The 60,948-nt window shown below is 37.0% G+C and overlaps 4 protein-coding genes across 9 annotated transcripts; 3 read left to right on the top strand and 1 right to left on the bottom strand.

Moving 5' to 3' along the window:
* The first annotated feature begins 3,393 nt into the window (after positions 1 to 3,393).
* On the top strand, positions 3,394 to 30,593 carry gk (glycerol kinase). 5 transcript variants are annotated; one of them, XM_067441537.1, is made up of 21 exons: positions 3,394 to 3,580; positions 4,926 to 4,999; positions 5,268 to 5,374; positions 5,470 to 5,547; positions 5,673 to 5,752; positions 7,866 to 8,003; positions 11,509 to 11,618; positions 14,540 to 14,606; positions 14,981 to 14,998; positions 16,620 to 16,655; positions 16,899 to 16,966; positions 17,111 to 17,153; positions 17,237 to 17,317; positions 20,527 to 20,605; positions 20,705 to 20,801; positions 26,189 to 26,273; positions 26,644 to 26,764; positions 26,908 to 27,051; positions 27,713 to 27,799; positions 28,358 to 28,444; positions 29,097 to 30,593. In XM_067441537.1, the coding sequence occupies exons 1-21, from the start codon at positions 3,488 to 3,490 to the stop codon at positions 29,105 to 29,107; spliced, it is 1,704 nt and encodes a 567-aa protein (XP_067297638.1). In that variant the 5' UTR covers positions 3,394 to 3,487; the 3' UTR covers positions 29,108 to 30,593. The 5 variants fall into 5 exon arrangements, with proteins under 5 accessions (XP_067297638.1, XP_067297637.1, XP_067297639.1 ...); XM_067441536.1 differs by having other exon boundaries at positions 29,094 to 30,593; XM_067441538.1 differs by lacking the exon at positions 14,981 to 14,998 and having other exon boundaries at positions 29,094 to 30,593.
* A 523-nt stretch (positions 30,594 to 31,116) lies between these two features.
* zgc:64002 (uncharacterized protein LOC393330 homolog) lies at positions 31,117 to 35,916 on the top strand. Its single transcript, XM_067441558.1, has 3 exons — positions 31,117 to 31,360; positions 31,445 to 31,652; positions 34,650 to 35,916. Exons 1-3 carry the CDS (start codon positions 31,201 to 31,203, stop codon positions 35,071 to 35,073), a joined length of 792 nt encoding a protein of 263 aa, XP_067297659.1. The 5' UTR covers positions 31,117 to 31,200; the 3' UTR covers positions 35,074 to 35,916.
* Positions 35,917 to 36,061: 145 nt separating this feature from the next.
* Positions 36,062 to 56,603, bottom strand: pwp2h (PWP2 small subunit processome component). Its single transcript, XM_067441533.1, has 21 exons — positions 56,468 to 56,603; positions 55,977 to 56,089; positions 55,757 to 55,851; positions 55,349 to 55,448; positions 55,108 to 55,251; positions 54,752 to 54,887; positions 54,306 to 54,574; positions 51,943 to 52,086; positions 51,673 to 51,743; positions 51,451 to 51,587; positions 51,228 to 51,376; positions 48,554 to 48,701; positions 46,247 to 46,397; positions 45,953 to 46,133; positions 44,177 to 44,324; positions 40,197 to 40,305; positions 40,005 to 40,070; positions 39,618 to 39,836; positions 39,364 to 39,514; positions 36,862 to 36,936; positions 36,062 to 36,722 (listed from the first exon to the last, which is right to left on the bottom strand). The coding sequence occupies exons 1-21, from the start codon at positions 56,483 to 56,485 to the stop codon at positions 36,551 to 36,553; spliced, it is 2,796 nt and encodes a 931-aa protein (XP_067297634.1). The 5' UTR covers positions 56,486 to 56,603; the 3' UTR covers positions 36,062 to 36,550.
* Positions 56,604 to 57,131: 528 nt separating this feature from the next.
* tmsb4x (thymosin beta 4 X-linked) lies at positions 57,132 to 59,421 on the top strand. Of its 2 annotated transcripts, none has more exons than XM_067441575.1 (3): positions 57,132 to 57,265; positions 58,186 to 58,295; positions 58,518 to 59,421. In XM_067441575.1, exons 2-3 carry the CDS (start codon positions 58,196 to 58,198, stop codon positions 58,547 to 58,549), a joined length of 132 nt encoding a protein of 43 aa, XP_067297676.1. In that variant the 5' UTR covers positions 57,132 to 57,265; positions 58,186 to 58,195; the 3' UTR covers positions 58,550 to 59,421. The 2 variants fall into 2 exon arrangements, with proteins under 2 accessions (XP_067297676.1, XP_067297675.1); XM_067441574.1 differs by having other exon boundaries at positions 57,157 to 57,265; positions 58,183 to 58,295.
* The last annotated feature ends 1,527 nt before the right edge of the window (positions 59,422 to 60,948 follow it).

Below are 60,948 nucleotides of genomic sequence, written 5' to 3'. Positions count from 1 at the left end.
TTGATTTCTACAACCAGTCTCTGAGCAGCCTTCTAGATCTTCACGCGCTTGTCAAAACTAGAATGGTCACCTTCTTGCGCTCAGCCCCTTGGTACAACAGCAAACTGCGGAAGATGAAGATAGTTGGGCGTGTACTCGAGAGGCGTCTCAAGCTCTCAGGACTCACTGTTCATAGGCAAGCCTATAGAGAGCATCAAAAGGCCTATGCAAGGTCCTTGAGAGATGCTCAGTCTCAGTTCTACTCTTGCTTCATCAACAGCAACCCTGGAAATTCCAAGAAGCTTTTCTCCACTATAAATCACATCCTCAAAACGTAAACTTACTCTCTTTCAGAAGCCACAGAAGAGAGGTGCAATAAGTTCATGACCTTTTTTAGTAACAAAGTAGACAACATCCACTTGCTCCTATCTAGCACCTCTGCTCTGCCTGTCCCATCTGTTGATCCACAGCCAGGGACCTTCCAACATCTCTGCTGCTTCTCTATCATCTATTTCTATCATCACACATAATTGACTACATCATCAGAATAATGAAACCATCCACCTGTGCACTATATCCTTTTCCCACAGCCTTGGTAAAATCTAACCTCTGTGTCTTAAGTCCCTTTATAAACAAGATCATTAATAATTCCCTCCAGGCTGGCCATGTTCCTTCATCTCTAAAAACTGCTATCATCAGACCACTTCTTAAAAAACCCACTTTAGACCCAGATGTTATTGACAACTACAGGCCCATCTCCAACCTCCTATACCTTTCTAAGGGGCTGGAAAAAGTTGTTGCTGCACAGCTTCAGGTCCATTTGGAGCAAAAAAATCTATATGAGAAATGTCAGTCTGGTTTCTGCACAGGACACAGCACAGAAACAGCTTTGGTCAGGGTCACAAACGATCTATCGATGGCGGCAGATGCTGGTTCCCCATCCCTTCTTAACTGCAGCTTTCGATACTGTTGATCATAACATCCTCCTTCACCGTTTACATTCCACCATCGGTCTCTCTGACTGGTTCACAATGTCCACAACTAGTTTTCTTCTTATCTCACTGGGAGAACTGAATATGTTGCGTTAGGAGAAGCTACATCCCTGTCACACAATGTCACCTGCGGTGTCCCTCAGGCTCAGTGCTCGGCCCCACCCTGTTCATCCTCTACATGCTCCCCCTTGGCCATCTCATCAGCCGGCATGGAATTTCTTTTCACTACTATGCTGATGACACTCATTTTTTTTACTGACCTCTGCTGACCTCACACCATCCACTTTGATCACTTGCCTGGATGAGCTAAAGATGTGGATAAAGCAAAAGTTTCTGCAACTAAACTGCTCCAAGACTGAAGCTATCCTAGTCGGCACTCCACTTCAGGTCCACAATTCAGTTATCACCAGCATTGCTTTCTCTGATCAGGACATTCCACTTTCCACTTCAGTCACCAACCTGGGGGTCAGAATGGAATCGCAGCTTACTTTGAAGCTCACCTCAAACATCTCTTTAAGACCTCCTTCTTCCACCTCAGAAACATTGCCAAACTTCAGCCCATACTAACACTGGCAGATGCGGAGAAGCTTGTCCACGCCTTTGTCTCCTCCAGGCTTGACGACTGCAATGCTCTCCTTATCGGCATCCCTAGCAAAAATCTCCAGAGGCTTCTGTATATTCAGAACAGCGCTGCTTGGTTCCTCATGAGGGTGCGCAAATACGACCATATCACCCCCATTCTAAAATCACTCCACTGGCTTCCTGTGTCGTTCAGGATTGAATATAAGAGCTCTCTCCTTACCAACCAGTACATCCATGGCGACGCACCCACCTATCTCGACGCACCCACACGTAACCTCCACTCTGTTTCGACTTGTCTTCATAGGACTCCCAGGACCAAACTCTGTACTATGGGAGATCGGGCCTTCTGCTCTGCAGCCACCAGTTGGTGGAATGCTCTCCCTGACCACTTGCAGACCCCACAGACTGTATGCTTTTAAGCCTGGGCTTAAAACCCACTTTTTTAGCAGAGCTTTTGATTGATTTGTTACTTCTTAATTTTTCAGTTTTATTTATTTTATTTTATTTACCTATTTACCAACTTATTGTTGTTGTTGGTTGTTTTAATTCTGTAGCACTTTGAGATTTGATTCATATAAAGTGTATTACAAATAACATTTATTATTATTATTTATTATTATTAATGTGTTCAGCGTTTTACCTGTTCTTAACTGCCCTCCTGTTTCATGTTTCATGTTTTTTATTTTTTATTTATTCAACATGGCTATGAAATGATTAATTCATCTGTTTAGACTATAATTATACTGAACCAATCCTGTTCATAAGGAACACTTCATGTTTGGTCTTCCATAATCAGATTAAACTATGTTTTGATGTTTAAACAGATTTCTAGTTTTTGTTGTTGTTGCTCTAAAGTCACTTAGGCTGTTAAATTACAATAGCTTATGATCAGTGATTTGTCATCACCGCAACAAACTGTCATTACCAGAACTTTAATGTCATCAGCATCACCATACATATTTTTGCCAATAAAGTGTGTATAAATTACAAAAACATCCTACAATTATATATTTATGACAATGTTGGACAGTCTAAATGACCACTGTATTAAAAAGTTTTGATATATGGCATTCACTTGAAATATAATATTCCAAACCAGGGTAGATTGATGAATCAGAAATGTAGATACTTAAATGACTTATTCATCTTGCAGGTAATCAACAATCCCATTAAGTTCAAGATAAAATAGATTCCATGTGAAACCACAAAATGTTTTAAAAGCACTGATTTATCATGCAAGTTTTTATTTTATTTTAAATATATATATTAAATGTTGTGATGTAATGACACATTTAGGCTTTCTTCTCATAGTTAAGAAAATGGCAAAAAAATTAAAAAAAACAAAAAATGTCCTTATTTTACGTTCTCAACCAAACTCATAGCGTTGCTCCTGATTTAAGGACTGATAATTTGATGTATTCCAATCAGTACATAATTAGAATACTGAGAAATATGCTTGCCAAATGCACGGGGGTAATTATCTGGCAGGTCGGCACAACACCTGCTTCATGGCAGGCCCCAGATTCCAATCATATACAAATGATTGGTTTATAAGACTGCCTTTGGCTTTAGTGAAGGCACTGTTTGTATTCCTTATTTTTTATATACGTTGTTACGTATATAATTACATTTATAGTTACATAATTTATTACGTCTGTACAATTTGCCATTTTATTACATTTCATTATAATAAAAAGTCTAAACTCCAAAGTTTAGATTTCATCGTTTGATGATATGGTGATCGTGGCTAGCTATATTTCACATGATATTTCATTAGAAAAACACTCCTCCCTGATGGGGAGTGTTGTTTACGTCATCATCATGGCGTCAGTGCCGCACAGAACTGAGCGGGAGCAAGGGCGGAGCGCAGAGCAGTGGGCGAGTGTCCAGTGTTATATTTCTGGCTTCTGTGGTCACTCACGCTTACTGATTCAATGAACAGTACAATGGCTGCATCGTCGAACAGAATCATGCTGGGCCCTCTCGTAGCTGCTATCGACCAAGGCACTAGTTCCACACGTTTTCTGGTAAGTTGCATCTTGAGGACATGTCATCATGTTGTGGTGGAGCGTACTGAAGTGACTCTCACACAGACAGAGATTGGAGAGTCCTCCGTGCCCTTGCCAACATGTGCTGCCGGCGGATAAAGATGCCAAAGCCGGGTCAGCAGGAGTTCTGAAACAGCGGTCATGCACGATTGGGTTTAGTTTCTGGTTCTGCTAGTTTTCCGTAAGATGACAATTGAACATTAGCTGAATCTGTCTAGTTAGCTTAATGTTTACGCGGTGCTTGTGTCTGAAAATATTTATTTTAGTGCAACCGACGGGATATTTTGACGCTAGTCGAGTGAACCCGTTCAGTCCAGATGCTGTTCATTTCTGGCTCTCTGTGAGATTTAACTTGCTAATACGTTTTACCCAGTTACACAATGATTGGATTTGAGCAGCATTACACATTTTGAATTGTAACTAATTTTCAATTGCCACTCTAATAGGGTGTTTTATGAACAACTTTTTATATGACACAATCTTTTTATATGACACAATCAAAAAGTTTCTCCATACAGTGTATACGATATTGTCCAATTAGGATTGGGGTGTTGTGGTGTCCAGGTAACTTGGCAGCAGGTGAGAGACAGCCTAAATTAATTATTCGAACATTTTTATTATAAAAATAATGAAAAAATTAATATGACAAATAAAAAGTAGATATGACAAGCTCATGACAGTGGACAAACCAATTTGATGTATTTTCTTTATGCCTTGTGCTTTCTTTTGGTCCATTAGGGAGACAAAAAAGAATGTGTGTTCATGTTAAAAATAGGGAGTGCTTGTTAAAACCACAACATTTTTCATATTGTTAAAATGTTTCAGTGGGAATTGTCACTCAACTGAAAAGCTCAGAATGAAATATAATACTGTGGTTAATGCCTTTTTAATAGTTGGAATTTCCAGTTTTCAACATCACTGACACATGACTGCAATACCACACTGAAATGTATCAGACAAGTCAGAATAGGTCAGGGAAATGCTATTCTGTTATTCTTTTTCCAAAACATTGAGTTTTGTCTGTGTCTGTCTTTCTCTAAGTTGAACAGAGACAGCTTGGAAGAAGAATCTTAATTGGTCAGGCCATCTGCACCAAATATGCAAACATACCTGACTCTTATGGTATCAAGAAAAAAAGTAGAGTCATTCAGGGCAAATAAAAACAACATGATTGTTAGTTAATTTTTTGCGTTAAAATAGGTTAACATTTGGGTGCCATTTTGGACCATTTCATCTGACATTTCTGAATGGAGCAAGATGGTTCATGATAAGTGGCTTTAATTCATGTTTTCTGTATTTCATGTTTTCTTTTTTCTTATTTTAGGTTTTCAATGCAAAAACAGCAGAGCTTCTCAGCCACCATCAGGTTGAGATTAAACAGAGCTTTCCTAAAGAAGGGTGAGTGTTGTGTCCTTTCTGTAATTTAGATGACATGCTGGTTCAGTGGGTCAGTGCATTATTTAATATAGTAAGAATAAAACTTGTGGTTCAAATCATAAGTTCACTATTGGTTCATACTGTTATTCTAGATGAGCTGATTATCATTTCTTCCATTCACTTGGATGGCAATGAATGTGTCAACTGTGTGCAGTGTGCTGTAAGATTTGTGCAAGTTTCATATGGCAGGTCTGGCTGAACATTAAAAATTATTATTGTCTGTTGTCAGCTGGGTGGAGGAGGATCCAAAAGAGATTCTTCAGTCTGTGTATGAGTGTATGGACAGGACCTGTGAGAAACTGACCCAACTCAACATTGATATCTCAAACATAAAAGGTACCTGGATAACTTGCTATTTCTCTGCACCTACTATTACACTTTGCTATTCTGGTTGTGTATTTTAATTGATTTGCTTATTTTAATCTTTGTAGCCATTGGGGTGACAAATCAAAGGGAAACCACCCTTGTTTGGGACAAGGAAACAGGGGAACCACTTTACAATGCTATAGGTAAGTAGCATTACCTCACTTTTATATATAAATGTCAGATTGATCAGAGATTGTAACCATTGTTTTACAGTTCAGAATCTATATAAAATAACCAAATAATTGACCACTTATTTGGTTCTGTTTAGTTTGGCTTGATCTGCGGACCCAGTCCACAGTAGAAAGACTAATCAACAAAACTCCTGGCAGGAATAAAAACCACCTCAAGGTGAGTGCCAGTGTCTTTCAAGATATAAATGATCTTGAACAGCTACATCCACAATCCATTATTATATAAAATAATTTTCAAAATATCTGTCAGGAAGTCAGTTTTTAAATCCCCATGAAATCAAGATGGAAGTTTTGTGGCTTTTTTGCCATTCTCCGCTTCAGGTTTTATTTTTCCAAATGCTCTTTAGAATCTGAAGTGTCCCCAACGCTAACGCTTCTTCAATGCATCTGAAATCGATCACTTTTCAAAACCGTTTTTTATATGGTAAGTGATGTATTTTAAAAAAAAAGTGATCAATAATTTAAGTTAGACAGCTTCTGCATTATAAATGGGGCCACTTACAAGTGGCTAGTAATGGAATAATGCCATTTTAAGTGTTTCACCACACTTCATAACCATTAATAAAAAAAAAAAGATCTTTTTTTTAGTTAGTAACAGTTTCATATTAATTAAATATAAACGGGGAAATCTATAAATTTTAACCAAATTTTTAATGCAACTGTGGTTGTCACAACCTGTCACATTTTGACTATTTAAAAAAGGGGACTAACACTTCAATATGCCCCATGCAGATTTATTTTGGTTTCAAATAAAAAATTTAAAACTTTGAGGAAAAACTGCTCATAAAGCAACTTCACTTGACTTTTAAAGTGTAGTATTCACCCAAAATGAAAATAATCCCATCATTTACTCACCTTAAATTATCCTAGGTGTATGACTATCTTCTTTCAGACGAACACAGAGTTATATTAAAAAAATATCCAGGCTCTTTTAGGCTTTACAATGGTAGTGAATGCCAGACCTGATTTCGAAGCCCAAATAAGTGCATATATCCATCATAAAAGTAATCCATACAGCTCCAGGTGGTTAATAAAGGCCTTCTAAAGCAAAGCGATAGATTTTATGTAAGAAAAATATCCATATTTAAAACTTTATATACAAAAATATCTAGCTGCCGGCAGACGACCCACTCAAGTCGACTTAGACCACAAGAGGTGGATTAGTGTTTATCACCACGATGACTTGCACTACATGGCTAACCTGCTCTGTAGGTTTTATTCTAGGTTAGAGATCGCAAAGCCAAACTGTATCAATCAGCTGCAAGCAAAAATGTAATAAAGCCACAACCCCTGTGTCTCTCGTTCCAAAATAAAGCAGTTTATAGTGAGAATTTTAAAGACAAAATTGCTCATCCTTTGGTGCTAAATATTTATTATATTTATATTATGTCAATTATAATTACTTTAAATTAATATAATGTATTCATAAAATTATTATATTAATTGACAAGTAGCCAAATATTAATATGAATATAATACATGCTTTAATATTTATTTTAAACAATGTATTTTTTTGAGCTCTTTGTGAGCCTATACTTATTAAGCATATTTCTTTGATTCACATCATGCATTAGTCAGATATTCTTGTAGCTGCCTTCTCAATCTTTCGCTGCAGCAGCAGTGTTTATTCCTGCCTTGTGAACACATTTTAATTTCATGATCATTTTCAAAACGATCTCTCAATCTTCAGAAGAGAAGTGAATTGCATTCTCTCTTGCGAAGTGATTTAAACGAACACTGTGATTGGCTCTTTGCTGCACGTGTCACACTTTCAGATGCAGAGTTTATCAGAAACTGGATTAAACCTCAGTTGACTGAGAACATTTATACCAAGCTTTAAGAGACCATTGAACTTGATCTAAACCAGGTTGGATTTGTCAACTCTGAACCTACTCTGAAATTCAGCTGAAAAACAAAACAAACAGAGTTTGTTCAGCAAGCTTCATGCAACAGGCCTCTGGAGTCTTCACCCACCCTGGATGGGTGCATTTTTTGGATTTCAAAATCAGGTCTGCCATTCACTACGATTATAAAGCTTGGAAGAGACAGGATATTGTTTAATATATCTCTGATTGTGTTGTTTGAGAGAAGAAAGTCATATACACCTAGAATGGCTTGAGGGTGAGTAAATCATGGGGAACATTTTATTTTTGCGTGAACTAACTCCTAAAGTCCACTCATAATTGTGCTCAAATATGCTGTATGTCATATCATGTTCAAAGTTGGCAAAATTTAATAATACTTGTTACTTCTCCTCTTGTCTCATAAAGCACAAGACTGGCCTCCCCATCAGCACATATTTCAGTGCAGTGAAATTACGCTGGTTGATGGATAATGTGGAAAAGGTCCATGAAGCTGTGCTCTCCCACAGGGCAATGTTTGGAACGGTTGACTCCTGGCTTATCTGGGTAAGAGCAGTTGGCAGTGAAGTATCTCTTATGTGATCTATAGTGATTTTGTGTATATGAGTTTAAGGTTAGAAGATATTGCATGGCTTTGTGGCAGTCCAATGTCGTCAGGCTATTAAATAATAATGATCATACTTGCTGATACTTCAAAATAAACTCAAGCACGTAGTCATAGATTAAAGGAACACTCCACTTTTTTTTAAAATAAGCTCATTTTCCAAGTCCCTTGTACAGTTGAAGACCCTGCACAGAATGAAACAGTTGAGTTTTACCGTTTTTGAATCCAATCAGCCGAATTCTGTATCTGGCGGTAGCACTTGTAGCATAGCTTAGCATACATCATTGAATCATATCAGTCCATTAGCATTGCTCTCAAAAATGACCAAAGACAATTTTTTCAAAGATAAAATTTTTCCTATTTAAAACTTGACTATTCTGTAGTTACATTGTGTACTAAGACCAACGGAAAATGAAAAGTTTAGAATTTTATACCGATATAGATAGGATCTATTTTCTAATTCCTGTGTAAGAATCATGGGACTTTGCAGTCGTACAATGGGTTTGGCGGCCTGATATTACGCAGTGCCTGAAAGTAGTCCTCAGATAGTTAACTTCCAATGGCACTAAGTTTGTGTCGTTGCAGATAATGCAGAGTTGCAGCCAGCAAATGATGTTGTGGATTTACTGTGCGATTAACCATGGTTTTCTCTGTCACTCAGCTAACATACACCCTGTCATCCACATCACTCATAAATGACAATAACTGATCAAATAAGACTTTGATGGGACAGACTTTTTTTTGGCAGCTGCCAAATAATTTTCAATGCAGGAGACACTGCGAAACCTTAAAGGTGAACTATGTAGTATTTTTGCAGTAAAATATCCAAAAACCACTAGGCCAGTGTTATATATTTTGTTCAGTTGAGTACCTACAATATCCCAGATGTTTCCAACTATTTGTAAATTGTGAGAAAATTGCTATTTTAACTAAGGACAGGGACGTTGCAGCATTGCATTTGAGAGAGTCGCCTGTCAATTGCGTCATATCTGCGTTACCCTCGGTTTCGGCTTTTATTTGGCAGGAGCGCTTTACTTTTAGCAGTGTGAACAACTGAACGCACGGAGTAACGTCATAAAATCGTTTTAAACACACTTAAATGTATCTAATATGATAAACAGAGCTCCATTACCTCAAAATCATAACCGGAAGAGCGGATCTGTGCAGGCGCCCGGCAAATGAGTCCCGTCCCGTCATAATAAAAGTCCCGGTATTCGCAAGGCGGGTATTTGTTTAACAATCGCTCCAGCAGCTTTGCTCAGGTCCATAACACTCGGTCCTGCTCTGCTTTAGACTACAGTAACGTTAATAACCGCATGCATGAACGTGATTTCTGCCCGAGTCCTATTTTTCACCGGCTGTGATGAGAAGACCACATCTCCCAAGATGCTGCGCTCACACTTTGCGTCATCAAACTACGCATTTGTTTTGCATAGGCGCCCTCCAGTGGACAAAAGCTGCATAGTGCACCTTTAACACACAACACAACATCACTATCGTAGTATTTTTTGTACCATAGAAACTGTGTAGATAAACAGTCCCGGCAGTTCCGCATTTATATTTAATCAAACTATACACCAGGTTACCTCACCAGAACTCTACTAACGTTGTATATACTGTATTAAGCAAATGGTGATCCTTAGTGATTTCATTCACAGGTAACGTTAGCTAAAGACAACAGCAGTGCTTTTCAATCTGGTCTTTCAAGCTAACAAAAAAAATTAGAAAAATAAGGTAATACTTACAGCCATGGGTGACGATACACTTTGCCCTGTCTGGCCAGGTTAACACCATATACTTTAGACACCGTAACGTTACCGTGGTAACACTGTCCATGTTTTCCAAATGGTCATCTGGTCCCAAATGCTTTGAGCAAACACGCAGTTTCTTGTTTGACTCTACCGGTGTTTTGATATCTATGGTTCAGAGCAGTCAACCACTGATTCTTTCATTACTTGTTTTCGTTGGTATTCTGTGAAACATGATGGTAGTATACACCTTCGATTTACTATCACAGCTCTTTACAACACACAAAAACAACGGAGTGTGTGCACTCTCTCTGTCTTCATAATAAGCAGCACTGTTTCAGCATATTTCATTCATATATTACGTTAGTCAAAATCAAAAGGTCAGAAGACCGAATCCATGTCGGACCATTTTTCCTTGAATTTTGACTCTTTTCTGACTTACCAGTTTGAATCTGCTTTCCTTGTCCCTTCTGACCCAATCTGTTCAGCCACACTTTCTCTTTCACATTTCAACAGCTCATTTTCAGTGTAACTGTTATTCCGGTACAAATAGATACGGTTCGGTATCTGTTAATATCTTCTGAAGCATCTCACAAACGTCTCCATGGTTATAAGGCACACTCTCTGCAAGCAGATCGTCACGCTGGTTATGTTGACAGAAGTTTGCCTATTTTCAGGCGCTGTGTAGTATCATTGCGCCGCTGCACCCATGACAGCCGCAAAGTTCCTACGCAGGAATGAGAAAGTAGTTCCTAGCTATAACGGTCTAAAAAATAGCAACTTTTAATTTTTCGTTGGTCTTCGTACACGATGTAACTAGAATTGTCGAGTTTTAAATAGGAAAAATATTAAAATGTCTTTGGTCATTTTTTTGAGTACTGATGCTAATGGACTGATATGATTCAGTGATGTATGCTAAGCTATGCTAAAAGTGCTACCGTCAAATACAGAGATGAATGGATTAAAGGTCCCGTTCTTCACGATTCCATCTTTCAAACTTTAGTTAGTGTGAAATGCTGCTTGTTAGAGCATAAATAATACCTGTAAAATGATAAAGCTTAAAGTTATTTGCCAAGCGAGATATTTTATTTAACAGAAGTTCCCTTTCAAAGCCTACACCGAACGGCCGGTTTGGACTACACACCTGCACTTCCTGCAGTAATGACGTCACTAGAACCGTTTGTTGACTAACCCTCCGCCCACAAAAACACGCAAAATAGGGAGCGTGGTCTTGCTGCGTGATCTCCCCGTTATGGTTAGAGGCGGGACCTTTCTGGGCAAAGTGCGTTAAGCTGCTGTCCAATCACAACACTGGAAGCGCTGGCCCAGTCAGAACTCGTTACGTGTTTCTGAAGGAGGAACTTCATAGAACAAGGAAATCATCAGGCCGTTTTTAGGACTGAGGAAACAGCGCTGTACAGATAAGTCAATTGTGTGAAAAATACGTTTTTTTTTTACACGTGAAACATGAACTCATGTTATATTGCACACTGTAAACATAATCAAAGCTTCAAAAACACGCAAAGAACGGGACCTTTAAAAAACGGTAAAGCTCAACTGTTTAACTCTAAAGGACATGGAAAATGAGCATATTTTCAAAAAAAGGTTGTGTTCCTTTAATTCTACTTGCTCCAGTCAGTGATTATTATGTAAATATTTAAACTTGTTAAAATAATAGGTGATAACTCCTTACTTTCAGTGCTTGACAGGGGGGAAGAAGGGAGGTGTCCACTGCACAGATGTGACCAATGCCAGCCGGACCATGCTCTTCAATATTCACACAATGGACTGGGATCCAGAGCTCTGCATGTAATTATACATTTGCATATATATATATATATATATATATATATATATATATATATATATATATATATATATATATATATATATATATATATATACAGTCTTGTTCAAAATAATAGCAGTACAATGTGACTAACCAGAATAATCAAGGTTTTTAGTATATTTTTTATTGCTACGTGGCAAACAAGTTACCAGTAGGTTCAGTAGATTCTCAGAAAACAAATGAGACCCAGCATTCATGATATGCACGCTCTTAAGGCTGTGCAATTGGGCAATTAGTTGAATTAGTTGAAAGGGGTGTGTTCAAAAAAATAGCAGTGTGGCATTCAATAACTGAGGTCATCAATTTTGTGAAGAAACAGGTGTGAATCAGGTGGCCCCTATTTAAGGATGAAGCCAACACTTGTTGAACATGCATTTGAAAGCTGAGGAAAATGGGTCGTTCAAGACATTGTTCAGAAGAACAGCGGACTTTGATTAAAAAGTTGATTAGAGAGGGGAAAACCTATAAAGAGGTGCAAAAAATGATAGGCTGTTCAGCTAAAATGATCTCCAATGCCTTAAAATGGAGAGCAAAACCAGAGAGAGTGTGGAAGAAAACGGAAGACAACCATCAAAATGGATAGAAGAATAACCAGAATGGCAAAGGCTCAGCCAATGATCCCCTCCAGGATGATCAAAGACAGTCTGGAGTTACCTGTAAGTACTGTGACAGTTAGAAGCTAATCTATTTTCAAGAATCCCCCGCAAAGTCCCTCTGTTTAAAAAAAAGGCATGTGCAGAAGAGGTTACAATTTGCCAAAGAACACATCAACTGGCCTAGAGAAATGGAGGAACATTTTGTGGACTGATGAGAGTAAAATTGTTCTTTTTGGGTCTAAGGGCCACAGGCAGTTTGTGAGACGACCCCCAAACTCTGAATTCAAGCCACAGTACACAGTGAAGACAGTGAAGCATGGAGGTGCAAGCATCATGATATGGGCATGTTTCTCCTACTATGGTGTTGGGCCTATTTATCACATACCAGGGATCATGGATCAGTTTGCATATGTTAAAATACTTGAAGAGGTCATGTTGCCCTATGCTGAAGAGGACATGCCCTTGAAACGGTTGTTTCAACAAGACAATGACCCAAAACACACTAGTAAACGGGCAAAGTCTTGGTTCCAAACCAACAAAATTAATGTTATGTAGTGGCCAGCCCAATCTCCAGACCTTAATCCAATTGAGAACTTGTGGGGTGATATCAAAAATGCTGTTTCTGAAGCAAAACCAAGAAATGTGAATGAATTGTGGAATGTTGTTAAAGAATCATGGAGTGGAATAACAGCTGAGAGGTGCCACAAGTTGGTTGACTCCATGCCACACAGATGTCAAGCAGTTTTAAAAAACTGTGGTCATACAACTAAATATTAGTTTAGTGATTCACAGGATTGCTAAATCCCAGAAAAAAAAATGTTTGTACAAAATAGTTTTGAGTTTGTACAGTCAAAGGTAGACACTGCTATTTTTTTGAACACACCCCTTTCAACTAATTGCCCAATTGCACAGCCTTAAGAGCGTGCATATCATGAATGCTGGGTCTCATTTGTTTTCTGAGAATCTACTGAACCTACTGGTAACTTGTTTGCCACGTAGCAATAAAAAATATACTAAAAACCTTGATTATTCTGGTTAGTCACATTGTACTGCTATTATTTTGAACAAGACTGTATATATAAGCTAACTTGCATATGCAGTTGCCAAAATAATGTTATTTAAAGGGATAATCCACACAAAAAAAATCTCTTATCATTTACCCTCATGCCATCACAGATGTAATAACTTTCTTTCTTCAGATAAACACAAGACTTTTAGAAAAAATATCTGAGTCAAAATAATAGTGTAATAAGTATATGGAACTCCAAAGTTGACACAACATAAAAATTATGGTAATCCATATAACCCCAGTAGAGAAATGATTTTCTTCTAAAGCAAAATGATAGTTTGTGCAAGGAAAATACAAATTCATTATTTTATTTTTTTTACTATAAGCCGTCACTTCTGGCCAACTGTCATTAGTTTACACTTGACATAAACATCAGCACATTGTAAAGTATGGTTTAAGCTCTGTGAAACTCACACGAGAAGGGATGTCCTCTGTGGTTCTTGCATGAGCTTCAGAACACATTGACATCATGCTTCACAGCTTGCTGACATGGCACTTTACATTGCTCTCATGAACCCGTATCTGACAGTTTGTCAAAAGCTAGGTTTTTAGTTAAAAAATGTCTACCCTTTTAAATCAAGACATGACTAAGTTGTACATACAAGGTGTCAGATACTCATGGACAATTATTAAAGGGTGACGAAGCACCAAAATATCATACTGAGGGATCAGATTGTCTATTATAAAACATACTTTTGAGCGGCCCAATGTTTTATGTTATGAGACAGCGCTTTTTATCAAGACAAACTTATTAGGACTTAACTATGGATCCAAAGGTTTTTTTTATTTTATTTTATTTTAGTTTAGTTTAGTTTTTAGTTTAGCACAATAATATTTTGAGATTGTACTTATTTTTGTTTGTTTTTTGTCTAAGTTGAATTTTATCAAACATTTTTCATTATATTGCATTTATGATATTATGTTGTTACATTTTTAAAATCTATCTGCTATGTAATAGATAATGATGCTGATGCTGATATGGCAATAAACTCATACTACTACAAGGTTTAAAGTTTAGCAAAGATATGAGGATAAGTAAATGATGTGAGAATATAATTTTTGGGTGGAGTATCCATTTAAGGCTGGAATACACTACACGACTTAATCTGAACACTTGTCGACTTGTAAATGGTTACACAAAATAGTGTAGTGTATTCTAGCCTTCACTAATTCCAGCCTTTTTTAAGATATTTTATAATGTATATTTCTTAAATAGATATTTTGATATACCAATGGAAATTCTGCCAAAAGTGAGAAGTTCTTCAGAGATTTATGGTTTGATGGTAAGTGTTTGACTCCTAACAGAGAATTGATTTTTGTACTTATGTTGTTATATAATGCGTTGTTAGGACTCTGTTGTGATAAATTGTCGCACTGCTTTAAAATCTGTCCTACTCAGGGTGCAATATAAATATTTCTTTGCATACTGTGCAAGAGAGAAATGATCTTTGCTCCAGAGCAGTGCTTGTCAAACAGTAACTGTCTTCCCTTTGTACTTTAACTGTACATACACAAAATCTAATTGCCCAAAACATGATTTCCATTCAGATTTGAACTTTGCTGTGGAGCAGTCATTTCACCCTTTGGATATTTTAGTATGTCCCTTTTTGTCATGATTATATTTTGTGTCCTGTGATTTCTTTGGGCTGACTGATAGAAAATCAGCTCTAATCTGGTGAGTATTCTTTAGCTGTCCATACACTGTCATGTCGGAGACAACATTTCTGTCATGTTGTCATCACAGAAGTTGGGTTCATTTCCAATATGGTGCAAAGATCTGTTTCCTATTTTGGTTATAAATGCATTTAAAAAAAAAAAATTAAATTTAAAAGTTGTCTTATTGGAAATGTACTGAATGTTGATCTTGTCATTGTTTTTCCACTGTGTTTTGGCTTGATGCCAGGGGCCTGTACCATGAGGGTAGTTTAACAATCTCAGGGTTACAGGATTAGTTTCGAGTTGACAAAACCAAACCAATCTATTCAGGCTTTGTTGGTACCATGATGCTGATCTTCAGCTTTCTCTGTCAACTTAGGCTTTAATCCTGAGTACAGGAGCTGTGACATCCGTAGTGAACAGCCAATTACATGCTGTGGATCAGTAATGTGACATCCGTAGTGAACAGCCAATCACATGCTGTGGATCAGTGATGTGACATCATTAATGAACAGCCAATCACAGGCTGTTGAACAGAGATTCACTTCTCACGAAATTGAGATTCATTTCTCAAAAAAGAAAAATATTAAGATTTTAAACTAATTTACACAGCAAGAAGAAAAGAGCTGTCTTTGAAAGAGGACTCCTAAAATTAAAAAAAAGTATATGTCAACGCAATTAAAAGTTATGAAGTTAGTTTAGTTGATATATAGAGAGAATTGAACATGTAAGTTCAGTAAGTGTCTTTTTTAATAGCTTTATTTATTGATTTTAAAGCTTATTTGTATTACTTTCTATAGGCTATTTAGATTAATTTTAACAAAGTGTCTATTAATAATTGATTAACTCAAATGTGTAATTGATTAAGGGTATAATAATAACCTTAATTATATTTAATTTATTATTATTATAAATAAGCATTGTTAAAAGCCAGACGCTAGTCTTTAAAAACCATTTGCTATGTAGTGCCCTTTAATTTGGAGTAGAAACAGGTGTGTGACTTTATTGCATCAGAAGTGTGTAACTTTGCTCAAAGCTGATTGGTCCAATTTCAGGTTGAGATCTCTTAATCAGAACATAACCTGCCCTGGAGCAGGTTAGCTGTGGAGCCTAACCTAAAACCCAGGAATTGCACAAACTAAGTGTAAACATATCTGGCTAACCAGCTAAACCGGCTTCATGCTATAGGCCCCAGGTGCACTGCCTATCCTTTTCAACAGCTTTTGAAGTTTTTATCCAATTTAGGAACTTTCTCATTTAGTGTTTTGGTTGTGGGCCTTCTTTTTTTTCTTTCTCCATGGCTGAAGATGCACCATCTTGAGTTGCAGTAATGAAAAGTTGCTCAATTACTTTTTTCTACACACTTGTTGAGTCACTGTCACTCTGTGTGGTTTTACCAGTTTGTAGGGTTTGTGTAGAGAAAATACGTTATAACACCGCTCCAGCAGATGATTTTGACATGCCAAAGATGTGCCGTATTCACTAGAAAGTAGACTATCATTATTTTTATTTTAATCAGTGGTTTGAGTTTTTGCATTAAGCAGGGGGTGGTGTAATGCATGTTAATTATTACATTATTTTTATATTATTACAATCTTCCCCCATGTTTTAGTTTTAAATATATTATTTTGTTTTTACAGAAATCTGGCCCATTAACTGGTGTGCCCATATCAGGGGTAAGATTATTAGAACAATTTCTGTTTCTTTCTTTCTGTCTTTGTCTTGTTTAGCCAATGTCTCTTAACTTTTGATTGTGTGCATTGTATACATTTCCATGCTAATATATTATATGCATTATAATCAATGTAATTATCCAACATAAAAAAAAAAAATTGTCTTCAGATCCTCAAGGGTAACACAGAAATTCATAATCTACACTTTCTGTAGTCCTTAAAAGTAACTTTACTTTTTGTTTATAGTGTCTTGGTGATCAGTCTGCTGCCCTGGTTGGACAGATGTGTTTCAAAGATGGACAAGCCAAAAATACGTATGTTTTAGTTTTGTTAATCTTAAGCAGAATATGTTGCTCTTTACACAGTATAATGTCTCAACAAGCAAAAATATTTAATAATACTGAATGATGTTATTTGTGATTTTTGAAGTTTTTATGTTTTTCTTTTCTAATTAACAGTTATGGGACTGGTTGTTTCCTTCTTAAGAATGTAGGAACAAAGGTATTCGATGTACATATAGCTTTTAAACGCATTGTTTTTTTTGTTTTGTTTTTTGTTTTAATTTGCCTTTTTTTTTTTTTAAGCCTGTAATGTCGGACCATGGACTTTTGACAACGGTCGCGTATAAACTAGGGCGTGACAAGCCAGCCTACTATGCACTAGAGGTAATGTTGTTAACTTTTGGCATTGTTGTTACATAATAAAATTGTCATCCCATATTATGTTCCTGGCAGACTTTTCTTCCCAAAGCAATATTGTTTAGGGATGCACTCAGGCCCGTTGCAAGGGGGGTACAAGGCCCTCTGCGATTGTGATGTGTGAGGCCCAGGGGTAGCCAGGTCTATATTGACAAATAATTTGTTGTTTATGTGGATTTAAAATAAAAATTTGGATATTCAATAACAGCATTGGGTTCAAGAAGTTAAACTGTAACTGAACTGTGCAGTGCGCACATTTTTACCCTTAAAGGGTTAGTTCACCCAAAAATGAAATTGATGTCATTAATGACTCACCCTAATGTCGTTCCACACCCGTAAGACCTTCGTTCATCATCGGAACACAGTTTTAGATATTTTATATTTTAGTCCCAGAGCATAATGCAGTCAATGCCCACTTTACTGTCCATGTCCAGAAAGCTAATAAAAACATCATAGTAGTCCATATGTGACATCAGTTGGTTGATTAGAGTCTCTTGAAGCATCGAAAATACATTTTGGTCCAAAAATATCAAAAACTACGATTTTATTCAGCATTGTCTTCTCCATGTGCCTCCGAAAAGAATCAAACGGTTAATGAATCAGTGAATCGATCAATGATTCGGGTCGCCAATGTCACGTGATTTCAGCAGTTTGGCAGTAAAATATAAAATATCTTAAACTGTGTTCCGATGTTGAACGAAGGTCTTACGGGTGTGGAACGACATTAGGGTGAGTCATTAATGACATCAATTTCATTTTTGGGTGAACTAACCCTTTAAATTATGTTCAGTGAATGGGTCAAACAGGTTTACAAATCAGCCTGAATCCACTTGAATTAGTTTGGACTCGGTAGTTGCGTTTTCAGTAAAGATTTGCACAAAACCTTTGCGATATTTAGGCTGCTAAATGTCGATTAAAAAACTATTGCGAAAAGTCGCCGTTTCCATTAACTACTGTTATGTGTCTAAAATGTTTTTTCCCTCTCATGATAAGTCATTCCAAAAAGTATGCAACATATGTTGGTAAGTTTGTGTATATCCCAGCACCGCAATAACCATTATTTTTAATGGAAGGATAGTCATGTTATCCACACATTTATTAAAATTAAAAGAACAAAATGTTTAAATTTGCATGGTGGTAATTCAAAAGATTTTGGCTTTGAATTTCGTTTGTTAGAAATATGAACTGCATTTAGAAATGCTTTTAAAATTATAAACATTGTGTTTAATAAACAAAATGTTTTGAAATGAAGACAGCGTTTGGAGTGAGTGCTTGTAAAATAATCCGTTCCCTGAATCAAAGACCTTTGTGAGTGTACACAAATAAAAGTACACAGTTTATAGATTATAATTATGTCTTGCACATATCTGTAGGGCTAAAAATGTCTATTGTATTGTAAGTTTTATCCGCTGCCATAAAGGACAATGTCCATCAGAATGCGTCAGTGACTGCGTCGGCCATGGGTTAAAGAAAATGTAGCCTTATTTAATTAGGCTATGTTTAAATATTAGCCTATAATATATTTTTTTAATTTCATATGTTGATTATTATAAAAAAAAAAGCAGCATGAGTAAGATTATTATACATAAGATTCGCATATAAGATTCGCATATGTCTGGAGACATGGAGTGGGGTCAGGCATTGAGTTGTGTTTTAAATAAAAGTCTTTATTCAAAGTGAATTTTGTTTCATTTTTCAATGAGCGGGTTTTCTAGTGTAGTCTATTTACTTGAACTTCTTGAGGAAGTCTATAAATATATAGTTTCAAAGGCAGCCAAAATCTGTAGTGCTAAATCTGGTAAAATGTTAATAAGAAACATTACAAATTACAATTTGTATTTATAGAATACATTCATGAAAAACTATTTGTAGAGATTAGATTAGAATTTATTGAACATCTTTTTGAAATTTTAACATGCTATACTATCATAATATGTACGGCTTCGGCAAATAGCAGCACAAATCACTTCACATCAAATCACATCATTCTGCACATCCCAGGTGCAGAATGATGCCCTGGAGCAACAAAGAGTCACAGCGAGTAGCGCTCCACGTTGAAAAGTTTAGGGCACAAACAGAAGAGATATTGTGCATACAGCTCCGTTTATTGAGCCTTTTTTTTCTTCAGTTTTAAATTCCATATAGTCCTCTGAATGTTCTACTCCAGTGTTGTGATCTAACAGACACTGTAGCGAGTACAACATAATTTAAACCATAATAAACTCCAGCAAGAAAATCATTTTGTGCAAATCCACAGACCTTTATTGCAGCATTGGAGCTGACACTATGATCGGTTTCATCCCCATACTGGCGTGATGAATCATATTTCATCCAAATCTTTTTGCTTGAAGATCGATGACTGCTCCTAATCCACAATCTGATTTCTGACTTGTGATTCAGCCTGAATTAGGGCTGCACGATATTGGAAAAACTGACAATGCAATATTTTGTTTTTCTTTTTTTCTGAAAATATTTGTACTGTTGGTAAAGAATTAATCACTAGGATGATTTGAGTTATTTTGTTGTGTAGTTTTGTAAATAGAATGAATTAATACAATTCATCTTTCTTGATTCAAGTTTCTTTTTTGTTTTTTGGTTAACATTGGTGACAAACAGCGGCAGGTACATCAGGCTGCTGTCACAAGATAAATGCACTGATCCATTATAATATGTATCCATTTTATTTCTCAATAGTTTAACACATAACCGACCATGATTACGAGGATTCTCCAAGATGGGCATTTTGACTTAATTTTGCGTATACATGTCTATTCAGGCTCAAAAAGAATAGAAATATACCTGAATTCACGTGCTGTCTTGAGTGTGCACAGAAATCAGTGCACGAGTTCCAGACTTCTTGCGCTTAATATTTAAACTGACGGGACTTAAAAACACAAATGATAAACTTTCACTCTATGATGATTTAACTGATCAACCATGATCGCTATACTTGACATCTTGCATCCCTAGCCTGGATCATAATCACTCATGACTTGACTGATAGTGAATATTGGATCAGTGCATCCAATACAGATTTACACAACAGTTGTTAGAACTGGTAATTTTATTCCATCTTTAAAAACAAATTAATTTTATTAATTTCTCACAATTACTTTGTGATTTTAAATGATATAGCCATTCCTTTAACCTTATTCATTTGCAATTCTCTTTTCTAGGGTTCTGTTGCCATTGCAGGAGCAGTTGTGCGTTGGCTAAAGGATAATCTTGGAATTATTCAGACCTCTACAGAACTTGGTGAGTTTTTATGAAAAACTACTGTATGTATACCCAATACAAGACCATTTAACCAAGTTTTGTAATATTTCAGTATAAACACTTCACTTTCCACTGCAGAAAAATTAGCTGCTGATGTTGGCACATCATATGGCTGTTATTTTGTCCCTGCGTTTTCTGGATTATATGCACCATACTGGGAACCAAGTGCTAGAGGGTAAGTAACTGATCCATCCATTTAAAGAGTTGCTTCAGCGATTTAGCATATGGCTTTGTATCAGTAGAAACCCGGACGTATATTCGAATGATCGAAAACGCCAGACTGAGCACATGCTGTGAATCTGTTACCTCAGCTCTAATCACGCATGGACTCATTCAGCTCATTTATCATGATAAATGTAATCTGACTCCTGCTGCATTTGTGCTGTGACACTTGTGTCTGCTCATTCACATTATATTGATCAGACACGTTTAGTTTTTAATCATAGTGTCTGTTCTCTAACTCAGTGTTTCCCAACCTTTTTTTAGTCATGGCACCCTATAAAAATGTTCAAAATTTTGTGGCACCCCCTCACATATGTGACCAGTCACGGAAAGTAGGGACACAAGTCTGGGGCATTTTGAGTTATTCACGGATTCTGAAAGTGTAGTCTCCAAGCTTTCCAATGATGTGTAACACCACCATCTGTTGTGGCCATCTGAATGTATGCCTTTAGAAAAGTGTAAACGAGAGAAAACAGCCTCTCAAGTTTTGCAGTTCTCACCTGCTGGGAGTGACAATAGGGCTCATTTACATCTCATTTAGATAAGCCATACCCCCTGTAAAGCTGCATGGTTGCTAGTAACGACAGATGCAACGGGAAAAATCGAACCACATACTACTAATAATAAAGATGCTAACATTACCATCTAAAGCCCATTATAGTAATGTTTTTTTTTGGCAAGTGATCCGATGCTAACGATTACAATTAAAACGACAGTTAAGAACAATAGGTAGGTATGGGAAGGGCTAAACATGAGATAACCTGTGTTCTTAGAATGAACACAAAAGGACAAACTTTGGTGTTTTTGGAACACTCCATAAGAAACAGAAAAGTATTCTTGCAAATCTTGTTGCCTCCAATGAAATAAGTTTGCCGGGGTCTTCTTAGTGGATGTACTGTGCGTCTGTTCGAAGGGGATAAAGACAGAGAAATAGCTAAAGTTCCTAACCGTGGCTGTAGTGTAGAGGTAAGGCGCATGTCATTAAGTTTTGACGCACATCGATCAGTGGTTCGAATCCGCCTTTTGCCACACACTCTAACCGAGAAACACTTATTAATAAACACATGTTAGATGCTTTATTTCCACTAACATTTTCTCAATTCTTTTTGAAAATAAATGCCTTTCCGATCTGATATGTGATGGGAAAAGGGAGTAGAGAGAGTGTGGCAAAAGGCAGATTCGATCCTCTGATCGAGTTGCGTCAACTTGATGACATGCGTCGCTTCTTACCACTACACTATAGCCACGGTTACAGATTTGAGCCATTTCTCTGCCTTTATCCCTGTCAAATGTTACCATCGCTATAGCTACTGATTTCTTACAGTCCAACTCGTCTGACGCCTGTCTGATACATTCTTCCTCTTCTTCATCTTCGCTCAGTTGTAGATTAGGGTATTATGCAGTCTTATTATGCCGCTTTCATCGTCGCTTGGATCATCTCTACAGCCGGCCAGAGCGCTGCATAAATAATTAGCCACGTGTACCTTGGAGGGCGGGGCAATAACAAAGGCCAGTATGGAAATACACACAGACAAAACAAGGCGATTTCAACCTCAAAATATACGCTTTTAAATATGCAATTAATGCCATCTCAAACACGGAGAGTCTTCTTCGTGATTTCAACTAACAGATTCTGCAAAAAAGTGAAAATCACATAATTTGGAAAAACAAAACAAAAACGCTTCTTTCTCATTTTTCTCAAGAGTAGAGCTGCCGACTTGTGTCCCTGGTTTCCATGACGGGTCACATATGTTACGCTAGGGGTGTAACGGTACAGATTTCTCACGGTTCGGTTTGTATTGCGGTTTTAGGTTCAGTTTCAGTACGGTTCGATATTTGCTATGTTCAGGGGAAAAATGACTACTGTCAAATAAAAATAAATTAAATAAGAACAAATAACTTAAATACAAGCAGCAGCACCAATAAATAGGCTACTACTGAGCAAATATACTTATAAAATAAACAGTGCTTTTCAGTTTTTTTTTAGGTAGGTCTAACATTAGTTTAAATTTTTATAGAAATTGAATAAAGTAATCAAATGTAAAATAACTGCAACTGTTTAAATAAAAGATTAATCCTTATTACTTACAAGAGCTATTCAATCAAGAGCAGTTAGTGATGTCCTTAGCTAATGTTTGCCATTAAAAACAGACAGCAGTAAAGGCTACTGCCCCTTTAAGACCTAATGCAAGGATATGTGTAGTCGACTGTATAAAGTTCAGTTAAGGCATATACAGACTATGTCTGCTAGGATACTCATCAATCAAGATGGACATGTTGACAATTTTTGAGTTTGTTTTTTCAAGCGCAAGACTTGAAAGGTAACTCAATATTTGCGCACTGTGAGATGTGTGCGCTCTTTCGGATGAGTGTACAGAAACAAATCTTCTCATTCGCGTCTTCTGGCTCTACACCCGGGTGATGACGGCAAAAAGCTTTGAACAAACATTGAACAAAGTTTACAAAGAGAGACCGGTTTGCCCATGTTTTTCTTTTATTATCGCTGTTGTTGTAGTGTATCACTGAGGAGCCAGTACGTGTATCCATAGACAGAAGCATACATAAAGCATTATTATAAGCATTAAGTTATAACCAGGGCTTGACATTAACTTTTTTGCTCACCAGCCACCGTGGCTAGTGGTTTTCCAAAGTAACTAGCCACTCAGCATTTTCACCGGCCACATTTTTGCGGTTTGGAAATTACATTTTATATGATAAAAGTTGACTTTGGCATGCTTAAATTACTTGATTTTGAGTCATTTTACTTGATTTTGAAGATTTAAAACCCTTTCAAACTTTCACATGCAGAGTGACCACCCAAAGCAAGACTACATTGTATATCACCTGTGATGTGCAGGTGTGCAAGGGCCAAGGGCTGGACAATCAAAGCAAATTACACGTGTGCATGTGTATTTAATTATTCAGGCACAAGGAGAAGTGTTGGGCAAGATACTTGGAAAATGTAGTGAGCCAAGATACCAGTTAGTCTACATTAAATTAAGCTTCACTACACTGAAGCTGGGGGTAGCTAGGAAATGTAGCAAGCTAAGCTACAGCAACTTGGCAAAAGTAGTTTACTACATCTGAGCTATTTTTTATTTATTTCATTTTATATTAAACCACCTTCATTCCAATCAATGCTATCTCTGTGATCAATATAATTCAAGCAGATAGACATGCATACTTTTTCAGTTATTCAAAAATTGTCCGAAATCAATTTGGCAACAAAAACATGTGATCCATATTATTAACAAAACCAGGTGTCAAAAGTGTGTGTATGTTCATCTGTATGTGTATGATACGCATACGTACCTGTGTTTGCATGTTTATGCTTAATTTAGATTTGGGCACTTTTGCAGGAAACTGTAAGTTAATTTACAATTCAACTCAGCTCAAAGTACAGTAGCAAAAGAATTAAGACCTGCTGCAAACAGTACCAACATGGCAAAAAACAAAACGTGCCTATATCTATGTGTGTGTGTGTGTGTGTGTGTGTGTGTGTGTGTGTGTGTGCCCTTGTTTATATTACATTGTGGGGGCCAAATGTCCCCATAAGGATAGTAAAACTTGAGATTACCTACATTGTGGGAACCAGCCAGCGGTCCCCACTTTTCAGGAGGCTTATAAATCATACTGGATTAGTTTTTTTGAATGAGTACCTATAGAGTAGCATTGCATCCTGCATATCTCCGAAAAGTCTTTATTTTTTAAATAATTATATAAGAAAGATGCACTGTTCTGAGTCTTTCCGAAAAAAGCCGAGCGGGTGGGGGCGTATCGTGTGAGCGGAGCTAAATAATGACGTGTGCACGCCGCTGCTATTGTGTTGAGTGCGTTGTAAAGCTGTGTCATCCCTAACAGCGGGAAAAAACTTTATTCAAAATAAAAATATGGCTTTTAATCAGATACAGCCATACATCTATGATCCGGAATCAGACCCAGAGACTGCAGTTAAACAGGAGCAGCAGCAAAAACGACTAGAGCAGGACGTCTGTATGTGGTACAAGTTATACACTAACTATATAATATGCTTAGCGACTTGTGTTATTTACATATTTATACTTGAATTATATCGTCGTATTTTTGTCTTTGAAGGTGTACATGTGAGAAGTGCAGTTGTGCACGTGTGTGTGTGTTTACGCGTGGTTTGTGTAGACAATTGTAACGTTATTAAGCGGACTGGTTTTGCACGGCAGGCTAAGTTAGTGTTTACATAGAAAGACACGGAATAGTAGCGCATTTAAATGAAGAAGCGCGCTTATTTAGTTCAACATATTTCCCCACTCTTTGTGTATTGTTGTTTGGATTGCTTTTACAATACACAAACATAAAGTTACACATATAGTGGCCAGCTAAACAAATGTACACGCACTACACATCGCATGCTCCATTGATCAATTTCTATATATAGTAATATATATAGTAACTATACGTGATCATGTTTGGGCTACTTGATGAGCATAGGCAAAAACACAGACATTTGAAGCAGTCTAACTCATCTCCTGCGGTTCTAACGTTGGGACCTTTATCGTTGGGACTGCTCCATCATTCAGCATTAGGCGATCGGAAAATCCGGCGTCGAGCTGGGCCTTGTTTATGAAACAGTCGGCACCGAAATGCAGCGAACAGATATAAACATTCGCGCAACTCAGTTGCTGATCCGGAAAAGCGAATATTCCATCCACTGTTGCCTTAACGCAGGGTTTTTGGGGAATCTGTGCAGGACTGTCTTGGTCTGGCAACCAAAAACGCACTTTTTGATGTCATTGTTAATTGTGCACATTACCTGTGCAGCGCAGCCTACGAGCCAGCGCTTTGATGGGCGTAATCTGTTGCTTTCGCTCTCTCCCTCTCTCTCTCTCTCTCACGCTCTTCCGGTAGAATTGTCCGTACGGCCCATACAAGGAAATTCCGCCCCCATTAACGTCAAAGTGGACGCATGATCGCAAAAAACTTGCCGAAACTTTTGACTAACCGGAAGTAGTATTTTTGACAAAGAAATACTCCCATCAAACGTCCACCTTAACTTTTGAAACTTTGTCTATGTTTAGTATGGGATTCCAAGTCTTTAACAGTGTAAAAAGATCAGTATGCATGAAACAGCATTTCACCCCCCCTTTAAAAGGTAATTTTCGGCTAGTCTCTGTAAGTGACATGGAAACACTAAAGCTTGAGTTAAATGTGCATTGCATTAGAGTAAGGCACTAGATTTTTATAAAAAGAAAAATCCTATTTTACATTTTATCACTTGTGAAATTCTTCTTTAAGTCCAGTTGCAGTGCTGTGTGTTATTAAATGTGAAATGTACAACATTGAGTCTCTGCCTCTTGCTTCCAACAGAATCATCTGTGGTCTAACACAGTTCACCAATAGAAGTCATTTGGCTTTTGCAGCACTCGAAGCAGTCTGTTTCCAGACAAGAGAGGTAGCGTTCATGAATTGACATTGGTCTGCATGAATGTACGTCCTAATTAAAATAATTTCTGATACAAAGCATGGATCAGACTAATAGAAACTTATGGAATCTCAACTAAAATCTTAATTTGAATTGTAAATAGACATGTGATAATAACCAGGATAATGTAGTCAGCCACAGACTTCGTCACCCTGATCACCCTGTTGTGGTTTATTTTATTTATCAGGGTCTGATTTACTGTACATTAGCCCTTACTTATTTTTTTACAGTTTTAAGGATATAGTCTAAATTCGAGTACTGATGTTGTGAATAAATCTGTGGCTATGACTTTTTTTTTTTTTTTTTGTGAGGTGTTAAAGGATGCAAAAATTTGTTTCAGATTCTGGATGCAATGAACCTGGACAGTGGTATTCATCTATCTCAGCTCCAGGTTGATGGAGGCATGACATCCAACCGGTTACTGATGCAGCTGCAGGCCGACATACTGTGCATCCCAGTTGGTAAGATGCACATTTTCATACAAAAGTCTGAAAAAGTGCATCACATTAAATATTATTGAATTACCTGTGTGTCTGTACATGAGGATGTACATAAACGCGTTTAGAAATGGCAGATATGGGATGTAAATTGTATTTATTTACAGTTAAGCCATCCATGCCTGAAACAACAGCTCTGGGTGCTGCCATGGCAGCAGGAGCAGCTGAGGGGGTCAGTGTTTGGAGCCTTAACCCAGAAGATCTCACAGAGGTCACTTCAGAAAAATTTGAACCTCAGATCAACCCAGAGGGTAAACTAAAGCAATCTAAAATCCAACACACTGCAGTTCATAACTAATGCAAATTATATGTACAATATAGTTTTAGCATAAAATTAATTGTTTATTTAATTTTCAATGTGGTTCAATGTAATGCTGGTAAACTATTTGATACCATCCAGGCCTTAAAGGAACTCTATGTAAGAAATGCATTTCAATGAATCATAAAATGGCCCTAATATGTCAGTAGACATTAAGAAATTGTTACTTTCAAATACTTATGTCACTGACAACAGTAGTCCAGCCAGGATATTGTCATTTAAAAGTTGTTGTTGTAGCCCTCAACTGATGTTGATGTTTTGTACCCTGAATTGTGTTTTGGACTGAAGCTCCACCCTCCACCTATCTACCAATCAGGTGTTTCAACTAAGTTTTTACGGCATCCGGGTTGCCAGGTCTGCTCTAGTTACCACAGCCGCAGCTACAAACGACAAACGTTCCTACTGTATCCTGTTGCCTATCTAGCAACCTCGAGTCAGGGGGGAGGGGGAGAGGGGATAGTGATTGCAGTACCAGTTTTGGCCACAATCTTACATACACTTCCTTTAGCATTGTGTTGTAAAGTGTGTAATAACTAACTGTTGATTAGCTCTCTAGTTGTAGATGAAACTGACTTTTTTTTTTATACTCTCAGAGAGTGAACTGCGATATGCTCGCTGGAAGAAAGCTGTACAGAGGGCTATGAACTGGGAAACCACTGAGCCAGTCAACAATGGAAATGGTGTGTGTTTTTTTTTAATTTTACTCAATTGACAATTTGATCAATCAACTAATCAAAGAAACAATTGCAAATTCAAATAATTCAGTAATTACATGTTGTTATATCTAAATGAGTAAAAAAAAAATGCATGTATGGCAATTTTTTGGAAATCTGGAAAATGATCTCATCACTTTTGCTCAAATTGTTTCAATGTTTTTTTTCCATAAGGAAAAAAAAAACAACCAAGCCCAGAACAATAGTCAAAGATTGATGTAGGGTTAGAGTAATCAATAACCAGAGGTATTGACACAGAATGTCCGAAGTCAGGGAGAATGGATGTTCAGAATTTTGCAAGAACGCAAAACTTGTTTTTTGTTTTTTTAGTGGGGGTTCAAAGTCTTCCTTCTGGAGATCTGCTTTTCTGCAAAGTTATTCATTACCTGGTTCTCTGCAATAAAGCAAATCTCAAAGAGAAGCAACTAGTTTCACAATATCAATAGATACTTAATTTTCCCAATTGTTTTCTCTTTCTTTTCACTGTCTTGCGTGACATGGACCTGTGTTCTGGACAACCAACAGAGGAGACTAGTATCTTCAGTAGTGTACCCTTGGGCTTTTACATTCTGGGTAGCATGTTTATGTTAATTGGAGCAAAGTACATTGCAGGTCAGTGTGAGAGTGTGTGGGAGTGAGATGGTGAAAGAGATAGATGCATGTTTTTCTGTGTCCTTCTGCTTAAAGTCCATCGGCCTGAGAGAGTGGTAAACATGAGAATATTCACATGTTAATGTTTCAGGAAAACCACCACACATCAGTTCTTTTAATATGATGCAAGTAGATATCTTGTAGTATGAATGAATGGCATAGACTAGCATTTCAATTCCTGTGGGTCTGTAAGAAGGAAATTATAGAACAGGTCCTGTGTGATGAGAGATACTCTCAGCAGTCGGAAAATAAACATTCCACAGTTCTCTTTTTTTCTTCTTTTTTTTTATGAATTGGAGAGTGCTGGTACTTATGGCTGTAAATATGTAGCTTGGTTTGGTGAATTTAGTGATGGAAAAAGGTACCTGTTCTAGGAATCTCCGTCTGTCCCAAATGTGCTTTTACTGTCACTATCGCTTCTTCTATTCAGTGTTGGTTTTCACTTCTTCAGTCTCCGTTCATCCCTTCTCATCCAGTGCCACGCTATCTTCAACATTTCCAAGCATGCTGAAAAACATACACTTTTGGCTCATTGGTTGAGCAACACCATGTTTGTGCTGTTCTAACTTTGTCTCTCTCTCTCTCTCTCTCTCTCTCACTCATTCTAAAGCAGGGCAGAAGTAGAATTGAACCCGTTCTGCGTTTCAGAAGATGGGAGGCAAAGTCAGAAGAACAAAAGAGGCTTACCCCTTCAATCTCAAGATGTGCTTTGGCAAACTACACCACTATCTAAAGACATTCCAACTGAAATAGAGGTTGTTAATGTTTCCTGCAAACACAGTGCCTCTAAATTTTACATAAATATCTTTCTGGCTATGTAGCAGGAAGATTTATTGACTATATTTAATATGACAACATCAACGTTTCTCATGTCATGTGGCTGCACCTGCAGAGCATTACTGTAGTATCCTCACACTGTTCACAAGAAGGAACTTTACACTTTGTCACTGAAGTTGAAGTGGCTCAGTGTTTCTAGTATTTTGGCTATTGGAATTTGGCCATTGTTAGTAAGCACCTCTCAGTCGTGCTAATAAATCTTTGCCAAAATTGATTTTTCTAATGGCACTAATCATCATGTGTCTGTTTGAAAGAGCAAGATATAATAATTAATTTAGTTACTTTATGAAACCTATTCAGGAGACCATTTTAGTGCACTTTATAATGTATTATGCTGTTTTGTGTATAAACAGCAAGGGAACTGTACAATCTCATGTAAATAATGTGACATTTTCCTCTGACAATTTAATATGCATTTGTCTGTTGGAAAAGTTTTTCATCTTGTTGATGCATCCTGTGCATAGAAATCAAGTCAAAGTACCTAGTCCAAAACACTGTGCCCCTGCTTGATAGAAGTTGCACTACTGCATCGTCTCAGCCTTTGACATATTTACTCTTATGAGAGACCATTAAAAAAAAGGATGTCACTTGAGCTGTGATGAGTCAATATTGAAAGAATTACTGACAAGGTTTGTGTCATTTATATTTAAACAAACATACTGGTTTGGTATTAATTGTAGAGCATTGTTTTGTCGTATTTTTGTTAATGTCACTGAAATTGTGCATGTTAATTAAATTACTGTGCCGCTCAAGAAAGCTATGAAGGATGTTAACATATTAAAATAATTTTATAGTAAGAAATTCCTTTCAGTTCCAGCAACTGATTCCTTTTTAAATGCCTAATTTGAACTCAAAGGAAATAGTCGCCACTTGATTTTCTGTCATATGTAATATCTGTGAAATGAACTATCATAAGATCACGATTACAAATTTTGTAGGAGGGGATTGTTTTTTTTTTTTTTTTTTTTTGCCAAACTTATAATACAATTGCCAATTTAATGATTTTGCATTAGTGTACATTTTAAAGAACAAATCTGTTTTGTGAGATGCATTTTGATAATGTACTCTGAAAGGTACTTCCGTTTTTGCAATTGATTTGTATCCATGGATACTTGAAATGCACTATAACAAAACAAAAAAGCCAGTATTTATTTTCATTCATTGGTTTTCTTAAGTGTATGTTGCTTTGAATGTTGAAAATTTGCAAATAGTAACATCTGGGTTGTAGATGTTAGTGCAGTATTTTTTCTTGGATTAAAGTTTGTGACGTTTAGCCTGTACTGCATCATCTTGCTGACATGCAACTGAGATGCTAAAATTTTCTTTCTACACAACATCAAATAAACTCAGTTCAATTTCAGATTTCACTCCAAAATACAGCGAATTATGAAATCAAGACGCGTCCAAATTAAAGTGTAAGTTGCAGTTTTGGTTAATAGTATAAGAAACTCATTTGCCCGATCAGTCTAAGTTGTTTATGCAACCGGCCACCTACTGTCAATGTATCCTACATGGATTTCAATATTCCTGCAAGATACCTGCAAAAATCCCGCAGAAGCACCTGACCACTTGGTAAACAAATATTGACACTTGCATTATTACAAGATAGGCTATAGCATATTGTTTACAGTAGTGCAAAGACAATAGCCCTTTCACTTGGCTATATCAATAAACAGACATACTTTGCATAAAGGTTATAGAATAAACAGGTTAAGTTTAGCCTATACTGTAAAAAATATTCAAGAAATGTATTGCTCTGGTCCTCCCGCCCCTGCCTAAGTGCACGCCACACTCTAGTGTCAGTTGCGCAAGTCTGGAAACTAATTACGGTTCATCTGTCCGCTACCTAAAGTCCTCGTCGGCACATACGTGTTGTAATCATGAGTGAATGCATGAACTTCACTGAGGGAGAGTTCTATCAGAGGCATTTTGACTCGCGTGCTTATGTTAAGAATTTCTATTCCTGCCCTCGCGGTCACTCTGACGAGAAGGATTTCCTTACTTTCGTTTTAAGATGTCTTAGCCGAGTTTTCTCAACGGGTAAGCAACCCCAATCAATTTAATCGCTAACTCTAAATGTGTTCCTTTTCCTAAATAAGTTTGACACAAATGTTTGTTTTAAAGGAGAACATAAAGGTCAGAGGCTGATTGATGTGGGCAGCGGACCAACTATACACAGCGTCTTAAGTGCATGCGAACATTATGACGAGATTGTGCTGTCTGATTTCGCCGATAACAATCGTAAAGAAATTGAAAAATGGTTGAAAAATCAAGAAGGCTGTTTAGATTGGAAACCTATTTTGAAGCACGTTTGTGAACTGGATGGAAAAAGGTACGTGTTTGGTTTTCTCAAGTTTAATTTCCTAACGAGCTAAGAAAATTATTTCCTTAACATTGCTATTTTCATCACATTTCCCAACTAATCTAGGCTAATTTTGAACAAAAATGTAAATAAATGTGAAGGCAATGCCATTGGTAAAACTATGTAAAGGGGAAAAAAGACATTACAAAGCCTCCTATACAGGCTATTGCCAAAATATTTGGGACACCCATCCAAAACATTGAATTCAGGTGTTCCAGTCACTTCCATGGCCAAAGGTGTATAACATCCATCAGGTTGCAGACACAAACATTTGTGAAAAAATGGGTTGCTCTCAGGAGCTCAGTGATTGGTTGCCACATGCAATAAGTCCATTCATTAAATTTTAATTTTAAATATTCTATCGTAAACTGTTAGCATTAGTATTATAACAAAGTGGAAGCAATTGGGAACAACAACTCAGACACGAAAAATCACAAGAGCGGGGTCATTAGCTACAGACCTCCAAACTTTGTGTGGCCTTCAGATTAGCCTCTCGCCTATCCACTTCATCTTCACTCCCTCCACCTGCTCAGTTCTCAGCACTGGATGTGAACAGTGCAACTGACACTCTTTGCTCCACTCTAACATCCTCCTCAGACAGTTTTTGCCGTCTTTCATCCAGACCAGCCCGCCCCACCCCATCTGCCCCCTGGCTGTCTGATGTTCTCCGTGAACATTGCTCTGGACTCAGGGCGGCAGAGAGGAAATGGTGGAAATATAAAAACTACTGACCGTACCTTGTATCAGTCTCTTCTCGATTCTTTCTCTACAAATGTCTCCACTGATTAAACAACATACTACCACAACAAAATCAACAATTGCTCTGACTCTCGCACACTCTTTAAAACCTTCTCCTCTCTCCTTTGTCCTCCTCCTCCCCCTCCTTCATCAACTCTTACAGCTGATGACTTTGCATCATTTTTCACAAACAAAACATCTCTCATCAGCAAACAGTTCTCCTCATCACAAACTGACACGCACATCTCAACAACTAACACGACCACGCTTCCATCCTTCTCTCCGCTCTCTGAGGCAGATATTTCTAAACTCATCCTTTCCAATCACCCTACTACCTGTCCACTTGATCCTATACCCACTCACCTCCTTCAGGCCATTTCTTCTTCAATCACTCCTGCACTCACTCACATTGTCAACACTTCTTTTCACACAGAAACCTTTCCCACAGCATTTAGGCAGGCTCGGGTAACCCCACTGCTTAAGAAACCCTCTCTGAATCCAGCACTTTTAGAAAACTACAGACCGGTATCCCTTCTGCCTTTCATTGCAAAGACACTTGAGCGAGTTGTGTTCAATCAACTCTTTATGTTTCTTGAACAGAACAACCTCCTGGACAACAACCAATCCGGCTTCAAAAGCGACCATTCGACTGAGAATGCCTTGCTCAGGGTAACTGAGGCACTGAGACTGGCAAAAGCAGCTTCCAAATCCTCAGTGCTCATCCTGCTGGATCTGTCTGCTGCTTTTGACACAGTTAACCACCAGATCCTCCTGTCAACACTTAAGAAGACGGGGATCTCAGGAACTGCTCTCCAGTGGTTCAGGTCTTACCTCTCTGGTAGGTCCTACAGGGTGTCATGGAGAGGTGAAGTGTCTAAGTCACATCATCTAACTACTGGGGTTCCCCAGGGCTCAGTGCTTGGACCACTTTTCTTCTCCATCTACATGTCATCATTAGGATCTGTCATTCAGAAACACAGCTTCTCCTATCACTGCTATGCTGATGACACTCAACTCTACTTCTCATTTCAACCAGATGATCCTACAGTCAGTGTTCATATCGCTGCCTGTCTGACAGACGTTTCTGACTGGATGAAGGAGCATCACCTTCAACTCAATCTTGCAAAGACAGAATTACTTGTTTTCTCAACCAACCCAGCACTTCATCAAAATTTCTCCATTCAGCTTGGTTCATCAACCATAACTCCATCCAGGACAGCCAGGAACCTTGGAGTTGTGATTGATGACCAGGTAAACTTCACTGACCACATTACTGCAACAGCCCAGTCCTGTAGATTTGCTTTATACAACATCATAAAGATTAGACCCTTCCTATCAGAACAGGCTGCACAACTCCTGGTTCAAGTTCTTGTTCTCTCCAGACGGGACTATTGTATTGCTCTTCTGGCTGGGCTTCAAGCATGCTCTATCAAACCCTTGCAGCTGATCCAGAATGCAGTGGCGAGAGTGGTCTTTAATGAGCCGAAGAGACCGCATGTTACGCCTCTCTTCATTAGGCTGCACTGGTTGCTAATGGCTGCTCGCATCAAATTCAAGGCACTAGTTCTCGCCTACAAAACAACCACTGGCTCTGCACCAATATACCTTAACTCGCTTGTTCAGACTTACACACCCTCCAGAAGCTTGCGTTCTGCGGGTGAGCGACGCCTCGTGGTTCCATCCCAAAGAGGCATGAAATCACTCTCACGGACATTTTCCTGGACCGTTCCCACCTGGTGGAATGACCTGCCGATCTCAATTTGTGCTGCCGAGTCTGTAGCCATTTTTAAAAAACATTTTAAGACACATCTTTTCCAATTGCACCTGACCAATAAAGAATAGCGCTTAACTATCCATTAAATTTTGTACTGTGCTAATTAACTGAGACTTCTTACAGCTTTTACAGGTTGTTGGCCTTGTTTGTTTCGTTGCTTCTAATTGCTCTCCCCTTTTTTGTAAGTCGCTTTGGATAAAAGTGTCTGCTAAATGATTAAATGTAAATGGTTTCCATGGCCAAGCAGCTGCATCACCAAGTGCAATGCAAAGCATTGTAAGCAGTGGTGTAAAGCACACTGCCTCTAAACAGTGGAGATTAAGAATGGGATCTCATTAAAGTTCATGTGCCTGTAAAAGCCGGCGTCCCAAAACTTTTGGCATTATAGTGTGTTTACACATCCTACCTCTTGGTGTTTTATCATATCTGTTTTCATTCATCTTTGCTCTATTTAGCCCGTCTGATTTGGAGGCTTCGCTGAAGCAACGAGTCAAAAAAGTGTTAAAATGCGATGTCCGTTTAGAGAATCCATTCTATCCGCACACATTGGAACCAGCTGACTGCATCATTACATCTCTGTGCCTGGAAGCAGCGTGTAAAGACATTCAGACATACCGTCGTGCTTTACATGGGCTGACCAAGCTCCTGCGTCCTGGTGGACTTTTGGTCATGGTAGGTGTTCTGGGTGAGACATTCTACAAGGTGGATGGGCAGCCCTTTTCTTGTCTTAGATTGAGTCAGTATGATATTGAGGAAGCGCTCAGAGGTTTAGGCCTCTCTGTCCACGAGTTTAATATACTGCCTGCAGAAGACCAAAACAACACTGTGTCTGACTTTGAGGCAGTTTTTTTTCTTGTAGGGAGAAAACCTTTGGTCTAAATTTATATAATAAAGTACAACCAGTTGTATTTAAATCTTAAGCATGCCTAAATAAATCCTTCTCATTTTGCCAGCATTAATTTAAAAATTATTACTTATTAATAAATGGCCCAAGATGTTCATGACAGCACTTTTCTCTATTCTCATTGAATTTTTTTGTCCAATTAAATGTTCTTGAATCTGAAAGCGTACTACCCCCAAATAGACGCTGATCCCGGGACTAAAATTTGCAATTTGTTCACATTTACTATTTTCTACATGGTGAACGGCACATATAGGGCATGATTCCGACTGTGTACCTACCCTCTCTCATGCGGAGATCACTGAAAATACACCCAGAATCTCTATACTACAATGTCAATCCACACGATATTGTGTTTGATATCATTTGAAATATCTAAGTGCGACTGGTACAAATATCTCAACTCCACAGAAGTTAATCAAAAGATAATCAATGTTTTAAGAGTTTACAGATATCTTGTCTTAGTATGGTGGGTGTGGCTTTCAGCCATTTGGCCTTTGCATCAATACAAGTCTATAGGACTTGATTAAGGCAAATTCCCATTGTGAACTCGTGTTTACATTTGAAAGAGTTTGTGCATTTGATTCTGGGTATTTAAGGGAATGTTGCAAAGAGTTCAGGGCGTGACACTTTAAACAGGTCAGCCCATAATGCTGGATCTCTCAAGCTAGCCAGCATTATGTAATTTTCAGAAGTCAGGTATATATTTCATTCTTTACTTCAGAGTATTTGATGTTATGTATGGATTAGGCTACCTTTGAATTGATTATGTAATTGGCATTATACATTTACCTGACTGTTAATAAATTGTCACACTTTGATACTGACTTGCTCTGGAATTATTCAGGTTACGAACTGGCATAATTTCAACAAAGGGTTAAACAGAATAATTAAATGTGTAGTTAAACTATTAAATATAAATGACCAAATAACCAATTGGCATTCTAACCTAAATTCGAAATTATGATTAAATGGAGTCAGATAAAGAGAAATTTGAATAAAATCCCTTTGCTCTGCCGAAAAGACTGACCCCGACCTTCACCCGCCGATCATTAGCCTCCATGGGGACCATTTGGGCGATCTTCCAGTTAGTTCTTAAGCAGTTCAACGTCATTACAGTGAAACTCAGAACATTTTCTATATTTAAATTTTGCTAAATTTAATTAATTTTTAATTTTTTTTACAATATAACATCATTCAGTATACAAGAATAACAAAACAAAAAAGTATAGTCAACAGGTTTATCAACAGAGCCCATGTTTTTATATATAAAAATGTAAAATGCATCATGTCAGGTTTGTAGGTAGAGTCTGTCTATGTTTAATCTGACAGAATACACACACCAGCATAATAAAACAACACAACTTCTCCTGTTCCTCGTCCTAGCCTTTGACCTGCTTTCCATTTATGTGCTGGCTCTGTAAAGATTCATTTGAAGTGTTCATGATATGCATTTCAGTTCTCCACCGTTATAGACTCGTTCATCATATCCTCATCACCCGAAGAGTCCATTGCTTCTGATGACTCCTCTTCTTCATCACTGATGGACTCTTCTGCTGTTCTTTTCATCCCTCTCTGTTTGGACAGAGCAGCGGCATAACGAATGTTGTAAATGTTCCAGTCACAGCTGGGAGGAAAACAAAAATATGTTTAATTCTGATTAATAACTTGTGTGTACATATAAGAGGCTTGTAATACATTTAAACTTGATCGACAAAAAGAAAGGAAAATTTGTAATTGGTAAATATTTGTGCAAAATATCTTACAGTTTGGAAAGATCTTCACTGTGTTTTTGGATGCTCTTCAGCAGCTGCTGTACAGTAGGCAGTATGGCTCCAGATCTGAAAACGAGACACATTAACAGTCTTACAGTGGTCACCAACAGATAAATATTGATACTCTGCATACACCACTGTAAAATTGGCCTAATCTCTCTCTGAATCTATATCTGTACTCTGCATCTAAACACACCATGAGTCAATCTGTACAAAAGAACAGAGCATCTGCTTTTATACATTATTTAAAAAAAAAGATTCTAGCTTAACGCATCATATTTTATCAACAAAATTTTTTGTGTGTAAAAGACCACATTCGGATTTGGAAAGCTGATCAAAACATACATGTATGTGTAAATTGCTTCCATCAACAACCCAAAACTAATGTTATACTTCTTCCTGGGACATAATATACTAAGGCAGTTTTGATTTGACATTTTTAAAAATGTTTAAAACTCCAAGATGTGATTTTTGTTATGATAATTTTGAATCAATTACCATATTTTAAAGCTGCACTATGTAATTTTTCCATCCGCTAGAGGACACCTATTCAAAATAAAGGCATAGTTTGATGATGCCAAGTTTGAGCGTAGAATTGTGGGAGCTGAGCAAGGCCGCTGGAGCGATTGTTGAGCAACACACGAGCAGCCAAACTTTTATTATGACATGACAGGACACACATGGGCGCCATTTCCCCTTTTCCGGTGATGAGTATGAGTTAACGCAGCTCTGTTTCTAAATGTATCATATTAGATACATTTAAGTGTGTTTATAATGACACTGACGTTACTCTGTGCGTTCGCTTGGCGGCTCTCCTCATCACTTAAAGAGTAAAGCGTTTCTGCAAAATAAAACTAAGGGTAACAAAGATATGACGGAATTGACAGGCGACTCACTCAGACGCTACGCTGAGATAGCTCCTTGGTAAAAATAGCAATTTTTTTCACAGTTGACAAATAGTTGGAAACATTTGGGATATTGTAAGAACTCAACTGAGCAAAATATATAACACTGGTCTAGTGGGTTTTGGATATTTTACTGCACAAATACTACATAGTGCACCTTTAATGTTTTGTCGTAAATTATAAATCAAACTGGGTTTTAGTGCAAATAGTTCTGCCATTTACAGTACTTTGTTGTTCTACAAGTTATAGCTTACTTCCATGTTGCCATATCAGAGAGATACAACAAGACATTTTAAAGAGCAAAAGGTCCACAAATTTAACAACACACCTTTTTTTTTCAATTACTTGGGTAATAGCTGAATAGCTGAGGTTAGTGTTGCATGATATACCGGTACTAGAAAAGTATTGCGATACCCTGCTATTACAAACGGTATGATATGGAATTGTATTAGTACCAATACTTTAAGGAGGACAGTGCTAATATGAGCTGTATTTTTTAATTTGCGTTGATGTATGACAGCAGGAGTCAGGACGTGTGTGCAGAGCTCTGCTTTCACCGCTCACTAAACAGCAACAGAACTGTGATGCACGCATGAGAAGAAAAAACGGGGTGTGGGATGTGCTCGCACTGCCACACGCCTTTCAGAAAACATGCAATCGCGATTCAGTTTTTTTGCGGATCATTATTATTATATTATTGTTTGGGTTTGAATGGTCAAAAATATGTAAAAATGCAGGGTCTGGCGAGGATTTAGGTAAACACAGTCGGATATGTCTTTAGTGAACTTATACAGTTGAGGTAATTAGCTCCGTGCAGGTCTTAAGCCTGACCTAATATTCTGTGTGATTAATCAAACAACAATGAAAAGTAGAAAACCACCACATGCTTGGCTAAATAACTAAAATATATTTATTAAGAATCAGTGTCTAGTTAAATTATAGAGTGAAGTAGTAAGCAGTTTTATATTTGATTATTACATTTTTCCTTGACTTGCTATTGTTAAATAGACCTAATGTAGCTGAAAAAAAGCACTGTTTTTGTCATATTGTTTGTAATTAGCATGTTTTGCTTATTTTTAAAAACAAAGATACAATTACAAATCTATATTATAATTATAAAATTACATTTAAAAAAGTATTAAATTACTCATAACATGAAATAAGATTTTGGTCATCCCAACCTGTTCAGAAGTGAAAGGTAAGTGAATGATAAAATGATTGATAATGTGATCTCAGTAAGGATTTTCACACTGGCATGTAGTTATTATAGTAATAAGAGGAGGGAAAGGTCAAAAACCAGGGCAGGTACATGCTGGCCAAGTTAATTTTTATTAAAAAAACAAAACAATGAATAAGAAGTTCTGTTGTCATATTATCTGTTTTTTTTTTTTTTTTTTTACTGTGGTAGTGATTTAGTATCGGTATTGAGGTATTTTAGTCTGGTATCGTATCGAAGTCATAGTTTTGGTATTGTGACAACACTAGTTGAGGTTGACAATTGTTTAAAAAAAGGGGGGGAAAAGTACAAGATTTCAATAACCAGTTTGAGCTTATTCTGAGAAAAGTTGCTGTTGAAAATGTTGCTGACCGATTCTTGAGCTTCTGTCCATGTAAGGTGAGCAGACACTGAGCCCAGCTGAGGTAGAACTGCAGGTGGTTGGACTTCTCCAGTGTTGAGGCCACAAAGTTTAGAAGCTTATCCACATACACATCTGGAAGTGAGCTACATACCACTGTAACTGAAGCGTCAAACAATAATATGTAAAGAACGACAACAAAATTATGCATTTTGAATATGACAAGAAATCACAACAGATGTGACGGTTTTAAAAGGGAACGCACTTTGGTCATAAGGAACTGCCTCCAGAACCTCTCTTATGAGTGGCGTTTCATTCAGGCGAAAAGACAGCAAAATGGCAGATGCCCACTGTTTTTTCTTCACCTGTCGCCGTATGCTTATTGGTGTGACATCCATGTCCAGATCATAAGGGTCAAACACCAGTGAAGCATCAAGAGAGTAAATCAGCAAACCTTCAGTGGAGGCAGCAGCCCAGCTGCGTCCTGAATGGAGAAGAAAGCCAAACCTTCATTCCGTTCCTTATTTAATTAAAATATTGGGGAGTCTTGGTAAACGTAAGGCTTAAATGGTTAAATACACTACAAGGATTATGATGTGCAATTTCTTATAATCGCTCTTAATGTGTTGTACTGTATAGACAAAAACTCTACCAGTAGGTGAGAAGCGGAGAGAGCTAACACGGATCTCTGGTTTAAAGCGTCTGGAGCTCATATCACCTAAGAGATGAGGAGAGAAAGGCAGTAGAGTAACATTATATCCGATTATACTTCAAATGCTTTTAAAGGCATAACGCTTAGCTAAAGTGATTGGCAGGTTTATTGATAAATGAGGAGTGGACTCACCTCTCTTGACTCCAGGAAGACTGAGCTCTATTCCATCTCCATCCCCTGCACCTTCATCCACCAAAGACAGATTACCAAACTCTGTCATTTTGCGCCTGTCAAGAAACTCCTGAAAACACAAAAACATGACAGATTTGCAATAGGCTAGTCTAAAATAATTGTAAATGCCAATTAATGATTACAATTCATTAACAGTCATGTAAAAAAGAAAGAAAAAAAAACTATTTTTTAAAGGGGTCATAAATGCAGGACACAGACTGCTTCTACAAACATTTGTGAAAGACTGGGCCACTCAGCGTGATACCGTGATAGGTTGCCATCTGTGCAGTAAGCCCATTCGTGAAATTTCTTTAACTATTAGTGGTATTAGAACAAAGTAGAAGCAATTGGGAACTAAAGCAACTCAGCCACGAAGTGGTATCCTAAATTTGTTTGGTAAATTTGGTATCCACCTGTTTGAGGTCGTTAGCTGCATAACGACACTTGTCCACCCCATTCAATCAGTAAGAATCCAACTACTAACATGTCCAAGACCAAAGAGCTATCCAAAGACACTACAGACAAAATTGTACACCTCCACAAGGCTGGAAAGGACTACGGGGAAATTGCCAAGCAGTTTGGTGAAAAAAGGTCCACTTTTGGAGCAATCATTAGAAAATGGATGAAGCTAAACATGACTGTCAATCTCCCTCGGACTGGGGCTCCATGCAAGATCTCACCTCGTGGGGTCTCAATGATCCTAAGAAAGGTAAGAAATCAGCCCAGAACTACACGGGAGGAGCTGGTCAATGACCTGAAAAGAGCTGGGACCACCATTTCCAAGGTTACTGATGGTAATACACTAAGACGTCATGGTTTGAAATCATGCATGGCACAGAAGGTTCCCCTGCTTAAACCAGCACATGTTCAGGCCAGTTTTAAGTTTGCCAATTACTATTTAGATGATCTAGAGGAGTCATGGGAGAAAGTCATGTGGTCAGATGAGCCAAAAATATAACTTTTTGGTCATAATTCCACTAAACGTGTTTGGAGGAAGAAGAATGATAAGTACATCCCAAGAACACCATGTATTGCGAGATTTTGGGGAACAACCTCCTTCCCTCAGTTAAAACATTGAAGATGGGTCGAGGGCGAGTCTTCCAACATGACAATAACCCGAAGCACACAGCCAGGATAACCAAGGAGTGGCTCTGTAAGAAGCATATCAAGGTTCTGGCGTTCTCAGGTGTTCAAATACTTATTTACAGCTGTATCATACAAATAAATAGTAAAAAGATCATACATTGTATTTTCTGGATTTTTTTTTTTTTTGATTGTGTTTCTCACAGTGGACATGCCCCTACGATGACAATTTCAGGCCCCTCCATGATTTCCAATTGGGGGCAAAATAGCAGGGTGTTTTAATACTTATCTTCCTCACTGTATTATATATATATATATATATATATATATATATATATATATATATATATATATATATATAAACTTTATTAATATTGTGATATTGTGATATAATTACAATTTAACATTTTTGGTTTTCAATTTGTTATACTTTAAATGACCATTTATTTCTGTGATGCAAAGCTGAATTTTCAGGATCGTTACTCCAGTCTTCAGTGTCACATGTGACATCCAGTCTATCACATGATCCTTCAGAAATCATTCTAATTTTCTAATATCTAATATATTCTAATATTGAGTGTTGGTAACAGTTCTGCTGCCCTAATATATTTGATGAATAAAAGGTTTAAAAGAACTACATTTATTCAAAATAAAAACATTTTCAAATAATATATATCTCCTTTACTATCATTTTTTTATCAATGAAAAAATACTGACCAGAAGTGTATATTATTAAAAAAAATAAAAAAAAAGTTTTTTTACTTTTTATTCACCAAGTATTATAAAAAAGGCTCACAGGTTATGAAAAAATATTAAGCAGAACTGTTTCCAACTTTGAAAATTAATCATCATATTAGAATGAATTCTGTAGGATCATGTGACACTGAAGACTGGAGGAATGATACTGAAAATTCAGCTTTGCATCACAGAAATAAATGATCATTTAAAGTATAATAAATTGAAAACCAATTTATTTTAAATTGTAATAATATAATATATCACATTATTAATAAAAAAAATCTGTATCTTTGATCAAATAAATGCAGGCTTGATGAGCAGAAGAAACTTCTTTCAAAGTCCAAACTTTTGGCCTGTACTGTGTGTCTGTATATATGTGTGTGTGTGTGTGCGTGTGTGTGTGTGTGTGTGTGTGTGTGTGTGTGTGTGCATATGCGTATGTGTATATATATACACACACACACACATCTCCTAATTGAATTCATAATCAAAGCTTTAATCTATATTAATCTTCATATATTATAATGATTCTTTCCAGTTAGGATTTTTCTTTGTTTCTTGTTTTTTTAAGTGTATATTTGGTCTCTGAGGAGTGACTGAGGGTCTGGCCTAGAGATGTGTGATGTGTCACTAAACACTTTCAACAAGGTGTCGTGTGTTGGATTTTTGAGGCATCACACATCTCTAACATGTCAGGAGTGCAGTAACAGCGTTTGCTCACTTAGCCCGGCTTTCAGATATGAAATATGGATTTGTCTTTCATTTAATTTATTATATACTATTCCTTTTATATTTACTTTTACTGAAACACTAAATAGTCAAGATGAATATTGCCTGTACTGTTGTCTGTACCTCTCACTGAGAGAAAGAACATGTTATCAGCATGTTTTGGTTAGAACTTGGAGAGACTGTGTATCTGTGTATGTGCGCAATATTCTATGTTACAGATCAGTGTTGAGAATGTTGTGCAATGGGCATCCTAAGAGATTGGTGGACTTGTTGTTCTGGGCAAGCTGGCGCCTGCTCCAGACCTGGAAGGTCATTAAGGGCCTAATTCCGGGGTGAAAGCGTCAACAAGTGACACGTCTATGGAGACATGCATCAGATTAACTTACATAATGTGGAAATTTACCATGACTCTGAGCCAATCAGAACCATCAATTAACCACACAGTAATGACGTGAATAAGACCTTGAAAACGGTATAACTGTTGGGACAATTGGATGTACGATAGGGCAGGGCAACGAGATGGCAAGAGAGGGAACACGGCCTACGATCTCTTTGTGAGACTTGATTATTCTTAAGTAAATTTTTCTTTTAATTAATTACACTCCTGACTCTTGGTCTTCATTTTTCACTACAGGTCTTGGGTCATAAACTGTTAACCCCTAACAAGTCCCTGCTTTAATCAAAACACACTGCACACAAAATGTATATAAGAGATTCACTGAGATGTGCAGCAGTGTCAGTGATTAGAATGGGAGTTTTGGCAAGAGCTCTCACTTCTGAAGTGACTGACAGCTCCAGCGATTATAACGGGAGAGTTCTTTTATCGCTTTCTGTATATACATTTAATGACAATTTATAATGGATGATTTTCATGTTGCTTAGCATGTGAAGTTGACTGTTCAGTCGATGTTACTGAATCATGAAGAGCGATTTAGCAACAAAAAACGACTGTATACGAGTCCTTACTTATGAAATATTATGATTACAGAGTCAGGCATTAGAATTAATGCACTCATTAACATGCTGGTGCATTACTGTCGGGTCCATATCTTTCCGTAAAAGTGTTTGCAAAGCTTGTGTCAAAGTGTGACAGGTTTACCAAAGAATCCACAGTAAAATTAACCGAACAAACAAATAATGCCCTACGGAGACGTTTACATAACTGAAAATTAACATCAGCTTTCCTAACAGAAACGTTTGAAAAGTAATTTTATTATGAAAGAATTTGAATTGCACAATGACCTATCATGACCCCATAGAAAGTTAATTCTTAAAATACAATAACTATTATTAAACTAATTTACTAAAAGTCCTCTTAATATGATCAAAATAGGAGTTATGTCGAAATCTGCAGTGAGTACAAACGAGCCAATCTGCTCTAACAAGTGTACCTCCATAGCGTCCAGAGAGAGATTACAAGAGATCTCAAACTTCTTCATCAAGACTTGTTCTTTGATGTTATAAATGCACACAAACTTTGAATGCCCGCCTGCAAGGATCGATTCACCATCCGCCGAGTAGCACAAGGAAGTGAAGGACCTACAAATTGGTTAAAAGGGAAATTAGGGATTAATGTTGTTTTTACATACACATATAGGTTCAGCTGGGTAAAACAAGTTTATTTGGGGTGGAAATATTTAGGCACCTCAGAATTCATTCTGTTGTTACAAAGCGGTTACTAAAAAAATTCCCAACACATTCATTTTCAGCTACAGTGTATGGGCATTATGTATGACTGTATATGGCTTTTATGCACAATTTTTATACAAAACATTTACAAAGCAAAAGCCACCTAAATCCATGGTCACACTAGAGTTTGAGCATGCAAAATGTCTATGGACACTGCAGCAGGTTAATGTCACACTCTGCTGCTTCTTCATAAAAAATATGGACCCACTTTCTTTGTTTGTTTGTAGTGGCCTTAATTACCATGTACGAACATTTAAATTAATAATTTGATACAATGCACTTATTGTGTACACACGTTTTTATATTGTACTTAAATTTTAAAAATGATCTGCATGTAATTGCATTTGTATTCATTTCTGTAATTACATTTATTACATTTACACTGTTGACACTTCCCCTACACCTAAACCTACCATTAAACTTACCCATACCTTCCCTAACTTTACCCATATTCCACCTCAATATAGGGCTGCACGATATGAGGAAAAGTTGATGTGCGATAACATTGTTTAATATTGCGATGACAATATGACTTGCAATAAATATTAAAATGTGAATGTTAGCTATACTGTTCCAATGTCTTAGTACTTTAATAGATTCTTTGCGAGCATAGAACATTGCTACTGAATAAAGAAATCAAATAGATAATTTTTTACATTTTTTTAAAACAAATCACACATAAATGAGAGCCGGCACAAGCTCAACTGCCGCTCTAGGCAAAACACCATCGCGCACTCACAATTAAAGATCTTTGAGATGCATGTGAAAGACTGGAGATTTTGTTAATTGATAAATTTCACTAAAATAAAAGCTTACAGAAGCATGTTTTCAGATTATTATTTTTTTTTATTCTTAAAAACAAATCAGCACCACCTATGCAAATGCAAATTCTGGTTTAAATAATATTCTGGCCAGGGGCGCGGGAAGTGGGGGTGCAACCACTAGATTCACATTGGAAATGCAATGCAAATTTTTATTCATTTACATTTATTCATATGTGGCATTTAGTAATTTATTTGTAATAAACACTTTAAGTGGCCCATTAAAAGTATTATTTATATATTGAATTAGCCTATGTTTTTAAAACGAACACGAGGTCATATTGTGACCAGTTCAGTGCAGTAATATTTAGTGCCTTTCTAAAGATTCCCTTAATTTCTAAAGCTCATTCCACACACTTAACCCAGAATACCCTTTACTATGACATGCTGGTTCAAAAATAGGCATATCCGAAATAAGTAACTAGGGCTGCCTAGTCTTAAAATAACCTACGGTCAAATATTTACTTTAATTCTGCTTATTGAAAAAGAATTCACATGACAATATTTTTTCATGCATTAATGCTTTCCAGGCTATTCTCAATTTAATTAAATAATTCTGAATCAATGAATGAAATCCTAAGATCCTTTACTGTATGTAAAGAAGAATAGCAATTTGGCAATCCTTTCCTAGCCCCTCTGCTAATGTCTGTGACTTACTTTCCCTTGGCAGACTGTTTAGCAGTGATCTTGTCCATCTCTTTACGTCCCATCTGCAGGTCATGGCGGCCCACGACACAGCCAGTTTGTCCTCCAGTCTGAGGGTTCCAGAATGTAATCTCACCATCCAGAGAGGCCACTGCCAACTCTTGACCATCAGGACGATATGTTACAGCCAATCCTGAATGAGCACAGGTGCAAGACATCTTTAAATAACACATTCTATTCTTTCCAATCCACCAGCTCAATTTCTCTCTGAATAGTTTCACATCAGCGGTCACATTGTGAACTTGCCATCAGAAGTGAGCTGCAGGGTCTCTTTGGTCTGCCAGCTGTCTAGCATGTCCCACAGTCGCACAGTTTTGTCCCATGACACACTGGCAAGCACAGACTGGACTGGGCTGAAGCACAAGTTGCTGACTGGACCTTTATGACCACTGAGCACCTGCTCCAGCAATAAAGAGTTACAAAGAACTGAATTACACATGAACTGTTAAGTGATGCACCAAAAGGAAAATTATGGACCCACTGGACCAGAAAAAAAATTTCAAACCTATTGTTAAGCTAGCCAATTACTACAATTAATATAATTAATATATTATATATATATATATATATATATATATATATATACTTATTTAAGTATTTAAACACCCTGTATACTTAAGTGTATACAAGTATTTGAACACCCTGCTATTTTGCAAGTTCTCCCACTTGGAAATCATGGAGGGGCCTGAAATTGTCATCGTAGGTGCATGTCCACTGTGAGAGACATAATCTAAAAATCAATAAAATCCAGAAATCACAATATATGATTTTTTTAACTATTTATTTGTATGATACAGCTGCAAATAAGTATTTGAACACCTGTCTATCAGCTAGAATTCTGACCCTCAAATACATGTTAGTATGCCTTAAAAATGTCCACCTCCACTCCATTTATTAACCTAAATTATATGCACCTGTTTGAGGTCGTTAGCTGCATTAAGAAATCTGTCCACCCCATTCAATCAGTAAGAACTACTAACATGGCCAAGACCAAAGAGCTGTCCAAAGACACTACAGACAAAATTGTACACCTCCACAAGGCTGGAAAGGGCTACGGGGAAATTGCCAAGCAGCTTGGTGAAAAAAAGTCCACTTTTGGAGCAATCATTAGAAAATGGAAGAAGCTAAACATGACTGTTAAGCCTAGTTCACACTGCCCGATTTTTGCCCCGATTTTGAGTCGCCGACAGGTTTTGTGAAATCGCCGACAAATACCCGAGATCACAGGCAAATCGGTGCTCGTGCACGCGAATGACAATCACGCAGTATGAATTATCAAAGACGCGATCAGAGAGAATCGCCGACGAGTCGCCGACGCCGGTGAGATATTTGCCATGCTAAATATCTGGACCTGTAGGCGATTCAAACTCCTGCTGTGTGAACTGCGTTCTGACTGAAAATTACACCGACAGCCAATGAGAGAGTGAGATACAGGGCAGCAGAGAGGTTCAGGGAGGAGTTATAAAGCAGAATTTCAGTATTTTAATAGATATATTTACAATTCTATCAAACAGAAACAAAGGCCAAACATTTACACATCCAGCCACAGCAACAGCACATTAAATAATTGTTTATTTACCTCAAACTGTCTTTGCAGAACACAATCCTGGCTCCCTCTGTCTCTCCAACAATATCTTCCGCCATAATCTTTTTTCTTTTTCTCCACAAATCAGCGCACATACAATTTGAAGCAAACTTTGTGCAGTTTATCATTTTTAATAACAATTCCAAGTCTCGCGCGAGAACTCCGGTCTGACGCACGTGTGATCTCGTGTGTTTACTTGTCACATCGCACGTGTGTTTGGGAAACGTAGTTTGCGCACCGGAGAGAGAGAGAGTTGTCGGCAATTCTTCCTCTTGTTCAGTCATGCAGTGTGAACTCCTCTGTCGTCAAACCATCGTGCTGTGTGAACACAGCAGTGACTGAATGATACCCCAGATAGTCATGCAGTGTGAATAGAGCTGTGACCCAACGAGTTTGAAAATCGTGCAGTCTGAACTAGGCTTTAATCTCCCTTGGACTGGGGCTGCATGCAAGATCTCACCTCGTGGGGTCTCAATGATCCTAAGAAAGGTAAGAAATCAGACCAGAACTACACGGGAGGAGCAGGTCAATGACTTGAAAAGAGCTGGGACCACCATTTCCAAGGTGGGCCAAAATCCTTCCTGCAGTGTGTGACCTCTGTATTTGCAAACAAAGGTACTGTCCCAAATATTAACATTGATTTTCTCAGGTGATCAAATACGTATTTGCAGCTGTATCACACAAATAAATAGTTTTTAAAAAAATCAGACATTGTGATTTCTGGATGTTCTTTTTTAGATTGTGTCTCTCACAGTGGACATGTACCTACGATGACAATTTCAGACCACTCCATGATTTCTAAGTGGGAGAACTTGGTGTTCAAATACTTATTTTCCTCATTGTGTATATATATATATATATATATATATATATATATATATGACAATCTGACAACTGCATAGAAAAAAAGGATATTTACACGTTTTTGTCAGATGAGAAAAGAGCACGCTAATTTAGCAGTGTCTGACCTCTAGTAGTCGTCCAGTCTGCATGGACCATAGGAAGATCTCAAAGGAATCCTGAGAACCTGCACACACCAATTCCCCACTACTGTCCAATGCCAGAGAGGAAAACTGGGCTGGCCGTGGCGACGTCATGGTACGGAAGTTCCGGTACCTGAGAGAACAGAAAGAGTTCATCTCCACATTTCTTAATCTGTGCCCTGAAAAAAAAATTATGGGAGTATCTCAAGCTTAAATAGTGGTCTACTTTTGACTCACAAACAATGAATTTAGCACTCAATTTCCAACATGAGACTAATAACAAAGACTTGTGATGCACCGGAATGTTTTTTTGTTTTTGTTTTGTTTTTTTACAGAAAATTGTCATTTAGCCAAAAAACAAAAAGAGCGTTTAATAACCAATTCATTATTAAACTTTATTTAATTAATAACGCTCAAATAAAAACACTTTTTACTGAAAACATTTTTAAATATAAACTTTTCTGCTCCAATTCATTGTTGAAATATAACATTTTAAAATTGACTGCCATAAACTTGTTTTTATGACATTTATTCAAGCATACAATAAAGACATTACTAAAAGATCAAGTAAAAATATAATAAATATCCAATATAAAGCATTTAGCCAATGCTCCTCTAGAGCAATTATTTCTTTATAACTAATGAACTATGGTCATGTAATGGCTTTCCTGATGTAAATGTAAAGTTGTGTGATTATAAGCTGTTTTACTGACTTCTTTCTGCAGTTGATTACATGAGGGATGATACATTTCAGTAAGTTGTACTGTTGTTTTATTAACATACCTTCTGATTAACATCCTGTCATTTATGTTCATTTCTAGTAGTACTAGTTAACTAAAGGTAAAGAGATAAGTTCGCATGCACTTGAACTAGGCTTCCTAGAATAGTCTGTTACCGGTGTTACACTGTGTTCAGCCGCAACACCAGTTCCATCATTTGCCCACTGCAGCACTGACCCACCAACTGTTATTTTGATTTTCAATAGAAATAAAAATAATTTTGCTAAGTTAGAGAGCAATTAAAAACTGAATGTGTCAGCTCAATTCATAGCGAGCCGAACAAGAGTCACAGCACAGATCAGAAGCAGTCAGATTTAATTTATATAGAGTGAGGAACTGACTGGCAAGATGATGGCGGAAGATTTGGTTTCAAAGAGAATTAGGGTTAGGTGTGTTTTCCAATAAGAATATAAATGAACCAATTTAAGAAAAATAAAATAAAATACTATGATATATGCAAAACCAAAATAAAGAGGTTTCCATTATTATTAATAAAATAATTATTATCAGGACCCACAAATATTACCCCATTGCATCATTATACATTATATTTAACGTTGTATATAGTCGTAGTAATATCACTGACACTCTTTTTTCCCCTCAGGCATTACTCACGCTTTCACTGCACGCAGCATTCTCTCCCGGTGCTCGCTTTGTTCCACCTCTCCCGCTATTAATGCACTATACATAATAATATATACCATCTAAAATGATTTAAATAATCATAGTACTAAAACCAAGTGTGATCTGGTGACTTAAAGGATGTTTGTGCTTTCACTATAAGAAGTGCAACTCTAAATGATGTTTGCACGTTCACTAAAGGAGTGTCGCTTTAAATGATGTTTGACTTTGAGGAGTGTCATTCTGGCAGTGCGTGCACTTCAGATGATCAGTGCAATCCGTCACGGTTCTAATTGCAAGAAAGCTCGTCAAAAATGACTATTCCTAAGCTGTACATGTTTAGCCAAAATTTAATTCTGCATTTACTCACTGTAATGTTATTGCACGTTTTGCAAGCATTTGAAGAGTTCATTATGATAGACTTGGAGATCGTGAAAATCTTTGGAGCCTTGGATAAAACTATATTGTGAATCATATCGTTCACATACATATCAGCGCATTTTATATCGCGCTATATCGATTAACGATATATCGTTATAGTCCTATAATTAAGCAATTGCGCTAATTCGAAAGTGAACGTAAAATCTGCACGGCCATTCATATCGGAGTGTGTCCACTGGTGAAAGCTCGACTTCCATAGGCATTAATTGAAAATGCTTACTCTGCTCAGAACTGTTATGAATTACCAGTGCTGTCCGACGTCGATTAACTGGTGGGAAAATTTGCCATGCAACATTAAAGACCAAGTGATCAAATTTACAGAATATGAAAGCTGGGATCTTGTTTTATATCAAAAGCAACAAAGCAGGTCGTGATTATTGTACGTTAGAGGCACATTCCAAATAATGTTTAGTAAAATTTTGTACACACATCAGCAGAAAACAGCGTATATTCAAATATTGGTTTTGGGATTCAAGAATCAATATCTGATTGCTAAAATGTATATTGATTAGAAGCGAGAAATTGTATATTGTCAACTCAGCCATAGTTGCTGACACACTGCTGACATGCCAAAATGCAGGATTGGAGAAGTGCTAATAAAACATCACAGCTTGTCAAATTTGGCCCTCTAAATACATTACGGCAGAATATTCAAAATTTCAGTGCATCACTACAAATTGCTGTTGCTGCCTCAAAGGATACATAACACCCACTTAATATAGCTAAAATAAGGCAAAACTAACAAATACAGAGGAAACCCAAGAAAACAGCATTGCGTAACAAGTATACAATATAGTTCAAAATGAATAACATGATACCTGTGCAAGTCAAATGCTCTAACAGTGCCATCTAGTGAGGCGCTGACCACCACAAAGCCACTGGAGGTGAAGGCAACATTGGTGACACAGCTGGAGTGTTCAGTGAACGTCACAAAACAGAGGCCACTGTCGGTGTTCCACACTTTTACCTAGAAAGCAGCGGTTTGAATCAATCTCTCATTTATATATTCCCTCAACAAAAATCTAGCATTAGAAGACTCACCTTCCCATCATCCCCTCCGGTAACAACATATTGACCATCAGGTGAATAAGCCAAAGAGTTCATGTTGTTGAAGTGTCCTAGCTGTTTGAACACATAGGACTCACTCTGCCATTCCCAAACAAGCAGCTGGCCCAGACCTTTAACATATAATACAAGCAAGAAATTAAAGCTCATGATAGCACAATTTTGAGATCATAAGAAAAGACCTGGTAGTAGGAATACCTGAACAGCCAAAGCCAATCCAGTCACCAGTGGGATTCATAGCAATGGTGGAAATCCTCTGATCTGAAATACTAGATGTGATGATATACTATATTACAATTCAATAAACACCATAGACTAAATCCACACCAATGTAAGTCACAAACAATAGTGGTTGAGACTGAAGATAGATGACAATCGAAAGCTCAAATCGCATTTACGTCTAAAAATTGACATTCAGCCCAACTGGAGATATTTAAAAAAAATGTTCACTTAAAATATATGGCAAACCTGAGCGAGTGAATGAGGTCAAATTCTGGCAGCTCATGCAGGTGGAAAGCTCCAGATGCGAAGCCTGTCACAAGGATGTGCGTTTTCTTGTGGAAGGCAGCCGCTGTCAATTTGTTGAAATCACCTTCCTTGTTAAAATAGTGTCTGTTGAAATGCAATAACAGAAACACATCTTTGCATGTTATTATAGACACATCAGAGCTTTTGCAATGTTTTATAATCAATTTAGAAGGCCTGTTTAGACCAACAAAAATATTTGATATGAAAATTCAGCAGTGTTCACATGTAATTTGTCAAAATAATCACTTTTTGACAGTAGGTGGTGCTTTCTGAAATACAGTGGTACACAAGGAAAGCGGTAAGTTATTGTGCTCATCAGGATACTAAAAGTTAATTTTAAAATTAAGTTAACCCGTTAATTTTTCCCCTTTTTTTAAATTATGTTCGTATGTTTAATCATAATTGCCTTTATGTGTTCATTGTTCAAAATATTGCAGAATGCAAATATAACAATAACATCACGTATGATAATTAGCATATGATGTCATCTTGGGACATTTAGTGAATTTTTGAGCTGGCTTTAGCTATTTTCCAATGCAAGAATTTGGCAATCATGATTACAATTCTGTCATGCAAATATATTGAAATGTAGGAAAAATCCAGAAACTGAAATCTAAAGCTTGTTCTTGTGCTGTATTATGTAAAGACAGTACTATTTTACAGAAAGTTGATGCTATTAAATATCTAGGTGTATGGCTTGATTCTGAACTTTCTTTTAAATCACACATTAATCATGTTTTACGTAAAGTCAACAGGATTAACCGCTTGAGATGTACCATCTCGTTTTCGAGGGGGTCCTGATGTACAATCAAGACATAGTTACAAAACAATTACAAATACAATTAACAACAAAACAAGACAAAACAAAGCAAACAATAACAACAACAAAACAATTATATATGTGATAATAATAAAAAATAATATAAATAAATAAATACATTTTACACCACAAAAAAAAAGATAAATACAAAACAAAATAAACTGTACAAAAAGTACCATTATAAATAAAATACAAATATAGAAAAATATTAACAAAACCAGTGAATAACTGACAGTATCAACGATAACATGTACAATCAACCTTAAAAAAAGGATAATAAAGATTGTTTAAACAACCTAAAAGATGTAATAGACCTAATATCGGCAGGTAAATTATTCCAGTCTTTTGGGGCTTTACACATAAATTATCTTTTACCAATAGTTTTGTGTGCACGAAAAGCAACAAAACAAGTCTGGACAGAGTGCCTAACATGGTAATTTGAAGAAAAAGGTACAAAATATCGTTGAAGATAACTGGGATAGTTAAAATAAATACATTTAAATATGAAATTAAGCCAATGAATATGTCTTCTCACATACAGAGATGACCATTGAAGTGCATCATACATTGTACAGTGATGAGTGAAATAAGTACATCCCAAAACAAATCTACAGATTCTATTATATGCTGTATTAAGAGACTCAAGATCTAATTTAGCTGCTGTTTGATAAACCACATCACTAATCAAAAAACGGAAGTATTAATTGAGAAACAAGTTTCTTACAAACACTATACGAAAAACAACTCCGAGAACGATACAAAGTACTAATTCCCATGTTGACTTTACGTAAAACATGATTAATGTGTGATTTAAAAGAAAGTTCAGAATCAAGCCATACACCTAGATATTTATTAGCATCAACTTTCTGTAAAATAGTACTGTCTTTACATAATACAGCACAAGAACAAGCTTTAGATTTCAGTTTCTGTCTAGAACCAAAAATCATAGTATATGACTTGCTTTTATTAAGCACTAATTTATTTGCCAAAAGCCAATCTTGTACAGCATTAAAATCAGACTGAAGAGATAGATGAATTTGTAAAGGATCAGAATTAGATGCATATATGACGGTATCATCAGCATAAAGCTGACCTTGGCAATGTTTAAGAATTAATGGTAGGCTATTTACATAATCAGAAAACAGAAGTGGTCCCAGTATTGAACCTTGGGGGACACCACATTGTTGAATCACAAAATCAGATTTGTTCCCATTTAATACAACACACTGTTTTCTATTATGCAGGTATGAATTAAACCACAAAACCATATTTTCAGAGAGACCAATAGCATGAAGTTTGTTTCAGTTGATGCATTAGACCAACAATACATAGTTGTATGTAAAGATGTATTAACTACCACTTATGCAAAATAAAATGCTTATTGCACTGATTTGGTGGTGTTTTGGTGTGAACATGCCTCAAGAATTGACCAATAGATTGAAGAGATAAGGATAGTTTGAGAGAGAAAAACTGACAAACTCACTTGCTCCTCTGTGAATAGCGGACGTTTTTGAAGCCTTCCACTTCTTTGGGTGTCTCTGTGCTTCCTTTTATCACATCTCCTCTGGTCTCTCCATCACCACCCAAAATTTCTACAATATCATTATCATCTTCGTTCTCCTGCTCTACTTCAGCTCTTTTTTTCTCCTCCAGCATCTTTCTTTCAGAGTATTTTGGTCCTTTCTGTAAGCCCTCAAGCTCAGTGTCACTTTCCCATACACACAAAGTGCCATCCTGGCTCACTGTGTACATCTGTGAAAACAAATAAAAAGTGTCATATTTGTTAACATGATGTGTTCCTTTCTAACTCAGTCACTCATGACAAGTTTATACAACAATATGGTAAGAACACTCTTGACAATAAAACTGTAATGATAGGGGTTGATGGGCTGCTAGTTGATTTGCTCCTGACACTTCATACAAACTTACATCCAAGCTGTCTTTCTCAAAGAAACAGCCCACTATGACATCCCTATGACCACCAAGCGAGTAGTAGATGAGATTTGCCCATCTTTCTGCCCCAAAGATCCAAGTGGTCATGTCCTTGCTACCAACAGCAAAGCACCTAGTTATCATTGAAAGAGAGTGAGAGTGTAAAGGGTTATATAGTGGTAAAATACAGTCCAAAAATATTGAGACACGAGTATGTAAAAATAGACAAACACAAAACATGTGATTCATACTTATGTTAACATTAAAAAAAGAAGTAAATGCAATGTAAAGAACACGACTGTTGTGTGGCAGCATTCAAACACTCAGAATATAGAACAAAAGCTTTTACGCACTTAGAATCATCTGTCCAGTCAATACAAGTCGTCTCATCAAATGGTCCAAAATAACTCTTGTCTAATGCAAATGCATTAAACTCTCGGTTTCTTCCAGGCGCGTGATACATTAGAGCCACATTTTCCTTTGTTATTACAAATTTCCTATAAAGAAAATAAAAGGAACATAATATAAGAGAGCTACTCATGGAAGTCATATAGTGTGTGGATAAGCACTGTGTGCTTTTGTGTATTGGCTGACCTTCCATCAGGGGAGAACGACACACTGTGAACAGGACTATGGAAGTGATGATGGTGAAGTACTGCCCGAGTGACCAAGCTGACCAGTACAGCTGCTCCATCTGAAACACATTCATTAAACAGTGTTAAACTGTTTTTGTAAAAACAATTTTCATAGCAAAAAAAATAGTTAAAGTGATTTTCAAAGATCGTGTGCTGCTTTGGAAGCAAGGAAATCTCAGAGTTGGGGGCGGTCACATTTTGCTCACTTGATTATTGACACAGAAAAGGTGCAAAACATTCAATATTACATTCAATTTCATTAGCATTTTATATTTTAAACGTTTTTTTTGTTTTGAACACAGACAGCACATGACATGACAGAAAAAAATGATGAATGGAGAAGGGTGGACTGTGGACTTTTCAATACCTTCATCTATAAGTATGGCATGACTCCCATCTGGAGAGACTCCAAAACAGGTGATGTTCTTTGTGGTGGACACTGGTAAGGTTTCTGATCTGTTGCTGAAGATATAGGGAAAAAAAGGCATTTCTCAGCTAAATCCGTATAACTTTAACTTTAAGCTCACACTTAGCCTGGCTATGATATCAGTGATTGAACGTCATGAAATGGAGATAACGTTACTCACTTTTTTAGATCAAAGACTGTGATGCGGTTCCCGACAGGACTGATGACAGAATTCCCATCTTTAGAGAAAGACAGGTTCCCGTGGCGATAAAAAGCCCCTAATAAGTTGTAAAACTAGAAGGAAACGCGAACAAGTTCAATTCAGTCATCCTCTTTCAGGGATACACATAAGACAAACAATTAATGTTCTGTTTCACTTATATGTTTATACAAACATTTATATGAATGTATATTATGTTCCTTAAGCAAACAACCAATCATGTCTGACTGTGTGTGTGTGTGTGTGTATGTGTATACAATATATATATATATATATATATATATATATATATATATATATATATATATATATATATATATATATATATATATATACACATGCATGCATACATAATACCACCGTGCCAGATCTAACACAAAAACGTCTAACGTTAAGGAAAACCCTTACAATTATTCACAATATCATAAAGAATAAAATAGCGTCTGTCATACCTTGTATGCAAACTTCATGTTTTCTGGGATGTTAGGCTATGAATGTAAAGCATCAAAAACCCATCGTTCTACACGTGAGAAACTCTAAATACATGAACGCACATGTACTCTAGATCTCTTCCGGATCATTACCAAACTAAAAGTCCCCTAACACCAGCACATTAAAGTCCCCCAAAGATTACTGCGAAAGGTATTGTGTCAAGAAACAGGTACAAACGTTACCTGGGAAAGACGTAACATGAATATTGCACACGGGATACTGCACTCTAAATGTGTTTTAATTTATAATTTGCAACGTTAGATGGTAAGCCATTTGTTTATTTATTTTTAAACCCGTATAAACATCGCGATCTAATTTGTATGTTAGCCTCTGCTAATCAAACCAAACTGTTGACCAAAATCAATTAAATGTTATGTTCGTACAAAAAAAAAAAAATGAAATGAAATGAATGTTACAGTGTCCACCAGATGGCGTCTTGGCACGTTGCTATCATCTTAAATTGTAAATCTAAAAACTAAAGAAATAATGCAAATATGTATAGATCTCTTTGTAATAAAATATTAAAGACGTCTGTTTTTTCATCCTTTGTGTGAGTATCTGTAAGTAAAACGAATAACTTAGATAATGTTCCTATGTACCTGTCCTAAACCCTGCTCTGTTCTCCGGGAGAACTGAGATCTGACGTCAGCTTTTGATTAGCATATCTCCCTCTATATATTTCATGCTGGCGCATTGGCGCGCCACAGTACTGCAACGTAATTCAGCTACAGACTTCAAACTCCAATCCGTCTACAAAGGTATGCATTCCAGAGCTAGCTACGCATATAAAATAATTATATTGGTACCATGTTAACGATTTGTAAAAACCCAAACCCTAAATAGGCTGTTTTTATTGTACACAAATCTAGCCTTTTCTAAATAATTATAGAAAAATAGTGTGTCTTTGTATTTGAATACGTGGTGTGTTTAGTGCATATTTAGAACATTGGTATACGTGGTAATAACAAATATCCAAATGTTGCTTTAAAGTAGATAACTCCAGGCGATAAGACGTTTAACCTATTTTCCTTTGTTAAGCCTCTTTGTGCTGCAAATGCATTAATAAGGATGTGACTCATTATGTCAGTTGGCACATTTGTATCAAAGGCAGAGTAGGCTAATGTGTTAACGTGTGATGATGGGTGAATAGGGCGTTAAAAGAAACGGCAGCATTGTGTGCTGGCTGATAAAGCGGTAAAGGGCGGTGGTTTTTCCTGAATGTAATCACAATCTGTGAAATCCAGTCTATGAAATCCAGATATGGTCTGTGCAACCATGCACACGAAAGAAACCGAGCTCAATGAGCAAAAGTATGTCAGATTTTTTACTAACACAAAAAAGTGCAAAACAATCCGGTGTCGTATTGAATAATTATATTTGCGCTTCTCTTGTAATCTCAGCGTGGGAACTGCTATTGTTATGTAAATATTCATTTTTTTGCTGTCTCAGACGCCATTCAAAAAGGGTGCGGTTTTGTTCAGTACTGTGTGGCACTGTCATGAAAATCAACGGGATGTGATGCAAATCGCCTCCGAATGAACAATAGATTTCAAGAGCTTCATTGCCTCGGGAGTTTTAGCCAAGCAGCCCTCGCTCTCTCGGAATGACTGAAGTGTTTTTGCAGACTAGAAAGCGTGGAAAATAAATTACATTTTATTCTCTTTTGTTCCTTAAGCAGACAACCAATCATGTCTGACAAACCAAACCTGGATGAGGTCACAGCCTTCGACAAAAGCAAGCTGAAGAAGACCGAGACCCAGGAGAAAAACCCACTGCCATCTAAAGAAAGTAAGAATTTCTACACAAAATTGTCCTTTTTTTGACAACCAGGCTGTCTGCTATTATGTAACTATAGTAAGCTGTGCTTGGAAACGTCTATATCTGTGTCCATAATTTGTTAATCTTCGCGCAGAATGTTCTCAAATAATATTTAGAATCACAAATTGAGTGTGAATTATCGCAAAGATGATGTGAATTATTTTTTTTCCCCTCTTCCTCCTTTGTCCACAGCCATTGAACAGGAGAAGCAGGCGGCCTCGTGAAGACACAAGCTGCCATCATGCGCTGTGCACACTCCCTTCCCTGCATTGCCTTCTTTTCATTCACTTCTTTTAGCAGTATAACTTTGTAACCAAAATGTAAAAAAAAAAAAAAAAATGTGAAACCGAACAAAAAGAAAATCTAAAGCTGCATCACTGTCAGATGGGATGAGCCAACCCCTCTTGCAACACCTAGATGTGTCTGGACCACCTCCCTTGTCAAGTCCAGCTATGAGAAGAAAAGAGAAAGCTTCTACTTCCAGGAGCATATGGCGTGGATTCATCTGGTGCCCATGGTGGGCTATTTTGTTTTGGCTTCGACTATGCCATAGGACAAGGGGGCGTGGCCTAGTAGATATCCCCAAATATTCATCATCCGATTGAGGCGTGGCTTTTTGTTGACAAGTGACCAGCTCACAAAGTTATGGCATTGTATTTTTTATTTCAAATTATAGGATAAACTGCACAATCTTGGATTTTTATGTTGGTAATGATTAACACCTTCTTGTTAGTGCTGCTTCAGTGAAATGCTTTTTTATTGGTAAGAAAGAAGAAGAGAAAAAAAAAGCAAATTCAGTCTAGATGTGAAAACACTTCTAAGGATCGGGTAATGTATTTTAATTGATTGTGCCCTTTTTATCGATGTGGTTTTGGGGTTGCTTTGTGTTGCACCCTGTCTTGGTTGTCTTATTGTACGGCGGTTATCAACGTTCAAAATGTAAATTCAATGTGATCGCTTTCAGCTGTAGATCAATTTTTTTTTTCTTGGGTTTTTTAAAAAGAAAAAAAACTCAGCAACCATGTTATAATGCCACAAACCATTTATCGATAATGGAACATTGAAACTGTTGTAATAAAAAACTTTGTTATCAGGATTTGTTGTCATTGTCCTATATGCAAGATCTGAAAATAGATAAAGTTCAGTGAGAATGCTAACATTTTAATGTCTATACGGACCATCCAATTAGCTGTTCTGATGGGGATTTCTGAAGCCTGCCTCCTGCTCCATGGATTAGTGTTTTACTCTGAAGCCTAATTACATTAACATGTTGACACAGATTCCATGTCAATACATATAAGTGCCATGTTTAAAAAAAGTTATAGAAATTTAAAAAAAAAAAAAACATATCAGATATCACTGAAGGAGGCCAAAGGAAAATCCAAAGTGAAACCATTTTAAACGGATCTTACTATTCTACTTCTATTTGACAGTGAATAATCACAAGCAGCTTTTCTAATATTTAAAATGTTATTCCACACCATAAATTATTATCATCATTAGCCTCTAAGCCTTGCATTCAGGGACAGCAAATAATATGATTAAAGAGGACGGTTCAAATGGTCACAACTTCCTTGGTACAGCAAGCATCTCATTCGCCGTTTTCTTTACTGCAGAACTGGGTTTGACACACTTAACATCAGGATTTTAGCATGTGTCCTTGTAAGTGGATTGGTGTTAAGTCTTTTACACTTAATACTGTATTAATCTCTTGGAAATGGCACTGGTTGAAAGCGAGGGGAAGATTCTTTGTTTGTGGCCATTTCATGTCACAGTGACATCACAAGCAGATAAATTACATTATGTCCATTCTCTCTAAGATCTTAATTAAAAATGAAAACAGCTTTGGGGTACAAATCAGATCTTGCTAGCCAATCAGTTATATATCATGTTAAATTAGTTTGATGAAATGAGTAAAAAAAAAAAAAAAAAAAAAGCATTCATGTCTTAGTAAAGACAAGAAATGCCAAAGGCGGCTTATTAAATAAAAAGCTAATTCAGGCATGCCACGGAATCTGTCAATAGCTGTCTGTGCAAAGTATATTAATGGCTTGGTCCTCAGGGCTTCTGTTACATAACTTTACCTATAATAGATTCATTGAATATACTTCTCTGTTTAACAAGGTCTAAGTGGGCTGTGTTTTAGAAGCTTCTGTTTGGCTTGTAATTGGGTCAGAATTGTTGTATTTTATTTATAGAGTGCAACATTCGGGTTCCAGAAGTAAAAATGCCATTCAATGTAAGGGAACAGATTTTTTCATGATTACTTCTAAACCTTTGTTAATCAGTGGTATATGCTTTTGTTAAAACCATTATCCTGCCTAAATACATTCTATCATCATTTAGTCACCCTCATGTTGTTCCAAACCTAGTGTTTTTCTTCTGTGTAACACACAAGAAGATATTTTGAAGAATGCTGGTAAACAAACAGTTGACGGTAGCCATTGACTTCCAAAGTATAGTAAAAAAATAAAAAAAATACTAGGTTTGGAACAACATGAGGGAGAGTAAATTATGACAGAATTTTCATTTTTGGTCGAACTATCGTTTTAACTTTTTTTGTTTTTAATAATTGTAATTACGGGTGAGAAACTATGATTCTGCAAAGAAATCTTCACCAATC

This window comes from Pseudorasbora parva, chromosome 4, assembly GCF_024679245.1.
Source record: "Pseudorasbora parva isolate DD20220531a chromosome 4, ASM2467924v1, whole genome shotgun sequence".
In the NCBI taxonomy this organism is placed as follows: Eukaryota; Metazoa; Chordata; class Actinopteri; order Cypriniformes; family Gobionidae; genus Pseudorasbora; species Pseudorasbora parva.
The sequence above is the reverse complement of the archived record's forward strand: the minus strand, read 5'-3'. Positions and strand labels throughout refer to the sequence as shown.

Excerpts from the sequence above, each read along its gene's own strand:
- pwp2h (XM_067441533.1), bottom strand. Across the intron at positions 55,852-55,976 it reads ACAGTCTTTGATCTAAAAAA|CAACAGATCAGAAACCTTAC; the intron begins GTGAGTAACGTT and ends CTATATCTTCAG. Across the intron at positions 48,702-51,227 it reads AGAGCATTTGACTTGCACAG|GTACCGGAACTTCCGTACCA; the intron begins GTATCATGTTAT and ends CTGTTCTCTCAG.
- tmsb4x (XM_067441575.1), top strand. The coding sequence starts at position 58,196 with ATGTCTGACAAACCAAACCTGGATGAGGTCACAGCCTTCGACAAAAGC. Across the intron at positions 58,296-58,517 it reads CCCACTGCCATCTAAAGAAA|CCATTGAACAGGAGAAGCAG; the intron begins GTAAGAATTTCT and ends CTTTGTCCACAG.
- zgc:64002 (XM_067441558.1), top strand. The coding sequence starts at position 31,201 with ATGAGTGAATGCATGAACTTCACTGAGGGAGAGTTCTATCAGAGGCAT. Across the intron at positions 31,361-31,444 it reads TAGCCGAGTTTTCTCAACGG|GAGAACATAAAGGTCAGAGG; the intron begins GTAAGCAACCCC and ends TTTGTTTTAAAG. Across the intron at positions 31,653-34,649 it reads TGTGAACTGGATGGAAAAAG|CCCGTCTGATTTGGAGGCTT; the intron begins GTACGTGTTTGG and ends TGCTCTATTTAG.
- gk (XM_067441536.1), top strand. The coding sequence starts at position 3,488 with ATGAACAGTACAATGGCTGCATCGTCGAACAGAATCATGCTGGGCCCT. Across the intron at positions 8,004-11,508 it reads TTGACTCCTGGCTTATCTGG|TGCTTGACAGGGGGGAAGAA; the intron begins GTAAGAGCAGTT and ends CCTTACTTTCAG. Across the intron at positions 16,656-16,898 it reads CTGGTGTGCCCATATCAGGG|TGTCTTGGTGATCAGTCTGC; the intron begins GTAAGATTATTA and ends TTTTGTTTATAG.